At 41.6% G+C, this 72,089-nt stretch overlaps 2 protein-coding genes across 2 annotated transcripts; one reads left to right on the top strand and one right to left on the bottom strand.

Moving 5' to 3' along the window:
* Nucleotides 1-56,755: 56,755 nt before the first annotated feature.
* Nucleotides 56,756-57,700, bottom strand: LOC122041395 (probable glutathione S-transferase GSTU6). Its single transcript, XM_042601052.1, has 2 exons — nt 57,329-57,700; nt 56,756-57,253 (listed from the first exon to the last, which is right to left on the bottom strand). The coding sequence occupies exons 1-2, from the start codon at nt 57,665-57,667 to the stop codon at nt 56,882-56,884; spliced, it is 711 nt and encodes a 236-aa protein (XP_042456986.1). The 5' UTR covers nt 57,668-57,700; the 3' UTR covers nt 56,756-56,881.
* Nucleotides 57,695-59,419, top strand: LOC122043760 (T-complex protein 1 subunit delta-like). The gene is made up of 5 exons (XM_042604346.1): nt 57,695-57,749; nt 58,005-58,298; nt 58,650-58,690; nt 58,887-58,967; nt 59,099-59,419. The coding sequence occupies exons 1-5, from the start codon at nt 57,695-57,697 to the stop codon at nt 59,417-59,419; spliced, it is 792 nt and encodes a 263-aa protein (XP_042460280.1).
* The last annotated feature ends 12,670 nt before the right edge of the window (nt 59,420-72,089 follow it).

Below are 72,089 nucleotides of genomic sequence, written 5' to 3'. Positions count from 1 at the left end.
AGTCTTGGTTTGGGTTTAGATGTTTGACAATAAGATATTGATTGAAGAAGAGTCAAGTAGGTCAAGGTTGTTGGATACTTGATCGGGAAGTCCTAACCGGGATGTTAGGCAAAATGAAAGTCCTGGTGAGTGAAGCCAGGCGTAGGAAGTCCTAGTGAGTGAAGCTAGGCGGATGGAAATCCTGGTGAGTGAAGCCGGTGAAAGTCCTAGTGAGTGAAGCTAGGCGGATGGAAATCTGGTGAGTGAAGCCGGTGAAAGTCCTAGTGGTGAAGCTAGGCGGTGAAAACCCTAGTGAGTGAAGCTGGTGAAAGTCCTAGTGGTGAAGCTAGGCGGATGGAAAACCCTAGTGAGTGAAGCTAGGTGAAAGCCCTGGTGAGTGAAGCCAGGCAAGGGAAAATCCAGATGGATCAAGGATGATCGGACATCTGGTGCTGGGAAGTCCAAGTAGGTCAAAGGATTGACTGGATACTTGGCATGAAAGAAAAGTCCAAGTAGGTCAAAGGGATTGACCGGATACTTGGCACAGAGAAAAGTCCAAGTGGGTCAAAGGGATTGACCGGACACTTGGTAAGGGAGTCCTAGCAGGTCAAGGGAGTGACTAAATGCTAGGCATGACATACCAACAGGTCAAGGTTGACCGGATGTTGGTTTGGAAGGTTTAGGACTTGGTTTTGGACAAAAACCAAGTGCTGGATCGATCCAGACCTGTCCCAGCGAACAGAGAGCTTCTGGATCGATCCGTGGATCGATCCAGAGGTCCCAATCGATCAGTGGATCGATTGGGACGCGGCTGCTTCGCGCGATAAGCGCTGGATCGATCCGTGGATCGATCCAAAGCCTCCCCGATCGATTGGGAACATTCAAATCGATCGGGATCCGACCGTTGACATCGTTTATAGCTGCAGGCGTTCGATGGCTGCACAAGAACTTCTCCCATTCACTCCAGAGCTCTCGCCAACTCCTCCACAGCGCTCACAAAGCTCAGATCGCCAGTTCTTGAAGGATCTTGGAAGCTCTCCAAGTCAAGAGGCGGATCAAAGCCAAGAAGAGAAGCTAGGGTTAGGGTTTTGTACTCATTGTAAGCTTGTAAGCTTGTATTTCTTGTATCCTTTCCCTCTCTTCTTGTATTGAGTATTGTAGGGCTTCTCCGCCCTTGGTAGTTACCACAAAGGAGAGTTTTATTTAGTGGAGGGTGTGTGTGTTGGTGTGGATCCTTGGATTAGTCACCTCTTGTGAGGTGGATACCAAGTAAAACCAACCGTGTTAGCGTTGTGTGTGTGTTTCTGTATTTTCCGCTGCACATCTTTGAAGGAACAAGCAACGCCGAGCACCGAGCGAACGCGACGAGCTATTCACCCCCCCCCCCTCTAGTTACTTTTGGTCCTAACATAATCAAGTCACAAAGACTATACAAGAACATTCATTTCATACATTAGGGAAAATGATTCATGCGACAACAAGCATACTGAGTAGTAGTTGCTAAGAAGATTGTTACATCTTACAAGTCGCTCTCTGAGCAATCAATGCTAACAGAGTTGTTACACTTTACTTAGCTACTCTTCCAAATGAATTAGAGACATTCTCATTATGGCACATAGTCTCTTTCCTAGCGGAATATATTTGTTATCCAGGAAATATCCAATCTTCCAATGACACATAACCGTTATTTTAGAAATATCCATGTCTTGATATTTACCAAGATTAAATAATCTTTATTTACATCAATATGAATATCTCTAATCCCTTATAATGACTATTATGTCAAGATCATGTTCCAAATTCAATATTCATAATTATTTCTATACATAGCAAAAATGGGTCGACCATTGAATAACATCAAAAGATGTAAATCTATTTAATCTTCCTTTTTAGTTAGAATCTATTCATTCTAATTAGTTGTTTTCCTAGTTATGCTTTATAGACCGAATATCCATAGGCTGATTAAAACTTCAAGTAGACAGCTAAATAGTCACTTAGGGCAAAAACTGAGATTAACTTATAATCTCAAATGTCTCACATAATAGAGAAACAGAGACTCATTCTTCGACTACCCTTATTATTGCTATAGCACATGCAGTATGAATCACATGCTACGATGTTATTATCTTTACTAAAAAGAGCGCATGTTTTTCTCAAATTTAACATCGTATAGATTTTGATCTAGACATACCTAATGTCTAATCCTAAATTCAACATATGAATTCCAATCTGGCCTTCAACAGGTTCAGTAAAGGATGTGTTTATTTACTTCAATTATTATTAACACATAAATAATCTCAATTTGACATAATTATCAAGACAACCTTAACTTATGGATCTGTCTCTATTCACAGATACGTAAGCTGTCCCATAAGTAATGATCTTACCTTTATTTGTACTTAACAAACAGAGATGATTGCCCATGAGTGGATCAATCTCAACCTGCTACATGCTCACCGAGATCTTATATGAATATAACAAAAAATTACATATATACTATATAAATTATGGCAAATCACACAATCAAATCATAATATCTGTTTGTTATTACAATATCGTTACATTCTACGAAGTCTCAAAGACATTATATGTTCTTTAACTCTCTAGTTATTAGCTTAGTAAAAGGATTTACAAGTATAGCACATGTAGAGACATACTCAAAAAATACTTTTATTTTAGCTGCAATATCTCTCACAAAGTTATATTTTATAGCTATATGTTTACCTTTGCTGTGATATTTAGGATCCTTGAAAAAACTATTGTAGCTGGACTGTCACAGTAGATAGTTACTGGACTCTCACAGTTCTCAGCAATCTTCAGATGCTTCAAGAACCTTCTCAACAAGATTGCTTCTTACACAGATGTTGAATATGCCACATATTCAGCTTCTATAGTTGACAATGCTATATAAGCTTGTTTCTTTATGTTTCATGAGATGATGCCACCATTCAGCAAGAGCACATAGCCTGATGTAGATTTTCTATCATCTAAGTCCCCAACCCAATTTGCATTTGAATAACCTACCAAATTCATATCTGATCTTTAGAAATAGAGACAATAATCTATTGTAGCCTTCAGATATCTGAATATCCTTTTTACAGCCTTCCAGTGTCTCAGTCCTGAGTTTGACTAGAAACGATTGACTAAGCCAACAATATAGTTGATATCGAGATGTGTACACAATATAGTGTAAATCAAACTACCAATAACATTGACATATGATTTTTTATTTATCTCAACTATTTTCTCTAGAGTTTTGGGATACATACTCTTGCTCAAAACAGTACCTTTCATAATAGGTGTATATTCTACATTACAATTAGATATGCTGAAATGATGTAACATCTTATTTATATAAGACTCTTGTGAAAGATTCAAAAATTTTTTATGACGATCTCTAATGATCTTCACCCCTAAGATGTACTCAGCTTCTCCCATATCCATTGTATTAAATTGTGATGACAAGAACTTCTTGACTTCATTCACATACTCTGTCATTTCTAGCTATCAGCATATCTTCAACGTATAATGATAAAATAACATAGTTTCCTATTTCTTTTTTCAAGAAAATACAATGATCACCATTGATAATCTTGAAACCATAAGATAAAACGACTTCGTTAAATCTTATGTTCCATTATTTTGATGTTTGCTTTAGCCTATATATAGATTTTTTAAGTCTACATACTTTCTCCTCTTGGCTTTCAGCAATGAAACCTTTTGACTGGACCATATAAATTTTCTTATCAGGCTCACTATTAAGGAAAATAATTTTTACATCCATTTGATGTAATTCTAAGTTATGATGTGGCACAAAGACCAAAATAACTCGTATTGATACTGATCCTGTCTGAGAAGCTGGACACGACGGAGATCTGGAAGAAAGAAACCCACCGTGCTGATGAAGAGTAAAGTCTGCCGAATACCAATCCAAGAAACCCAAAGCGGATCGGGAAAAAGTAGAATCATTGGAGGCTTTCCTCGTATGAAGACCTGATGACGAAGAAAGAAACAAAATCTGAAGAGAAGAAACCCAGATCCAAAGCTTCCAAGACTTCATGCGCACAAGAGACCAACCAACACTATCGTCAGTGACCTAAGACCGGGGTGGGAATCTCTGGCTAGGCCCTCCGACGCTCAAGTCAGTGATCTCTCTTATTATGGAAGAAAGAGGAAGAATGATGAACAGTAGCCGGAAATTAGGGTTATCAATGTGTGCAATGATATGAACTTGTCAACTTACCTTGCCAACGGAGAGGATTCCCCCTTTTATACCACTTCATATAACCTCTGTAGTCATGAAGTGGACCCCGGTTTGTTAGAGTTCGTTATGAGATGACGTCAGTTGCGTACTTGTGATAGATGATTTTTAAGGAATCTTTTTCGTACCCCAAATATACCTTTTTTGTCGTTTAGTACCTGCAACATAGTATGAAAACGCATTTCCCGCCAAGACAATATATATTTTCTGTCAGACAGTTACACACTGTAGATATCTTACCTCTCTTGCTATAATTAATTCAATACACCAACATTTCTTATATCGATCGGAGTCATTATATTCTATCAAATGTATTTCCCCATCATAGGACAATCGACCGGTCTTGTTTCCTCTTGGAAGGCATGTCTCAGCAGATATTAACTTGACTCTTCCTGAGCGATATGCATCAGTTGATATTATACCTAACTTTGCCCGGGAGGTATGTCCCGGTCGATATTAGACTATCCTTGCCTGGGTGGTATGTCCCGGCCGATATTAACCTAACTTTGCCCGGGAGGTATGTCCCGGTCGATGTTAGACTAACTTTGCCTGGGGGGTATGTCCCGGCTGATTTTAGACCTAACTCTGCCCTAGAGGTATGTCCTGGTAGATATTAGACTTAACTGTACCCGAGAGGTGTGTCCCGATCGATATTATACCTAACTTCATCCTGGAGGTATATATCGGTCGGTATTATACCTAACTTCGTCCTGGAGGTATATATCGGTCGGTATTATACCTAATGATCCTGTCCGAACCAGGAGTCAACGAACGCTGGGGACGTGGCGCTCCCTGCTGGATCCTCGAGTGCTCCGGCGAACCTGCAACAAAACCGAGCCGGGGGGGGGGGGGGTGTCCCGGCGACGGCCCTCCGACGCTCAAGTCAGGCGAGGAATGGATGAAGAGGGTGGCTGCAGATTGAAGATTCGCGTACCTCCGGTGAAGAAATGGAGACCTTATATAGACCTCTCCAAGGAGCCTGGGCGCGCTAATCGAAGCAATCTCCTGCTTTCGACCATGCCCAGGTATGAGTCTGTCAGAAGGGCATCCATAAGGCCATACCGCTACTGTATCAACCTCTCCATGATGTGACGGCAAGATCTTCTATCGTGAAATCCTGTGTACGGCATAATCATTAGACATGCCTCTGCTGACATCCCATATCCCGAGCTGAACGAATAGGCCGCTCGGCTAACCTTTGTATCCTCGCCCTTATCCTGGCCGAACGGACCACCCGCTCGGCCCCTCGGTTCCAGCCGGGCAAACGCCCCGCTCGGCCATTCAATCCTCCTGCCTTGGCGTCGGAAACCCAAGCCTGGCTGGGTTATCTTTGGTTCCGCTCGGACCTACTCAGCTGCTCGGCGCGGCCATTAATCGCTTAGTCAGCCCTCCATCTGTCCTCAAGCTGAGACCCTTCAGGAAGTGGATCCCCCATTCTTACCGCCGGATCACTTGCCTCCCCTTCAAGTCTAGTCGAAGGAGGCAGTGAGTCCGACTGACTGGACTATGTGTCTGAGCGGGCGATCGTCGCCTTTCCGTCGCTTATAATATCCCTGGGGCCATTCGGCCCTTCTGCCAAATTCAGCCGCTCGGCTCGCTCGGCTCTTCGTTTTGGTTGTCTTGTCGCTCAACGTGGATGTTTGCTTGTCTAAATCTTCTCGAAAATCACGCAAATCCTCTTCATTAAACTGAAGCATGCGCGGTATGGGTGCCTTAATTGCGCCTGGTGACAGAGCGCCACGTGGCTCTTCTTGCGTGGCGGTGATGATCTGTACGATGGGACGCTGATTACTTTGAAATGGACGGTTAGATGATGACCTCGTCTCTCGTGACCTGCATCCGACGGCGGAGGCCGACCAGCCTCAGTCGTATAAAGCCTCCGTCTACTTCCTTCGCCGCATGCTTGCTTGTGCGTTGTCCTTCCGCTTCTTCTTCCGCTGCGACCTCCGACGATCCAGTTCCTGTTTTTCGCCGGCTACCATCCCACCGGTGATCCTTTCCGCCCGTTTCCTTCTCAGTGAGTCTTCTCCCTTCGTTTACAAGGTCTTCCCAACTCGTTTTGCCTCTTTCGTTCCCGTTCCTCTTGTTTCTTGCTATCTTATTGATTCTCCGAGATGGCAAGCTCCTCTGAGCCCGCTGTTGCTGTTCATGGCCCTTGGTATATGACCATGGAGAGTCGGTTTGATGAAGAGGGTGCTCGGCGTCTTGTTCGGACGTATGGGATCCCTGATGACCATGAAATAATTATAGCCGACCCGTCCGACCGGCCTCATAACCCGCCGATCGGCACCGTTTGTTTCTTTTTAGACCAATTCCAGGGCGGCCTTAGATTTCCTACCCATCCATTTATTTTAGAGGTTTGTAATTATTTCCGCATCCCGCTCGGCCAGCTTGTGCCAAATTCCTTTAGGTTGCTGAGCGGGGTGGTCGTCCTCTTTAAGCTGCACAGTATCCCTCTTGACCCCAAAATATTCCACTTCTTCTTCTACCCCAAACAATCCGAGTTGGGCACTTTTATTTTCCAAAGTAGAATAGGCTTTAAATTTTTTGACAATATGCCGACCTCCAACAAGCACTGGAAGGAATTCTTCTTCTATATCCGACTTCCCGAGCGGCCAGCATTCCGAACCAAATGGCAGACCGCTGTGCCGACCCAACCGGAGCTCGGCAAATTGCGGCTAACTGGTTGTCTGGTCAGCGGTACAAGATCGACCAGTTGCTTCTCAAGGGGGTGTTGTATATTTTTGGGTTATCTCCCGTTCGGGCCAATCTTCCCTACCGCATGAGTAAGAGACTCTTTACTCCCATCGCTTTTTTTATCTAACTGATTTTAATTTCTTCTATTGTAGCTGAAGTCATGTGGCGCTCCAAGGCTATCGCTCATTTGAAATTGAAGGCCGTGGAAATTGAGGCGGCTACCAAAAAAGAGCTTGCCGAGCGGGGTCTCATCCCCAGCCGCCCGGCAGATGCAGGAGAGGGGGGGGGGCGCAGTCCGCCCCTGAAACAGAGGCGGATCCTGTTTCCTCGGCCCCCGCCGAGCTGGGAGTCCCTCAGGTCGGGGATCCACCGCTGGAAGTTTGGCGAAAGCGTCGAAGAGACTCCAGCCTTCCGCCGCCCCAAGAGGGGGAACCACAGGCGCCGATCGGCGTAGCTTCGCCAGATCGCACGCTGTCGAAGATCTGGACCCCTGTGGCATCGCCCACCGCACAACCCTCTGGCTCTCCTCCACGGACTCGTCGTCGCCTGCGACGGTTGGGCGAAACTTCCACCATAGGGGAGTCCTCGGGCTAGGCGACTGCAGCTGAAGAAGTGCCGACCGGCCACCCTACCATCAAGACTACCCTCCGATTCCCATCGGAGGAATATTTATTGTCCGCCGATCGGCCATCAAGCCCCGTCCATGAAATAACCCTGACTGGTCCGCTCGCCAAGCTCTTCGAGGATGCCCAGATTCAAGTGGCCCTCATGACGCCCAAGCAGCTCGGCGATAACAACATGCAGCAGGCCACTCAGGTAAATTCATCTTTCTGCCTGTGGTTCTTGATTTTATTATTTCCCTTACAGCGTTGGGCTGAGCAAATCGCCACTAGCCATCGGCTAGCCGAGCTGGAGGATCTCCTGGAAAAACTCCAAGTATCGGGGGGTCCATCGGCCGAGCTGGAGAAACAAACCCTCGAGGCCGAACAGAAAAAGGTCGCCGATCTGGCTACAGAGGTGGCCCGACTCGAAGACTTGGTGAAGAAGCGTGACGGGGACGTGAAGCGCGCCAGTGGCCGGAAGAGGCGGGCGATTGCTGATCTGGATAAGATGAAAGTTGAAGTCCGGGCCCTAGATCAGCAATCTAAAAAGCTGGAGGCCCAGCTGAATGCCGAGCGGGAGGTCCGTTCGGCTGAACGCACAAAGGCTGAGATGGACTTGAAGGCAGTCCAAGATTCCTTAACTGCCTCCCGGGCGGTGCTTAAAAAATATAAGGAGGGAGAGCCGAGTCGCTTAGCAGCAGCGCGCCAAGAATATCTCCGCTCGGAACGGTTCAGCGCAAAATTCGGCGACAACGTCTCCTCAACTTTCGCCGAGGCGGTCAAGGTCACCATGGCGTATTTGAAGAAGGGTGGCCACCTTCCTACGGGAATGCATATTCCCTCCTCCGACCTGGCGGCCATGATTGATGATATCCCGAACGCCTTTTTTAATTTTGAAGACCCGGAGTGAGGCGAGTTCTTTCAAGTGCTTTCTGTATTTCATCCGCTCAGCGGATGCAAAAAATTTTTTATACGTGCCGTTCGGCCTCCTTATGTTCCTTTGCTTGTATTTTTTGTTTGCCCTTCATTGTCTCTTTTTAGTGTGTTGCTGCTTATTCGTAGAATCAGTTGGACTCCCCTTGTTTCCTACTAAACAACCGATCGGGTTAATCAATTGACTTGTTTCCTCAAAATCGTGTAACTTTTGGCTACACTGTTTGCCTTCAGTGAATGCGAAGTGTTGTCAAACCGACGGCCGATCGGCCTTAATCAATCTGGTACTTGCGAACGATCATGGTCGGCGCGGCTCTCAATCTTTAACGACGGTGCTCGTCGACGCGGATGTTTATAGCCGATTGACGCGGCTCTCGATCTTTAACGACGGTGCTCGTCGGCGCGGATGTTTATAGCCGATCGGCGCGACTCTCGATCTTTAACGACGGAGCTCGTCGGCGGGGATGTTTATAGCCGATCGGCGCGGCTCTCGATCTTTAACGACGGAGCTCGTCGGCGCGGATGTTTATAGCCGATCGGCGCGGCTCTCGATCTTTAACGACGGAGCTCGTCGGCGCGGATGTTTATAGCCGATCGGCGCGGCTCTCGATCTTTAACGACGGAGCTCGTCGGCGCGGATGTTTATAGCCGCGGCTCTCGATCTTTAACGACGGTGCTCGTCGGCGCGGATGTTTATAGCCGATCGGCGCGGCTCTCGATCTATAACGACGGTGCTCGTCGGCGCGGATGTTTATAGCCGATCGGCGCGGCTCTCGATCTTTAACGACCGTGCTCGTCGGCGCGGATGTTTATAGCCGACCGGTGCGGCTCTCGATCTTTAACGACGGAGCTCGTCGGCGCGGATGTTTATAGCCGACCGGCGTGGCTCTCGATCTTTAACGACGGTGCTCGTCGATTTTCCGCTCGGTTTTTATAGCCGGTCGGCGCGGCTCTCGATCTTTAACGACGGAGCTCGTCGGCGCGGATGTTTATAGCCGATCGGCGCGGCTCTCGATCTTTAACGACGGAGCTCGTCGGCGCGGATGTTATAGCCGATCGGCGCGGCTCTCGATCTTTAACGACGGAGCTCGTCGGCGCGGATGTTTATAGCCGATCGGCGCGGCTCTCGATCTTTAACGACGGTGCTCGTCGGGCGGATGTTTATAGCCAATCGGCGCGGCTCTCGATCTTTAACGACGGAGCTCGTCGGCGCGGATGTTTATAGCCGATCGGCGCGGCTCTCGATCTTTAACGACGGAGCTCGTCGGCGCGGATGTTTATAGTCCGCGGCTCTTTATCTGATCTTCGTTCATCCGCCCGGGGTATGTATAGCCGCCGGGCCGGCTCGATCTTTAACGACGGTGCTCGTCGGCGCGGATGTTTATAGCCGATCGGCGCGGCTCTCGATCTTTAACGACGGTGCTCGTCGGTTTTTCGCTCGGTTTTTATAGTCGGTCGGCGCGGCTCTCGGTCTTTAACGACGGAGCTCGTCGGCGCGGATGTTTATAGCCGACCGGCGCGGCTCTCGATCTTTAACGACGGTGCTCGTCGGTTTTCCGCTCGGTTTTTATAGCCGGCCGGCGCGGCTCTACGGTTTAACGTCTGGGCTAGACGGCCGTTAAGGCTAATTTTGACGCTTCCGTTCGGCGCAGCTCTTTGCCTTCCTTTCACCCAGCTTGGATAACGCCTTCCTGGCCGAACGGCTCAGGGTCTACTTCGTCGAGCATTTTGGCTCGGATAATATACCTCCGTCCGAATGGTACGGGGCCTTCGCTCCTTGTTGACAATGCCTTATATTTGTTCTCTTGATTCTTCATTTCTGCATTTCCCGTATTCAGTCGAAAAAAGTACACAGGATGATTTACAGTGGTACACCTTTCATCCCGCCCGTTAAGGCTGGAAGTGGTTCGCGCTCCACGGCCTATCTAACTGCCGACCGTCCTCGTCCTCCAAATAATACGCTCCCGAGCGGAGCTTCTCGATGATTTTGAAGGGACCTGCCCATGGGGCTTCAAGCTTGCCAACGTCGTCGACCGGCTTGACTTTCTTCCAGACAAGGTCGCCGACCTGGAATGATCGAGGAATGACGCGCCGGTTATAGTTTTGCTTCATCCGTTAACGGTACGCCATCAGCCGAACGGATGCCTTGGCACGCTCTTCGTCGACCAAATCCAGCTCCATGTTCCTCCGCTCGGCGTTGCCTTCATCATAACACTGGACCCGGACGGACTCGACGCCGACTTCAACCGGAATGACCGCTTCGCCGCCGTACACCAGATGAAAAGGTGTAACACCCGTTCCTTCCTTAGGAGTTGTTCGGATGGCCCATAAAACGCCCGGCACTTCATCCGGCCAACTTCCTCCCAAGTGGTCAAGCCGAGCGCGCAGAATACGAAGAATTTCCCGATTGGCTACTTCGGCTTGACCGTTGCTTTGGGGGTAAGCCACAGACGTGAAGTGTTGCTCGATGCCGTAGCTTTTGCACCAATCTTCTAGCACCTTCCCTGTGAATTGCCGCCCGTTGTCGGAAACCAGTCGACGAGGGATACCGAACCTACAGATGATGTGTTGCCATATGAATTTTTTGACCATCTGTTCGGTGATCCTGGCTAGTGGCTCGGCTTCCACCCACTTGGAGAAATAATCGACCGCCACCAGCAAAAATTTCCTCTGTCCGGTCGCCATTGGAAATGGACCCACGATATCCATTCCCCATTGATCGAACGGACATGAGACGGTTGATGCCTTCATCTCCTCTGCCGGTCGGTGGGAGAAGTTGTGATACTTCTGCATGAAAGGCATGTAGATACTGTCCGAGCGGCGTCTATTTGTAAGGTCGGCCAAAAATATCCAGCTAGCAGGATCTTCTTAGCTAATGATCGTCCGCCCGGATGCCCTCCACACGATCCTTGATGTACTTCTTGGAGAATGTAAGCCGAGTCTTCCGAGCTCACGCATTTCAACAGCGGACGTGAGAAAGCCTTCTTGTAGAGCTAATCACCGATGAGTGTGAACCGACCGGCCCTCCTCCTGAGCAGCTGGGCTTCATCCCGATCGGCCGGTGTGGCTCCCGAGCGGAGGAACTCTATGATGGGTGTCCTCCAATCGCTTGGAAACGTGAGGCTTTCCATCCGGTCGACGTGCGCTACCAGCAGTACTTTTTCAATTGGTTGCTGAATGGTGACCGACACTATAGAACTTGCTAGTTTGGCCAAGTCATCGGCTACCTGGTTCTCCGTTCGGGGAATCTTTTGAATAAGGACCTCTCGGAAAGTAGCTTTGAGTTTTTCAAAGGCTCCAGCGTAGAGCTTAAGCCGGACGCTGTTGATTTCAAAGGTGCCAGAAAGTTGCTGAGCGGCCAACTGTGAATCCGAATAGAGTGTCACCCGACCGGCTCCTACATGCCGTGCTGCCTGCAATCCGGCTATGAGGGCCTCATACTCTGCTTCATTGTTGGTGACTTTGTAGTCCAGCCGGACGGATAGGTGCATCTTTTCTTCTTGAGGTGAGAGCAGCAATATTCCAATCCCACTTCCGAGCCGAGTGGAAGACCCATCCACATATATTCTCCACAGAGCTTCCGGCTCTGGCCTTTGCACTTCGGTTACAAAATCAGCCAAGGATTGCGCTTTGATCGCCGAGCGGGGCTGGTATTGGATGTCAAATTCACTCAGTTCTGTCGTCCACTTGATGAGCCGTCCAGACGCTTCTGGATTCAACAGTACTCTTCCTAGTGGACTGTTCGTCCGGACAATGATGGTGTGAGCCAAGAAATAGGGTCGGAGGCACCGAGTGGCTAGAACCAAAGCAAAGGCCAACTTCTCGAGCCCGGTGTAACGAGATTCAGCATCTTTTAAAATGTGGCTTAGAAAATACACCGGCTGCTCTTCGCCGCTCGCCCTCACAAGTGCTGAGCCTACAGCATGTTCAGTTGACGACAGATACATATAAAGTGACTCACCCCCGATCGGCTTGGCAAGTACAGGCAGAGAATTTAGATATGTTTTCAACTCTTCAAATGCTCGGTCACATTCTTCATCCCACTGGAACTTAGTAGCCTTGCGCAGGATCTTGAAGAATGGCAAGCTCCGGTCGGCGGTTTTGGAGATGAATCTGGACAAAGCAGTTATCCGACCGGTCAACCGTTGCACTTCCCTTGTATTTCTGGGAGGAAGCATGTCTTGCAGAGCTTTCACCTTGCTGGGATTGGCTTCAATTCCCCGCTCGGTCACTATATATCCCAAGAAACGCCCCCCTTTTGCTCTGAACAGGCATTTCTGGGGATTTAGCTTGACCCCATATTTGCGCAGCGTTCGGAAGGTTTCTTCCATGTCCTTGAAGAGATCGGCCGCTCGGACGGATTTGATAAGAATGTCGTCCACGTAGACTTCCAGATTTCGCCCGATCTGCTCCCGGAACACTTTGTTCATCAAGCGTTGATAGGTGGCCTCGACATTCTTCAATCCGAACGGCATCACATTGTAGCAATAAGTGTCGTCGGCTGTCACGAAGCTGACCTTTTCTTGATCTTCACGGGCGAGCGGTACTTGGTGATAGCCCTGGTAGGCGTCGAGCATGCAAATTAATTCGCAGCCGGCAGTAGAGTCCACCAGCTGATCTATCCGAGGCAGGGGATAAAAATCTTTGGGACATGCTTTGTTCAAGTCCCGAAAGTCGATGCAGACTCTCCACTTGCTGCCCGGCTTGGAGACTAATACTACGTTAGCCAACCAACTCGGAAACTGTACTTCTCGTATATGGCCGGCCTCCAGAAGCTGCTCGACCTCCGCTCGGATGATGGAGTTCTGCTCGGCGCTGAAATCTCTTTTTCTCTGCTTTATCGGCCGAGCATCCGGTCGGACATGCAACTCATGTTGTGCTATGCTCGGCGAAATTCCAGGCAATTCATGTGTTGACCAGACGAATACATCATGGTTTCGTCGGAGGCATTGGATCAGCTCCTCCTTCTGCTTCTCCTCCAGATCAGAGGCAACAAAAGTCGTGGCCTCCGATCGGGTCGGATGAATCTGCACCTCTTCTTTTTCCTCATAAATTAAGGCGGGTGGCTTTTCAGTGATAGCATTTACCTCGATTCGAGGCACCTTCCGAGCGGAGTTGGATTCTGCTCGGACCATCTCGATGTAGCATCGCCGAGCTGCTAACTGGTCTCCCCGTACTTCTCCCACCTTGTCTTCGACGGGGAACTTCATCTTCTGGTGGAAGGTTGAGACGACCGCCCGGAATTCGTTGAGCGCCGGTCGTCCCAAAATGACGTTGTAGGATGAGGGAGAGTTGACCACCACAAAGTTTATTGTCCTGGTCCTCCTGAGCGGCTCTTCTCCCAGCGAGGTAGCCAGCCGGATCTGTCCGACCGGTTGAACTTCATTGCCCGTAAACCCGTAGAGCGGGGTCATCATGGGCAGCAACTCGGCTCGATCAATTTGCAGCTGATCGAACGCCTTCTTGAATATGATGTTGACCGAGCTCCCTGTGTCAACAAACACGCGGTGAATAGTGTAATTTGCTATTACCGCTTTAATGAGCAGAGCATCATCGTGGGGCACTTCAACTCCTTCCAAGTCCCCAGGCCCGAAAGTGATTTCCGGTCCACTTGCCCGCTCTTGGCTGCAACCGACTGCGTGGATCTGGAGCTGCCGGACGCCCGCCTTTCTGGCTCGGTTGGAGTCTCCTCCGGTCGGCCCCCCAGCAATAACATTGATCTCGCCCCGGGAAGTATTGCTCCTATTTTCCTCTTCCCGAGTGGACGGTCGGGACCGTTCTCTGGACGCCCAGCGATTCTCCTATCTCGGAGATCGGTGCCGATCGGGCATTTGTTGATGTCGCCTCTCGGTGCGGGTCCGGTCGGCCTCATGGGTCCTTTGTCTCCTGTCGATGGGAGGAGACCGTCGTTCGGTATTCCTGGGAACGGGATTAGCCACGAAGGGAAGACTTCGACAATCCCTCGTGTTGTGCGTATCCGTCCGGTGGAAGGAGCAGAACATAGGGGTCCATCTCTTCTTTGGCTTGGGCCGAGCGGCAGCTACCTCTTGTACTTGGGACCTCACACGAGGGGAGCGGATTGCTTCGGCCCTTGGTCCTCTAGGCGGTTGATGAGCGGCCAAGGGTCTCAGCTCGGCTGGAGGAGCCCGTTCGGTTGGTGTATCTTTTTTCCTGGCTGCCTGTGCTTCCTCCACGTTGATATATTCATTGGCCCGGTGTAGCATATGATCATAATCTCGGGGTGGTCTCTGAATGAGTGATCGGAAGAAGTCCCCATCCACAAGGCCTTGCGTGAAGGCATTCATCATGGTCTCCCATGTGGCTGTGGGAATATCCATCGCCACTTGGTTGAATCGCTGGATGTAAGCTCGAAGCGATTCTCTCGGCTCTTGCTTAATGGCGAACAAGCTGACACTTGTCTTCTAATAACACCGACTGCTGGCGAAGTGGTGGAGGAAAGCCGTTCGGAAGTCCTTGAAGCTAGTGATGGATCCGTCCGACAGCCTTCGAAACCACCTTTGAGCCGATCCCGATAGAGTGGTAAGAAAGACTCGGCACTTTACTCCATCTGTATATTGATGGAGCGTAGCTGTATTATCGAACTTACCCAGATGATCATCCGGGTCTGTTGTTCCATTGTACTCGCCGATCGTCGGAGGCACGTAGTGCTTGGGCAAAGGGTCTCGTAGAATAGCCTCCGAGAATTGGTGATTGATCCGCTCGGGAGATGAATCCACTCGGGGAGCTTTTCCGTTTCTGTCTTCTCGCCTAGGCATTTCGTCGGAAGAAGATCCTCTATCTCTCCGAGCTGGTACGGCTTCAGGGGTGCGGAATAAGGCCCGATGGAATGCGACGGTGGCTTGAGGTGCTTCCGCTCGGCCACCTGACGCAGATGTTGCTTGTTGCTCCGGCTGCTCGGCTGATGCTTTTTGTTTTTGCTCCATAAGTTTGGCGGCCCTCATCTCGACCAGAGCGTCGAGTTCTTCTGTTGAAAGCGCCACCGTGTGTTGTCGTCCAGCCTCGTCCATTGTTCCCGTTTGGATACAGGTGCGTTCCCACAGACGGCGCCAATTTGATCCTGTTCGAACCAGGAGTCAACGAACGCTGGGGACGTGGCGCTCCCTGCTGGATCCTCGAGTGCTCCGGCGAACCTGCAACAAAATCGAGCCGGGGGGGGGGGGGGGGGGGTCCCGGCGACGGCCCTCCGACGCTCAAGTCAGGCGAGGAATGAATGAAGAGGGTGGCTGCAGATTGAAGACTCGCGTACCTCCGGTGAAGAAATGAAGACCTTATATAGACCTCTCCAAGGAGCCTGGGCGCGCCAATCGAAGCAATCTCCTGCTTTCGACCATGCCCAGGTATGAGTCTGTCAGAAGGGCATCCATAAGGTCATACCGCTACTGTATCAACCTCTCCATGATGTGACGACAAGATCTTCTATCGTGAAATCCTGTGTACGGCATAATCATTAGACATGCCTCTGCTGACATCCCATATCCCGAGCCGAACGAATAGGCCGCTCGGCTAACCTTTGTATCCTCGCCCTTATCCTGGCCGAACGGACCACCCGCTCGACCCCTCGGTTCCAGCCGGGCAGACGCCCCGCTCGGCTATTCAATCCTCCTGCCTTAGCGTCGGAAACCCAAGCTGGCTGGGTTATCTTTGGTTCCGCTCGGACCTACTCAGCTGCTCGGCGCGGCCATTAACCGCTTAGTCAGCCCTCCATCTGTCCTCAAGCTGAGACCCTTCAGGAAGTGGATCCCCCATTCTTACCGCCGGATCACCTAACTTCGCTCGGGAGGTATGTATCGGTCGGTATTAGACTTAACTTTGCCCGGGAGGTATGTATCGGTCGGTATTATACCTAACTTCGCCCGGGAGGTATGTATCGGTCGGTATTAGACCTAACTTTGCCCGGGAGGTATGTATCGGTCGGTATTAGACCAGCCTTGCCTGGGGGGTATGTCCCGGTCGATATTAGCCTATCTTCTTAGTTTCCTCCTTTTTTCTCCTTATCAGGGACCTATAAAACCTTACCCATATCAAATACAAATTTCACTACGGGAAAAAATGCCTCTTCAAAATCAATACCTCCTTTTGGGTATATTCTTTTATAACCAAATGAACTTTATATCTATTAATTGATCAATTAGCTTTCTTCTTTATTTTGAGAATCCATTTATTCCCAATAGCCTTTCGACTCGAAGAAGATCGACTAAGTTCCAAACATGATTCTTATTCATAGACTTCATCTCTTCAATAATTGTAACTTTCCACTTTTCTCTAACTCTACATCCCAATGTTTCCTTAATAGATTGAGGTTCGCCATCATCGATTGAGAGTGTCATCACTGCCTCATTCTCAATATCAAACATCTTCTTAGGTTTGATTTTACGAACACTTCTTCGTAAATTGTGTGATTGAGAAGTCAACTCATGACTTGGCAAATCACTCTCACTCGTTTGACTAGACACAGACATCCCTTTTGACACTTCTCTTGTTGATAATATTTCATCTTCCTCAAATAGATGAGCATTCTTATCAACATCACCTTTGGTTGGGAACTCTGTGTCCAGAAAAGTCACATCTCTCGAATCTATTTCAGAGATAGTTTCATCTTGTTGCTCACTTATGAAAACATAACCTTTGGAGGTCTCATGATATCTAATAAAGATACATTTCTTACCCCTAGGTCTCAGTTTTCCATACATGTGAGAATTATCATGAACATAAGCAACTGACCTCTAGGGTCTTAGATTACTTAAATATGATTTTTTACCTATTCAACATTCATATAGGATAGATGAAACTGACTTTGAAGGAACTTTGTTAAGTATATAGACCACAGTTAATAATGCATCTTCCTAATAGGAGATCGACAAATTAGCTTGCGCCATCATAGACCTAACTATTTCAAGAATAGTTCTATTTATTCTTTCAGCTACCTCATTTTATTGTGGAGTTCCATAGATTATAGCTATCTAATAATCCCTCTATCATTGCATATTGTCTTAAACATATCAGACAAATATTTTCCTCCATGGTCAATGCGTAAAGTCTTAACTTTACATTCCATTTGATTCTTAACTTCGTTCACATAACAAATGAAACAATGCTTCAGATTTATGAGATATCAAATACACATGACCGAAATGAGAGAAATTGTCAATAAATGTAATGAAATAGGAAGCTCGATGTCTAGCCTTCACATTCATTGCACCATAAATATCCAAATGAATTAATTGCAATGGTAATTCAGCTCTAATAGTCTTACCAAATGGTTTCCTAGTTGCTTTTCCAGTAAGACAATGCTCACATATAGACAAGTGAATCATAGTCCGAGTTCCTAATAAACCCTCTCTTGCCAACCGATTTATACGTTCTTGTCCTATGTGTTCTAATCTAGCATGATAAATCTCATCAGTTATACCTATATCACTAGTTAGAGCAATGTTCGAAAAATAACCCTCAATAGCACAATTGACATTTGGTTCTACATCAAGAACCATAAAACCATTTGTTAAAAAAATATATCTGATTGACACTAATTCAATCTTAAGTTTAACACACCGATTGTAAAATTAATACAATATCCTAAATCAAGAAGATACGTAACGGAAACAAGATTTCATCGAATTTTAGGAGTGTACAAGACATTATGTAGAAACAAAAACACTACCACCACGGAGGTTGAGTTTGCAAGTGTCAATTCCTTTGACATCAACTTTTACATTATTTTCTACATAGATCCACTTATTGCCAGCTGATACCTGACGGTACTTAACAAATATAACTCGCTCTCGAGATACATGATTGGTTGCTCCCGAATTTATAATCCACAAAGGATAAAAATCAACTAACAACACTAAACTAGCAACAAAATGCTCAGGAAAAGAAGACACACTTGGATTTACCTTTTTCGGCTGAGTGTACTTCCGAGCGAAGTGACCCTTATTGCCGCAGTTAAAGCAAATCATCTTGCTTTTAGGTTTCTTTCCAATCTTCTTGATTGGGCCCTGCCCCACAGTAGCATCTTCTTTTTTCTTTCCCTTCCCTTTCTTGAACTATTTCTTTTTTATGGATCTAGATGATCCAACAGAATCGACAGCCACATAGACTAGTCCAGAAATCCTTGTGGATTCGACTCTCTCTGCCTCCAATTCTATATGGCGTAAGATGTCACTGAAAGTCTTGATACTCTTACTATGAGTTAGGGTCTGCTTCATGGTTTCCCAAGAATCCAAAAGGGAACAAATAACTACTTGAACCTGTTATTCATCGGTTAACTCATGACCAATAGTTTTAACTCCCGAATTATGTTCGACATCTCCTTGAGGTGTTGAACCATTAAAACATTTGGATTCTTCTTATATCTATCAAACCTGATTGTCAACTGTTGAAACTTACTCAAACTTACTCCGCTATATTTCTCCTTAAGGGCTACCAGACTGCATGAGACGAAAGATATGACTCATACTCAAAAACTAGATCATCTATCATTGAACTAATCAATGTGTCATTTACAATGGAGTCTTTTTTCTTGCATGCCTTATAGGCATCAAGATCTTATCTGTGCTATGTAGTGGGACCATCTACAGGTTCTACCATAACCTGATTTACAATCTCCAGAATTTCTTGTATCTCAAGTACATATGTATCTTGAGGTGCCAGATCTTATAGTTATCTCCATTAAGTTTTTCACTCTTGTTCAATTTAGCTATAATGTTTTTGGTTACCATATCTATCATAAATAAATACATTATTTAGTATTCAGTGTAATTCATATGTATGCAATTTATGATTGATTCAATATTAATTTGAGTTCGTTTATAAAATCAAGTGATAACCATATTTTCACTCATCATTCGTATGGCCAATCAAATCAACATTGATCAATACTATTACACACATCCCAACTAATGAACTAATTATTAATTAAATCATGATTTCTTTAATTAAATGAACTAATCATTTAATAAAATAAACTAATCATTTATCATGCATCATGTAGAGTATGAATGAACATATCATTAATATAAAAATATGTTGTATATTGTTGACATATAATAAAATGACATGAACTAAATGGACTAATACTATTCATATATAATACAGTAACAATAACAAATCTCTAATAAACTAGATAGGCTAACACCACTCCCACTAGGATAGACACAAGTATACTGGCTAACATTATCCCATACAATCTAGACGCATTTGGGGTAATCACAGGTGAGACAACTTCAAAATTCTCCATCGAATCCATAATCGGATCCTTTTCTGGATCCTCCACACATTTTTTCGAATCTTCCTCCGATTCTCAAGATCTTCTTCTAAATCCTTCTCAGATTCATCTGGATCCTTTTCTGATTCTTCAGGACCCCATGCTAAATGAAGTAAATATCTGTACATCTCTGAATATGAGATGTGCTCTTCAGAATCATCCCAAAGTTGGAGTGCTATTTCCCTTAGATGTTCCGACAGTGATTGAATCAGAGCCCATCTTCTATATGTGTCTTGGACTAGAAACTCTTCTTGCTCAAGTTTTTAGAACAACCAATCGAACAGACCAATAAACCATCCGACTTCACGAACCGGGTCGTAGTCAAGCTTCTTAATCCCCTCTTAAAGCTCATGTTGTTATATATCACGACTAGCCATATGAAAAATTAAAATTAAACATATCAATACAAAACCGACTAATCAGTATAAAATTGACTTAATTCAATTTATACAGACATGGAACCAACATAATAAATCAAAAAAAATAAATCTTCTCAATTTTTAGAAGTTTAAGTTGACTGATCTATTGGACCAATCGATCGGAATCTAGATCCTAAGCTTGGTCCATTGTCCTCAATTAGAACTGATCTAACTGGACATGAATCTGTTATACTTATATTTTGTTATTATTTAATTTAAGCCTATTTAAATTAATTTTAGATTTATTGATCAAACTCTGATCCGTTTAATCAACTAATACCTACTGATTTAAATCTAATCTATTAAAACAAATCTAATCAATATAATCAAATTTGACCTAATGGAATGAATTTGATCATTTGATTATATCGGGTCCAAATTGAATTAATAAATTTCTAATTAATTAATTTTTATTTGAATTAAATTTGTTTAATTAAACTAACTTATAGTTTAAACCAAATTGAAATCTAATAATCCAATTAGACAATCTGATTTAAACCCATTATGACTTGAACCTAACCGGTTTTATTTATTTTTTAAACTTGCTGTTTTGCTCACATCAACATGCATGGGAAAAAACAAAAATTCCTTTCCTTGTTTTTCTTCGTGAGAATCAAAGCTCATTTTTTATTTAGTTTTTATTTTTTTAAAATCTAACTTTTCCTCACGGTACGAAGAAACAATTTAATCGATTGTAACAATCAATCGATTAAATTTATTTTAATCGATTAAAATACTTCATTTTCTTCTCTTCACACTGTATTTCCACCACACACGCAGCCCGTCACCTCCACGCAACCATGACAGACATGATAATTGGTCACGAAAGTTAATCTCCAGCTAGACGGGAAGCCTTCGCCAGATCTAGAATGTTGTTGCTGGCATACCTTCACGACGTGAGCTTAGCTCCAGTGCAAATCTCGACGTTGTCGCGATTCTGTAGCCCGACGCAGCACACTGCTTTGCAACGGCGTTGTTGCCGGAGAGCGACACGGTCACTGATCCTGTAGCCGATCTGCGACCTTATCGTCGATCTGGAACAACGTTGTTGGTTTACGACCCCGTTGCCGATCTGCGACCCCGTTGCCGGTCTGCGACCCCGTTGCCGATCTGTGACCCCGTCACAGGTTCACAACCCTACCGCCGCATCCATTAGTTGTGCAAACAGCGATGCGAAATGGTAACTCGGTATAATTCCTAATGCTCTGATACGAATGAAGGAATTATAATAAAAATTCACTGTACGAAACATTAAATCATGCCTCGTTGTAACGAAATACGGAGAGAAGAAAAATGCTGGATGGAGGAAGGCTCCTCTTGCCGTCTGTGAGAAGGTTACAATGACGAACGTTTCTCAACGATTCCACAAACTAAATCCCTTGTTTCTGTAAATGAACCCCCTTTCCTTTGATTTGCTTGGACGCCTTATAAGGAGAAGAGTGAACAGTACTGTTGGGACCTTGATGCTGCTAGAGGGGGTGAATAGGGTTTCACTCAAAATGCCACTTCCTATAATGGTTGGTGTGCACAGTAGAAATACAAGACAAACACTAACAAAAGAAGACAAACCTAACACGTTGTTTAACGTGATTCGGAGATGAAACTCCTACTCCACACTATTCGTAAGGTGGATGATTCTGATCCGTTGGTGGATGACTCCCCGAAAAACTTTCGGCTAGCTCAAGTAGCTCCTTGTGGGTGGAGAAACCTTGCCACAAACTTGCACAAGCTCTTGATCACTCAAAAAGACCTTGGAGATTCTAATGGGGGTTAACCACCTCTATTTTCGTCAACCATGCCCAAGCACCCCGAGCTCTATTAAATAAAGCTCGGGAGGAAAGCACCAATATGATTTTCTGTCACCAGTCGACTGGTACAACCACTAATCAACTGATCCTAAGTAAAATTCGACAGTTTGCAAGCCAACGGTCGGCTATTAGTCGACTAATGAAAACACCAGTCGACTGCTACAGTAACGCTACAGTAATGCTATAGTACTATTATAGTAACGCTACAGTAACACTGAAAATTTACCCTGAATACAGTCTCTCATGCACTCGTCCTTGCCCGCGCAACCTAGACCTAGCCTTCTAGCCTCCTCCATAAGCCTTGCGTTCCTCGAGTACCTCCCCATCCTTCACTGTGGCAAAAGGCGAATACGCTCGCCCCTAGCGCCTCCGCCAACCCGTCCCAGGGCCAACACGGAGGAGGTAAATCACGGGCGGCTACTAGCCTTCACTCAACAGGCCCCAAATTGGGGACTTTTAATTGATAAGAGCCTGCGCAGGTGGGGGCTTGAACCTGACACCTCAGTCAATGGGTAACAACGTCATAACCAGAGCACCCCTAGTTCAGTTGTTGATAAAACTAAGGTAGGGTAAACTTTTATAGTGACTGGGCCCACCGCTTCGCGGCCCCATACCCCTGAAACCCCCGAAGGGATTTTTTGGGGAGCCTCAATACCACTTGGTTGATAAGAGCGTCCCACCGCCGAAGTGGCGACCTCAGTCGACAGGCCTTAAATTGGGGACTTTTAGTTGATAAGAGCCTGCGCAGGTGGGGGCTTGAACCTGACACCTCAGTCAATGGGTAACAACGTCATAACCAGAGCACCCCTAGTTCAATTGTTTGCCTCTCCATCTTTCACGCCTTGCCTTCTGGAGCTTCCATCAGCCATGTCATTGTTGTCGGGTCTTCCTTTACCAAAAGGTTGTGCCTCTGAGACTTCATCTGTTGCCAAGTCACACTTGGACTTGTTGGTCCCTCTGAAGGCCGGTAAGAGGGGAGGGATGAATTGCCCTGAAAAATAAATCAACCCTTTCTCGACTTATAACTAAATTAAGAAAACTTGTAATTAAAAATAAAGAGACTAATTAAAAAGGGAATAGACACAAAGGAATTACTTGGTTTGCAATCAAAAGATTGCTAATCCAAGGAGACTGAAGCGCACTATCTGAAGATCTCCTTCGGGCAGAATAGCCTTTTACAACGTTCACATCTCACAAACAAAAGTAAAACAGAAGAAATGGAATTACAAGTTGTTGAATAAACTGTTGAAATCAGCGCTATATTTATAGCACTGTTCTGGGCGCCTGAAAGGCTTCCGGGCGCCTGGAGGGGGATAGAATTCTATCCTCAATGCATCGGTCAACGCCCACGTCACTTGTGATAACATTTGGGTTCCAGGCGCCTGGAAGGGCTCCGGGCGCCCGAACTCTATAGACTCTGGGCGCTCGGAATGGCTCTGGACACCCGCACAACAAAAGTCAACAAAATTAACTTTTTGCGGTCTGGTTCCTCTACTCCGGTTTGGCTCATCTCGGTCTGGATCTTCTGCTCCGGCTCCGCTAGTTTGGGCGATCTCGGCCATCCAGAATAGGGCTTACTCGAACCTAAGTTCCGACCTTCTCCTCGAGTAGCCTTCCTCCCCGGCTTCTCGTCCCTCGAACGTCGCATATGTTCTTCTCGTCCACCGGTGTACTCTTCCTCGGCACCTCGTCCCTCGGATGCACCGAGCCCGTCGACTCTCTCCCCGTGTTGTCCTTCTCGCTAACCGAGTCTTCCGCTCGACTTCCTGTGCTCCTAAGCTCCTGCACACTTAGACACAATAGTTAAACTAAACAGGACCTAACTTTAGCTGTTTGATCACATCAAAACACCTTGGGGCTCCAACAATCTCCCCCTTTTTGATGTGAGCAATCCATGTTAAGCTAGGGTAAACAAATGTAATGTAAAAACAATGAATTTTGTAAATAAGTGCAAAAAGATTTTTCAGTTTAAAAATTGGATTATACCTCCCCCTAGACTTAATATCCTTCTCCTTCTTTGATCACATAAAAAATGGAGTTTCTTAACAAGTCTAAGGTTAACTTTAATTTAAAAAATTCACAATAAATTAGAAAATTTTAAGTGTAAAAAAAATTCTAAGTGAGAAATATTTTCAGGCAGAAAAATTTCTAAGTAAGAAAAATTTTAATTTTCTAAGTTAATTTTTTTTTTGTGAACGGAAAAATATTTTAATAGAAATGATTTAAATATTGAATTTTTCTAAGTGAAATTTTTAGAAGAAATTTTAAGAAGTTTTAAACCGTTGACAAATTTTGAAAGCAATTAACTATTTTATACTTATCAGTTTGTCAATTAAATATTTAATTCAGAAATCGGCTTCCAGGCTGTGACGAAGCACTAGGCCTTCTTGGTTATTAGATCATCAATCACTTCTAGACAAAGCTTTTTAATGAATTCAAATATTCAATTTTCCACCTGAAAACCCTAAGTCTAATTATACTTTTAATTTAAATACGCTTTTGGAATCCAATATAGATTTCTTCCTACAGGGTTAATTAGGTTTTTTCTAGGTACATAAGCTTTTGATATTTTTCTGATCTGACTTTTGTGAAACCTATAGTACCAATTTAATCCTCTATAGTATCTAAAAGTAGAAATATTTGAACAAGTAGAATTTCTCAAATTTTCTATTTCTTCTAATTTATCATTTTCAAGTCTTACTTTATCAAGATCTTCTATCAGATATGATTTTACTAAAATTCTTTTTATTTCTAAGTTTTCATTTTTTAATTTATTATTTTTACTTTTTAATTTGTATATAGTTTTTGCCATAGATTTAATACCATAATAAAGTTGATCAGGAGGTAAGAGGCATACCTCACTTACCATATCAGACTTGAAGCCTGACTCTCCCCCTGCTTCGCTGCATTCATCTGAAGTCGCTCCCCCTTCATCGATGTTGGCTTCTGATGTACTTTGCCCTTCATAGCTCGCTATCAGTGCTAGTCCGACATATTCTTGTATTTCGAACTCAGATGATGAATTATCACCCTAAGTAGCTTTTAGATTCTTGTGCTTCTTGGGTATCTTGACTTTATCCTTCTTGAGTTCTGGGCAATCCTCTTTTAAGTGTCCTTCCTTTTGACATTTATAGCCATGAACCCTTCTTCTATTTCTTGAATTTTTCTTATTTTGCATTTCTTTAAATTTATTAGATCTAAATAATTTTTTGAAATTCCTTACCATATAAGCTTCTTGATCTTCTTCTGAGTCTAACTCAGGTTCATCCTTCTTGGTTGCATTTAGCGCCATTATCTGGCTTGAGTCTTTTGATGTCCCTGCACATATGGTTTCATGTAATTCAAGAGTAGAAAAGAGTTCCTCTAGGGTACTTAGCTCTAGGTCCTTTGAGATGTAGTAGACGTCGATTATTGAGGTCCATTCTGGAGTCCTGGGAAAGACATTGAGTGCGTAGCGTATTGTGTCCTGATTGGTTACTATTTCACTGAGATTTTCGAGTCCGGTGATTAGTATTCTTTCACCTTTGCATGTATATCAACTACCTTCTCACCTTTTTCCAGAAGGATATTTGTCAATTTGTTCTGAAGTATGTCTCTTCTTGCAAGTTTGGCTTCGGATGTGCCTTCGTGGAATTCCAGGAATTTTTCCCAGAATTCTTTGACCAACAGTAGCTTCCGATGTGGTTGACTTCTTGAGGCGGTAGCACGCTCAGTAAGTGATATTCCGTCCAGTTATTTCCTACAGAATCGTTTTGTTCTTTCTTCGTCCAAAGACTTTCTTCTTTTTCCTCTCCATTTTGATTCGTATGAGCTATAAAACCATATTTTATTATTAAAGGAATTTCAAAGTCTATTTTCAGAAATACCTCTATACAACGTTTCCAGTGTGCGAAGTCTCCCTCGAATTTTGGTGGAATGATGCTTGGTCCAGCCATTGGTTGCTTTGCTTCGGTCGGCGATTAGTCCTTCTGAAGCGTCCTCGCTCTAATACCACTTGTTGGTCCCTTTAGAGGCCGGCAAGAGGGGAGGGGTGAATTGCCCTGAAAAAAATAAATCAACCATTTCTTGACTTATAACAAAATTAAGAACATTTATAATTAAAAATAAAGAGACTAATTAAAAAGGGAATAGACACAAAGGAATTAATTGGTTTGCAATAAGAAGATTGCTAATCCAAGGAGAATAAAGCGCACTATCTGAAGATCTCCTTCGGGTGGAGTAGCCTCTTACAACATTCACAGCTCACACACAAAAGTAAAACAGAATAAATGGAATTATAAGTTGTTGAATAAACTGTTGAAATCAGCGTTATATTTATAACACTATTCCGGGTGCCTGGAAGGGTTCCGGGCGCTTGGAGGGGGATAGAATTCTATCCTCGACGCGTCGATCAACGTCCACGTCACTTGTGATAACATTTGGATTTCGGGCGCCCGAAAGGGTTCCAGGCGGCCGGACTCTAAGGCTCCGGGTGCTCGAACCATAAAAGTCAACAGAATTGACTTTTTGCGGTCCGGTTCCTCTACTCCGGTTCGGCTCGTCTCGGTCCGGGTCTTCCACTCTGGCTCCGCTACTTTGGGTGATCTCGGCCATCCAGAATAGGGCTCACCCGAACTCAAGTTCCGGCCGTCTCCTCGAGCAGCCTTCCTGTTGGAACCCTAAGCTTGTTTTGGTGTGATCAACAAGTTAAGCTAACTCCTGTGTGTTTTTAACCTTGTGTCTAAGTGTGCAGGAGCTTAGGAGCACAGGTAGTCGAGTGAAAGACGCAGCTAGCGAGAAAGATGACATGCAGTGCGTCCGAGGGACGAGGCGCTGCGGAAGAGTACACCGGTGGACGAGAAGGAAGCGTGCGGTGGTTCCGAGAGACGAGAAGCTGGAGCGGAAGACTGCTCGAGGAGTAAGAGATGCAGCTAGCGAGAAGGCCGGCACGGGGTGCGACCGAGGGACGAAGACTGCGGATGAGTACGCTGGCGGACGAGAAGGAAGCACATAACAATTCCGAGGGATGAGAAGCTAGAGCGGAAGCCTGCTCGAGAAGGCCGGGAGTTGGGTTCGGGTGAGCCCTATTCCGGATGGCAAAGATCACCCAAGTGAGCGGAGCCAGAGCGGAAGACCCGGACTGAGGCGAACGGAAACAGAGCTGGAGCAGAAGACCCGAGCGAAAAAAGTCAACGAGGTTGACTTTCCCCATCCGGGTCGCCCGGAACTGTCCGGGGCGCTCGGAACTGTCCGGGGCGTCCGGAGTTGACTTTTTGACCAAATCGTCCAGAAGCTTTTCATCAACTCAAGCAATTCATTTCTAATACTTGTACGCTTAATTTCTAGATTAGCTTTTTTATTTTTGCGCTTCACTGCTGTAAGAGGCTTCTCCTCCTGAAGGAGTATTTAGTGCTACACTTTTCTTGAATTAACAACCTTCCCGGTTCTAACCAAGTAAACATCTGGTGCCTCTTCTTTTCTGTTTTAATTTATTGCTTTTATATTTTATACAAGTGTTCTGTTGAAAGTTCAAGAAGGGTTTTCTTTTTGTTTACAGGCTATTCAACCCCCTTCTAGTCGGCCGCCAACTGTCCAACACTTCCTCCCCGGCTTCTCGTCCCTCAAATGTCGCATATGTTCTTCTCGTCCACCGATGTACTCTTCCATGGCACCTCGTCCCTCGGACGCACTGATCCCGTCGACTCTCTCTCCGTGTCGTCCTTCTCGCTAGCCGTGTCTTCCGCTCGACTTCCTGTGCTCCTAAGCTCCTGCACACTTAGACACAAGGGTTAAACTAAACATGACCTAACTTAACTTGTTTAATCACATCAAAATACCTTGGGGTTCCAACAAGACTTACATTGTTATACTGGTATCCTGCACATGTGTGCATATCAAATACAACAATAAATCTTACTTAAACCTTTACCCAAACATCAAAACTTAGGGTATCTAGATTGCACCAACAAACACCTGTAGGACCGTTACGACCGGCTAGAAGGGGGGGTTGAATAGCCCTGTAAAAATAAAACACAACCCTTCCCGACTTTTCAAACTAACACTTGCATATAAAATAGAAAAGCAATAAATCAAACCAGAAAAAGACGAGGCACCAGATGTTTACTTGGTTACAACCGAGGAGGTTGTTAATCCAAGGAAAATGATCGCACTACTATCTCCAACAGGCGGAGAAACCTCTTTTGCAACAATGTAGGCACAGAAAGAAAGAAGCTAATCTAAACAGTGGAAGCGCACAAGCGTTGTTACAATTTCTAAACTGATTGAAAAGCTTCTGGACCAAGGCTATATTTATAGCCTTGGTCGGGGCGCCTGGAAGGATTCCGGGCACCCTGGGGGGATAAATTTTATCCCTCAACGTTCAGATCGAGATAAATCTCAATCTGGTCAACATTCAAGGTCCGAGTGCCCGAAAGCATTCCGGGCGCCCCGGAGCCCAAAGTCAACAGAGGTTGACTTTTTCATCCGAAACCTTTTCTCCGGTTCAGTTCGGCTCGGTCCGGGTCTTCTACTCCGGATCCACTCGCTTGGGTGATTTCTGCCTTCCGGAAAAGGGCTCACCCGAACCTAACTTCCGGTCTTCTCGAGCGGGCTTCTCTCCGGCTTCTCGTCCCTCAGAATCGCCGCATACTTCCTTCTCGTCCGCCGGCGTACTCATCCGCAGTTTTCGCCCCTCAGTCGCACCCCATGCCAACCTACTCTCTAGTTGCGTCTCTTACTCCCTGAGCAATCTTCCGCTCCGGCTTTCGCCCCTCGGAACCACCGCGCGCTTCCTTCTCGCCCGCCGGTGTACTCTTCCGCAGCGCCTCGTCCCTCGGACGCACCACGTGCCGTCCTTCTCGCTGGCTGCGTCTTCCGCTCGACCACCTATGCTCCTAAGCTCCTGCACACTTGGACACAATGTTAGAAACAAATAGGACCTAACTTAACTTGTTGATCACACCAAAACAAGCTTGGGGTTCCAACAATCTCCCCCTTTTTGGTGTGATCAACCCAAGTTAAGCAGGGTTAAAATAAGCATAAAATGAATTAAATGAATTTACAATTAAGTGAAAAAAGATAGAAAAAATTATAATTTTTGTTCTATCTCCCCCTAGACTTATACTAATCCTTCTCCGCCTTTGATTACAAAAAAATGGGGTTCTAAAAAAAACAATCTAAGGGTTAAAGACTTTGAAAAAATATTCCTAAGTCAAAGAGTTCTAATTTTTTAAAAAAAAATTAAAAATTTTTCTAAATAACTTAAGTAGAAATTTCTAGTTTTAGGAAAAAGTTTTTAACTTAGGAAAATGATTTTTGAGAATTTTTCTAAGTGAAAAAAATTCTAAGTAAAAAAAATTTCTAACTTAAATCTTTGAGAATTTTTAAGAAAATTTTTCTAAGTAAATTTTAAAAAAATGTTTTGAATAACCTTTTTAAAGTATTAATTAATTCTTGTATTAATACTTTATTAGTAAGTTAATTAAAGATTTATTTTAATATTTTGGCTTCCAGATCGTGGCGAGATACTAGACTTTCTTGGTTATTAGAGCAACAACCACTTTCTTGACAAAGTCTCATAGAGAAATTGATTGTTTAATTTTCTCACTTAAAGTGCTAATTTTAATTTTAAAATTTAGTTTAAGCATGATTTAGGAACCCAATATATAGGTTCCAACGTACTGGATTAATTAAAAGGTTTTTAGGGACATATTTTCTTGAAATGTTCCTAATTTGTCCCGGGTGATATTTAAGGTACCAATTTAGATTATTAAATATTTTAAAATTGGTTTTAGATGAACATGCATAGTTCTTCAAATTATCTATTTGAATTTTCAAATTTTGATTTTCTAATTTCAATTTTCATTTTCCAATTTTGATTTGTCTAATTCTTCTAAGGGACAAGATTTAGCCAAAATTATTTTTAAATTTTGGATTTCCTTTTCTAATTTATAGTAGTCATTAGTTAATAACTTAACAAACTTAAAAAGTTTATCGGGAGGAAGAGAATGTACCAGACTTACCTTGTCGAGCTCGTTGTTCGTGTCTCCCCTTGAACTGCTGCTTTCGTCTGGTGAAGCTCCCCCTTCATTGATGCTCTCGATGCTCATCTCGGAAGAGCTTGAATCGCAGTCGTCGTCTTAATGACTCGCCATCAGTGCGAGTCCAGAGAATGCCTCGACTTCCGATTCGGACAACGTATCATCCCACGTCGCCTTTAGGGCCTTTCACTTTTGGATGAGCTTCTTACCCTTCTCCTTGTCCTTGTTCTTCAGCTTGGGGCAATTGTCCTTGACGTACCCTTCTTCGTCGCAGTGGTAGCAACGGATCATCCTTTTCTTTTTCCCCTACGAATGGTTAGTAGATCTAGATTTATTAAGTTTCTTGAATCTTCTTACCATCATTACCATTTCCTCGTCGCTGAGAGAAGATTCTGACTCGGGTTCATCTCTCGAAGCTTTGACGGCGACGTTGTTCTTGGGCTCTTTCGAACCTGCATATCTTGATTCGTGCACTTCAAAAGTCAAGAAAAATTCTTCTAATGAAATTTTTTCTAAATCTTTTGAAATGTAAAAGGCATCTACTAGTGATGTCCATTTCGAATTTCTCGGAAACGAATTTAACGCGTATCTTAGCGAATCTCGATTACTTACCTTTTCTCCGAAATTCGACAGTCCGGTGATGATCTCTTTGATTCTCGAGTGCAGGTGAGCAACTATCTCGTCTTCCCCAAGTCGCAGGCTGGTGAGCTGATTGCGAAGTAGATCTCTTCTGGTGAGTTTGGCTTCGGACGTTCCTTCGTGTAGCTTGAGGAACTTCTCCCAAAGTTCCTTTGCCGAGTCGTAGTGCCCGATCCTGTTGACTTCTTGAGGCAGAAGAACGCTTAGCAGATGGTATTCTGTTTTGCCGTTCGCCACGAAGTCGACATTCTCTTTTTTCATCCATTGGTATTTTTCCTTACCCTCTGGAGCTACAAAGTCAAGTTCCACTGTTAAAATTAATTCAAAATCGGTTGTGAAAAATACCTGCATCAGTTTCTTCCAGGTTGCGAAATCCCCTTCGTATTTCGGTGGGTGGATGTTTGTCCGGCCATCTTGTTGCTTCGTTCGGCGGTTAGTCCTCCTGAAGCGCTTCGGCTCTGATACCACTTGTAGGACCATTGCGGCAGGCTAGAAGGGGGGGTTGAATAGCCCTGTAAAAATAAAACACAACCCTTCCTGACTTTTCAAACTAACACTTGCATATAAAATAGAAAAGCAATAAATCAAAACAGAAAAAGATGAGGCACTAGATGTTTACTTGGTTACAACCGGGGAGGTTGTTAATCCAAGGAAAATGATCGCACTACTATCTCCTTCAGGTGGAGAAGCCTCTTTTACAGCAATGTAGGCACAGAAAGAAAGAAGCTAATCTAAACAGTGGAAGAGCACAAGCATTGTTACAATTTCTGAACTGACTGAAAAGCTTCTGGACCAAAGCTATATTTATAGCCTTGGTCGGGGCACCTGGAAGGGTTCCGGGCACCCTGGGAGGGGGATAAATTTTATCCCCAACGTAGATCGAGATAAATCTCGATCTGGTCAACATTCAAGGTCCAGGCGCCCGGAATCATTCTGGGCGCCCCGGAGCCCAAAGTCAACAGAGGTTGACTTTTTCATCCAGAACCTCTTCTCCGGTTCAGTTCGGCTCGGTCCGGGTCTTCTACTCCGGATCCGCTCGCTTGGGTGATTTCTTCCTTCCGAAAAAGGGCTCACCCGAACCCAACTTCCAGTCTTCTCAAGCGGGCTTCCCTCCGACTTCTCGTCCCTCGGAATCGCCGCATGCTTCCTTCTCGTCCGCCGGCGTACTCATCCGCAGGTTTCGTCTCTCTGTCTCACCCCGTGCCAACCTTCTCGCTAGCTGCGTCTCTTTCTCCCCGAGCAATCTTCTGCTCCAGCTTTCGTCCCTTGGAACCACCGCGTGCTTCCTTCTCGTCCGACGGTGTACTCTTCCGCAGCGCCTCATCCCTCAGACGCACCGCGTGCCGTCCTTCTCGCTAGCTGCATCTTCCGCTCGACTACCTGTGCTCCTAAGCTCCTGTACACTTAGATATAAGGTTAGAAACAAACAGGACCTAACTTAACTTGTTGATCACACCAAAACAACCTTGGAGTTCCAACAACACCACTTGCCCACTCTCTCGACATGTGTCACTCACTTGGAAACATGTGCAGTAATTGCACATGCCCAACACACAGACCCTATAATGTGACTTAACAAAGGAGGAACTTAGCTGAGTCAGTCTGTTCATCAACATGAAAGATTTGTAGAACAAGCTAATCAAGCTTTACTGAGGAAGACTTCATACACTAAGGTAAGCAAACATAATTTTCTTTTAAATAATTTGTATAAAATAACAATGCAGAAAGGTGAGTCCACGAGTTAACCCCACGCCCACCTACGACACATTCTTAATGAGCTACATAAAATCAGGCAAACGGTGGAGAATTGCGACATAATAAAGTACACACTAAGGGTTTTTCCAAGGAAAACATTGTGGGCATCGATTGTCGATGCTTATAAAGTCTCTCAGGATCTCTCAACAATTAAATTAGATTCACTATTTTCTAAATTAGAACTCCATGAACAGACTAACAGAAACTAATTTGAGAAAGGAGTTGTTTTGTTTGCAGGACAACGAAAACAATACAAGTCAAAGGTAAAAGTAGAAATACAATAAGAAGAATCTGAATCTGACGACGACGACGATGAAACTACCACAGAACTAGCGAACCTAGTTCGGAGAATGGAAATAAAAAATAATGGATTCTACACATGGGAAATCAAGAAGGTATCCCATAACAAGAAAGTTGAATCCACCTTCTACGAATGCCAACAGAAGGGATACTTCCAAGTTGATTGTCCAAAGCTAAAGAAGAAATATCAAAAGATAAGGAAGGTAGTCAAAACAATATAGGATGAGTCCTTTGAGAAAGAGGAAGAGCACTTCAGCCATCTACCAATGATGGCCAGAACCAACACTGAGTACGAGTCTAAGTTGGAAACCGAGTCCAAGAGAAGCCACGGATCCATATCCATTTTTGAAGGGTCAAACCTCACTATAAGTACTAGTGTAGAACTTTAATTGTATGAAGTTATTACTTTTCTAAACAACAAATTAGAAAAATTCAACAACCAAGTTAAATCACTTCGAAAGGTGGTTGAATTCCTCAAGGAGAAAACTAAACTAATCTTGGTAATCGATCATGTTCAGGTTGGAACCTCAACTCAATCCAACAACTTGAGGAAGAGAATTTCAATATGAAAGATTAGATTACTAAACTAAAAGGTTCATTGGAAAAGTTTGCTATTGGATCCAAAGGTCTTGACATGCTTCTTGGATCTCAACGGGCTGTGTACAATCGAACTAATCTTGGATAGAAATCAAAAACTATTTAGAACAGGTCATTCATATCATTAGTTGTGAGATATGGCAAATTAATAATAAAGGTTATGAGAGAAATAATCTTATTAAAATTTTTGGAAATTTTTAGATATTTGTTTGGCATTTAATTGGAAACCGTACGCTATGTTTTAAGGAGTGGAATTGATTAGATGTAAAGCCTGTTTTGGAATAATCATTTAGAGGGAGTTGATTGATAGGTTAATCCTAAGTTATAATGAAACCCTAGCTTTAAAAGGCTTGCTACAGTGACCTAAGCTAAAAATGTTGTTTTCTCTCTTGCTCACTCTTCCACCTGACTACGTCGGCCAACATTTGCCTTGATGCCATCCTCAGCGCTCGATCATGCCAGAGCTGTCCATCCCAACGTCGGTCGAGCCTCCCATCTCCTCTACCCCCCACCTAAAGTTCCACCAGTGTTCTCCTCTCCAAATTTCCGCTCCTCGCAAGTTCATCTTTGGCCAAGAGGTGGAGATCCGAGCTCTAGTTCCATGGGAGTTGAATCTCGGGTTCTAGCGCTGGATTTTTGGTTGTAGTCGGCATCTCAGATGGCTATCCCTTCCTCCAGTGGCCAATATCGAGTTTCCACCTTCAATCCCTTCTTCGCTAATCTCTACAGCCACTTGACCTAGTCTCCGTCGGAGAGGGAATTGCCGACACTAAGATTGGGTAAGGCATTTCAGTTTTGGGTTCTATGTTCGTAGAGATTTAGGTTTCGATTTCAGTATGGGATGTTGTGCTAACCGAGATGGGTGTTCCTGGCAGTGGTTGCTTTATAGCGTCAGCCACAAATCTCTGGCAGCAAGAACTTCTGGCTAGCATTTTTTGGTACCCGCTCTTTTCAGCCGTGGGTCAACAGGGGAGACCTCGTAGTAGGGTAAGGTGTTGGAAATTTGATTCTTGCTGTAGCTTAAATCTAAATTGATGCTGGTAAGATTAGAGATAAATGATCCAGGTGGTTGTTTGAAATGATTGAGGTTGAATGTTGGATTTAATTGATGTGCGTAGATTTTATGATCATTTATACATGTTTTGACGCACATTCACTTACTTTATTCACATATATTCTTTGCATGTTCACCTCTCTTAGCATATATTCAGCATAAATACTCTTTTGTTCGGAGATATGTTCTTTGTTTGGTTTTGTGTTGACAGAAACAACTTTCAGAGCAAAAAATAGCTATTGTCGACTCACCGGAATGAGGCAGAGAATACGGCCATGCAACCTCACACGGCCGTGCGACCAAACAGAGGAAGGACAGTGCACGACCGTGCAACTCTGGCACGGTCGTGCGGCCAAGTAGAGGTGGATCTGAGCATGGTCGTGCAAACCTGCATGGCCGTGCCCCCCACGACCAGCAGCCAAGCCATACACGACCGTGCGATCCTGTATGACCGTGTCCCAAGAGCCGAGTCCCAGATCCATACGGCCGTGCCAATTGGCACAATCGTGCAGCACGACCAGAAGCAAAAGAAGACACGACCGTGCCATATACCACGACCATGCCACTCAACCCGAAGGGAGGAAAGTGTTGGTCGTGCGGATCTCACACGACCGTGGCACGGGCCGTGCGACACCCATGCCCTAGCTTATAAAAGGGTTAAGAACCCTATTCTTGGCAGCATCTTTGGTTCGGGACTTCGTCCCTCTCCTTGGGAAAGGGTTCTCCCCTTCGGGGAAAATCCTAGAGCTTCATCCACCGTCGTCCCTTAATGTTCCGTCCATCTCCAGAGCAAGGAGGCATCCCTAAGACATCGGAAACCTCGGCAAGCATCCCTTCTTCCCCTTCTTCTTACATCAAGGGTTGTAAGTATGCTTTATTTTATGTTTTGGGGTTGTTCTTCCCTCACAATGGAGTAGATATCCTCTTCTAGGATTAAGAAGTATTTGTAATATGATAGAGATGTAGAACTATGTAGATTCACCCATATTTCTATTCAATGACTTGTTAATGCCTTGTTCATGATGAATTGTGTATGTGACATATTTATATTTCTTTGCATGCTTCGTTGATTGATGTGGAGGATTGCTAATCACGTAAAGGGGATGTCCTAGAGTGTATTGACCAAGGTGCCCTAGTGATAGTGGTAATCCTTTCCGGACGTCTAGGACGTTCCCTTAAAAGGAGAAACAATTCCTTAGAAATTGCTGATCTCATAGAAAGAGTGCTCTAGATCGTATACCCGAGGGGTCCTAATAACAAGGGTAACCCATTCACAGACGTCTAAGATATTCTCTTGAAAAGAGAGGCACTTCCTCCATAAGGAAGTAGGAAACCGTACCAAATCTCTACCTTTATCCTTATAGTTATTTACTAGACATGTATTCCTGTGATCTACCGAGGCGCCCTCGTGATAGGGGTTAACCGTTACAGGATTTCACATGAATCGTCTCTATTCGATACTTAGGGATATTGACCAATTTAATTTCCTGCAAGAGCGTGGACATAGAGGGTAGAAACTAAGCAATCTATGTAGTATCTCCTAGTATTATAATGGAATCGAAATCCTAGAATTCATCTTCCAAAGCTCATTCCCTCCAAAATTAATTTTCTCTCTCCTCTCTCTTCGTCTTAGCCTTCTTTTCCTCTCTTTAATCACACTCGTTAGTTCGTAAGCGTCAAAGCCAACATTCGACCATCTAGATAACTTACTCTGTGACATCTCTAGTGCTTAATCAATAGTCCCTGTGGTTCGACAATCTTATATATTACCGACGACAAATCCGTGCACTTGCAGTTCGTAACATTAATCTAAGGTTCGAGTTAGATCTGATTTATTTAATTAACCATGGTTAACAAATGGATTGGGTTTTCTTGATTTAAATGGAAATTCAGTTAGCCATTTGATACATGAGGGAGTAGTTTAATTGAACATGTTGTTGCAGGACTTTAAGTTACGACAAGACTCTTGACGTGGGGTATCTCTTGGCACGCACTATACTCGAGGCGGGTACTTCTTGCTTTGTCTCTTTAGTAGCTTGACCTTAGTGCATAAGCTATATTTTCGGATAGTTTTTGTATTTACCTTGACTCCACTCATATTTTTCTTGTGCTTGATACTTATCTACTTAATCTTCAAGCTGATCAAATCTGTATCTATACAGTCTCTCATTGTTATCCATGATATTTAACAGATACTAAATTCCATGTTTACTTGTTTTGATTGCTGCTTATTTATGTACCTTATTGAACATGCTCGTTTTATTGTAGCATAGATGATTGCTATTTATATATGTGATGACTATTGCATCTTGTTCATCATGTCATAGCATGCATGCCAGTGATTATGTTTCTCTTGTGGTTGAAAGAGTCGTTGGCCAAAGTTGTACACTTGGCTACTCATGGGTAGTGGTAGCTGGAGTGTGTCACTTGTCCTGTAATGCTCCCACTAGATTACTCATGGGTAGTGGTGGCTGGAGATGCGAGCAGTAGGGACCCCCATTGCTACGTGGCTAGTTAGCTACTATGCAAACTGTCTACTCGGTCACTCGAGAGTAGTGGCGACTGGAGTGTTGTACAGTTGTCATTATTCCAGCCTCTTGACTGTACAGGGGTTGTGATGTAAAGGGATGAGCGAGGTGATCATTTGTGCATACACTTTTATTATTATGCTTGCTTATGCTGTTGGTCTTATTGTATCCATGTGATATGCTTACATATGTTGAGTTATATACCTCTTGCGTATGATTCGACACTGGCTTACTTATTGGTAGTATGTATATACCTCACATGTTACCTTTATAGTTATGAGCAGTACTATTGCAGATCCTCACTACCCCTGACTTTCTATTACTAACTTAGTATATGGATTCAGGTATGGATATTTATTATGATATCTTTGTAGTTCATGATACTTTTCCCTATGAGACTGTATACTTTTGGCTCTCTCTATATATATATTATGCTCATACATTATCTGTCTATTACTCGCTGAGTCCCAGCACTCACCACCCCATGAACTAGTTTTCTTTTGCCAGGTAGTAGGTAAAGGATTTATAGTCACTTGGAGATCCTGTCCGCTAGTCCCATGTCACATCGAGTGACTTCTCCTGTTATTGCTTCCATTCGCAGTATTGCCTTTGGACTTGTTCGTGTATATATATCTTTTGTATGGAGTTTAGCTTTGTGGCTTCTTGTATTTGGCTTGATGTTGTGTCAAGTTGGGCTGGCTTGCAATTAGTTGTTTTATGGTTTTGTGTTTGTTATTTTATGACTTTCACTGTGTTTTGCTACAACTGTGTGGGCTACTTATTATACAACTGCGCGATTATATTCTTTTTGTTCCAACCGTGTGGGTTGCGTATATAATTGCGTGGTTGTGTATGTTCCAGCCGTGTGGACTACTGTTAATAGCTTGTGAGTAGCCTTGTGACATTGTATTAGGGATGTCAAAAATGAACTCGACCCGACGACCCAACCCGAGTCGACCCGAAAAAAATCAGGTTCGGGTTGGGCATTTTCGGGTTCGGGTTGGGTTCGGGTTGGAGGGCTGGAGAGTAAAAAAGTTTCGGATTGGGTTGGGTTGGGTTCGGGTTGACCCGGGTTGACTTAAATATAGAGTTTTGTGGGGTTAAATCAAATTTTATTTTAAAATTTTAGATATTTTTATGTATATTAATATCATGTTTGTATGATAATGATGGAGTATTGAGATAAAAGTGAAGAATTATAGGGAAAATAGCCCAAAAAAGTTGTTTTGAATAGGATTTTTGGGTTATATGGGTCGGGTTCGGGTTAATCGGGTTGGTCGGGTTCAGGTTGAGGTGTTTTGGGTTGAACTCGGGTTCGAGTCGGGTTCGAGTTGGGTTAAAAAAAAAAACTCAACCCGACCCAACCCACCCGAATTGACACCCCTACATTGTATATTAGTTTCATTTATCATTGTTGTAGGGGAGGTGTTGTCCGATTTTCGTTAGATAACTTTACCCTCGGGTTGTGACATTAGTAAATTGAAATAAACCTAGAGTCCAAGCATTCAAAAATATGATTTGGTTAAACAAGTTGAAACGAACCAGTATTAGATCCCTCGCCACATCCTAAACTAGATAGACCATAGTTTCTCACTTAATTAACTAAGACCTAGTCTTGGAATCTCTTTTTGAAATTGTATTGTGTAAGGAAAAAAAATGGAACACAAAGACACACTCAGGCGAAATGTCAACAAACCACCTCTATATGAGATATACAAGAAAGACGAAGTCAATCTATGGAGGATGCAAATGAAAAGCTTCGTCCTGATGAACGACTTCGATAGTGGATGACACTAAAGCAATCTTATCAGAACTCGGAAGCAAACCAAAAGGTAATAAAGTTAATTTCATATTTATTACCTAACAAAGTTACATGCAGGATAGGAAAGGTCAAAAATGCCTACGAGTTTTGGACCCTCCTGACCAAGCTTCATGAGGAGCCGTTGAAACTAGAGGAACAAGACAAAAATGAATTCAAGCTCAAGGTTAATTCAACGGAGAATCCTACAGAGTTAGGAGTTACTATTTCAGTTAGTATATCATCTCACGAAAATGCCCCTATAAATGATACATTAGAGAATAATTTGGGCAATAAATTAGATAATATTTTGAATGATAAATTAGAGTCGAAGATTTTGAATAATTCTGATCATTCTAAACTTAATAAAAATTCAAACTCATTTAATTCAAAAAATTCAAATTTAATTAAAAATTCAGAACTATTAAATAATCTAGATTTTGATAAGTCAATCAAGACCTTGATTAGATCAACATCAACGTTGACTTGGTCAAATAGAATATTGACCAAATCAAGTCAAACAAATTAATTAATTTAAAAAATTTAAAATTAAATAAAAATTTAGAAATAATAAATAACTTAATCAACTCAAACATTAAGATAAATAAAATAAACTTAAAAAACAAAGAAAATATAAAGATAAAATCAAATACTTTGATAAAATCAAAACCAAATCTAACAAATTCGAAACTAAATATTAAAGATAATCCTTTAAAGAAAGATAATTCAAATAGTTTAACCAACTCGAAATTAAGAATTAATAAAAACTTAAATATCAAATATAATCTTTTAAACAATGATAATGTAAATAATTTAATAAATTTAAAATTAAAAGAAAATTTAAATATTAAGTACATTCCTTTAGGGAAGGATAATTTAACAAATTTAATTAATTTAAATTTTAAAATTTAAATTGAGCTTAAAATACAATTAATTAAATATTAGTTAAACTTTAACTAAAATCTAATTAAGTATAACTAAAAAAATGAAATTATATGATTCAGGGGAGACTTCAAACTAGTTGGGACGTCTAAAATAATAGTTTACTCGATTGGATAATTAGGGCTAGATAAGTTAGGGACTAATTTAATTAAGCAAATAGTACTAGAAAAGTTTGAGATGATAGTAGATTAGGGAAGTTTTGTCTATTCATATCTACGAAGATATGACTTCGATCTAGTGTATTTGGCTCAGTGAAACTAACTAAAGCTTCCCATTACCAATTTAAACTGATTAAACTCTAATGATGTTTGTGTGACTCATCACTGTTGGTGCAACCTTAGGTCAAGGTTGACCTGGTTGACCCGACTCGAGTTGACCTGACTCGAGTTGTATTTTGATGTTTGACAAGAACAGAAGAGTTGTATTTTGATGGGAGATTGTTGATGCAACCTTAGGTCAAGGTTGACCTGGTTGATCTGACTCGAGTTGACCTGACTCAAGTTGTATCTTGATGTTTGACAAGAACATAAACTTGGGAGGTTGTGGGTGCAACCCTTGGTCAAAGTTGACCTGGTTGACCCGAGGTGAGTTGACTTGGCACGGAAAAGTCCAAGCAGGGAGCTTGGCATGAGAAAAGTCCAAGCAGGGAGTTTGGCATGGTGAAAAGTCCAAGCAGGGAGCTTGGCATGGGAAAAGTCCAAGCAGGGAGCTTGGCATGGGAAAAGTCCAAGTATGGGAACTTGGCATGTGGAAGTCGGAGAGGGCTCGGTAGCTCGTTCTCCAGACTAGGTCGGAGAGGGCTCAGTAGCTCGTTCTCTGGACCGGACGAAGTCGGAGAGGGCTCGGTAGCTCGTTCTCCGGACTAGGTCAGAGAGGGCTCGGTAGCTCGTTCTCTGGACCTGACGAAGTCGGAGAGGGCTCGGTAGCTCGTTCTCCGGACTAGGTCAGAGAGGCTCGGTAGCTCGTTCTCTGGACCGGACGAAGTCGGAGAGGGCTCGGTAGCTCGTTCTCCGGACTAGGTCAGAGAGGGCTCGGTAGCTCGTTCTCTAGACCAGGAAGGCAGATAGAAAGTCCTGGTGAGTGAAGCCAGGCAGACAAAAAAGTCCTGGTGAGTGAAGCCAAGTAGATTGGAAATCCTGGTGAGTGAAGCCAGGTGAAAACCCTAGTGAGTGAAGCTAGGTGAAAGTGAAAGTCCTGGTGAGTGAAGCCAGGCAGTTGGTGAAAACCCTAGTGAGTGAAGCTAGGTGAAAGTGAAAGTCCTGGTGAGTGAAACCAGGCAGTTGGTGAAAGTCCTGGTGAGTGAAGCCAGGCAGTTGGAAAGTCCTGGTGAGTGAAGCCGGGCAAGGAAAAATTCAGATTGATCAAGGATGATCGGACATCTGGTGTTGAGAAGGTCAAGTAGGTCAAGGGAGTGACCGGATACTTGGCACGAAGAGAAAAGTCCAAGTGGGTCAAAGGGATTGACCGGACACTTGGTGGGGAGTCTTAGCAGGTCAAGGGAGTGACCGGATGCTAAGCATGATGTACCAACAGGTCAAGGTTGACCGGATGTTGGTGTGGGAGACTTGGGACTTGGTATTGGGAAAAACCAAGCTCTGGATCGATCTGGAGATCGATCCAGTGATAGGGCTGATCGGTCTGGTGACCGATCAGTAACCAAACAGAATGGTTCTGTGGATTATCTGATCGGTCTGAAAACCGATCAGGAATCAAACAGAAGATAAGAAGGAGAAAGGCTGATCGGTCCAGGGACCGATCAGACTCCTCCTGGACCGATCAGCACATAGCCTGATCGGTCCAGGCTTAGCCTGATCGGTCCCCAAGACCGATCAGGGTCTTCCTGGACCGATCAGGATATGTCCTGATCGGTCCAGGTATATCCGTTGAGATTCAACGGCTATCTCCATCTTCTTCGCTGTCTGCTTTGCAGGTGCAGTTGCAGGTTCAGGCCATATAAAGGAGATCGAGGGCTTCTACAGAAATACTTCTTCTTCTTCCTCTCCTCAGCTGCTACCTCTTGCTTCTGTAAGAGCTTGCTGTTGCTGAGCTTTGCGGAGCTCTTCTTAGCTGAAGCTTCGCATGAGCTTCCTCGGCAGGGGTCTCCAACAGTTGTTGCTGTATTTGGCCCGTGAAGTTGCTGCTTCATCAACAGCCGACGAGGAGGCAAGATTGTTTGTTTTTACATTCATATTGTTGCTTCTTCTTGTGTATTCTTGTACTCCTGTTCTTGCTGGTGCAAGAAAGATTGTGGCGAGGTTTCTCCACCCAGAAGGAGTATATATATTAGCCGATTCTCCGGGGACTCATCCACCGACGGATTGATAGGCTTCGTCCACCTTACGGACACGCCGAGGAGTAGGAGTATATCTTCGAATCTCGTTACATCGACGCGTGTTGAGGTTTGATTTCTCCGCTTTCGTTTCTATTATTTTTATTTCCGCTGCGCTAACCCTAATCGTAGGAAGAAATGAGCAATTTGGGGTCGGCTATTCACACCCCCCCCTCTCTAGCCGCGTCCATCGATCCTAACAAGTGGTATCAGAGCAAGGTTGCTCTTCGTCAGATTAACACCCGGGGGAGCACAAGCTAGAGAATGGATCAACCTGGAGAAGATGTCATGATTCTACCCTTCTACGATCGCGACGACTTCGCGTTTTGGAAGGTAAGAATGAAGTACTTTCTTATGACTAACCTTGAAAATTGGAGTTGTGTTCAATTAGGTTTCAAGCCTCCGATGGACAAGATAGGAGAAACCCTAGAGAAGAAGGAGTGGACCAAGGAACAAGTCCACCAATCCTTAGTCAACGATGAGGTATTGAAAATTTTTGAATTTTCTTTACCTAATGATGTTTTGTGTAGGATAGGTGGATATAACGATGCCAAGGAGTTGTGGAACAACTTGGCAAAGTTTCATGAGGAGAACTCCACTTCAAGTCATGAAGAGGAGTCAAGTCATGGAGGAATGGATTTAGAAGTTGAGGGCCACTCAACATCTAAAGAAGAAGAGGAGGAGAGTTCTTCTTCAAGTTCGGAGCAAGAAGAAGAAGCTTCTACCTCCGGAAGGGATGAAGGAGAGAGCGTTCATCCATCCTCAACTCTAGGTAACTCAAGCATTTCAATTTCAAATAAATTACACATAATGTGCTTTGAGTGTAGGGAGTATGGACATTACAAGAGTAAGTGTCCAAAGAGGGTTAGGAAGACTCCACCGGCGCCAAAGATCAAGGAAGCCGGAGTCCCGATACGCAAGAGCAAGGAGCACGTGGTGTGCTTCCAATGCAAGCGAAGGGGACATTATCGGAGCCAATGTTCGAGGGGGAGGCAACCTCACAAGGACAAGAAGACGAGCACATCGATAGGGGGAGCTAAGGCAAACCCTAAGGTAATCTCTAAGGCACATTATTGCAATAATAATAATACACATGCTAGTAGCCTTATTGCTATTGTTAATAATGGTAAGCATGATAACATTAGAAATCGATACACATGCTTAGGTGCCAAACATGTGAGCTTAGATAAGGATAACACTAGGAAAGCCAACCCTAGAATTAATCCATCTAAGGCTAAGGAAAACCTAGGTAGGAATCCCAAATCAACTAGACACATGCCTAGGAATGCCTCAAAGAAAAATGACAAATCAAGTCTTGAGGTATTAAAGAAGGAAAATCAAGTCTTGAGGTCAAGACTTGACATGTTAGAAAAGTCCCTTAAAAATTTGGAAAAGTCAAATATAGGGTCTAAGGGGCAAAAACCAAAGCCCAAGGACATGAAAGGTTTGGGTCACAAACCTAAGTCCCAAGTAGTCAAGCCCAATTATCATAATGTTCCATTCGATTATGGAACAAAACCTAGGGCTAGGAAGAACAACACCAAAGTCACAAGGGGAGTCACCCCTAGAGTTGATCTTGATGAGTCCCAAATGACCAAGGCTTCAAAGCCTAGGAGAGTCATTAGGAGGGTTGCTAGGGAAGTCATCCCTAGTGAATATTTAGTGAACCCAATGAGCTCCAATAGGTATTGGGTTCCTAAGAGCGTGATTTCATCACGCTAGATTAGTTAGGGTGTGCCAACCTTACTTGAATAGGTAGTTAACCTAATCATGGCAAAAGGTGACACTTTAGGATTTTTCAAGGTGTGATCAAGCCTTGAAAATGAAATTAAGAATTATTCCTAAGGTGATTAGAATGTGCCAATCAAATTTGAGGAGTTTTCTAGAGTCAATCTAATTGGCACATAGTGATCTAAAAATCTTTGGTATAAGATGCTAGGTCTATTACACTTAGGAATATAGAACCTATGGCAAAATGATCAAAATTATCAAAAATGGCAACTAAGTCTAGAATTAGGTATTTTCTATACCTTTATGTGCTATTTGCCATATATTGTTTGCCATATGCCATGTCATGACATCATATTTATTTTATGATCATTTAAAATGTCATGATAATGCTTAGGTTAGTTAAATGTCATGCTTTATTTAAGTTTCATACTTTATGCCATGACATCATGACATTGGCACATGTTTCCATTTATGATACAATTATATGCCATGTCATCATCTTGTGCATTAATGATCAATGAAATTGATTTAAGGACTAAAACACAATTTGATATGGAGATCAAATTGTTATGCATGAGAACTTAGATTAAGCTAACCTAAACCCATATCTCATATCAAAATTGACTTGGATGTGTTTGATACACCTTAGATGTGTGTGAGATATTAGGATGATGAGTTAGGATCAAGGTGCATAGTTCTTGTACCTAGATGGGCCTAATTCGAAATTGAGGATCATAGAGAAAGCTTGTGTACAAGTCATGTACATTTAGCCCTAAGATTGTGGTCCTAAATTAAATGGTTTAAAATCATTTCAAAGTTGATTTGAAAAACCTTGATGAAGCTTTTCTAGTGATAGCATTCATCATTGAACAAGGTGATACAAAGATGAGTTAACTTTGAGATATTTCAAAGACTTGTGAACTTTGTATCAAGATTGAAAAATGGAAGCTATTTTCATAGAAAACTATTTTTCCATGATAGTATATGTTATGAGGAATGTATCCTCAAAATTTTACAATTTTTGAAATTTTCTGTGATTTTCTAGAGGTTTCTGAATTTCGGGAGAAGAAAAATTCAAAAATCAGAAATCAGAGGTCGTGGACCGATCAGGAGGTTCCCTGATCGGTCCAGGTCTGTGTGGATCGGTCACTGGACCGATCCAGAGGGAGCTTGATCGGTCTGGTTGTAGGATCGAAAAGAATTTAGATATCTCCACAATGACATGATATTGTCCACTTTGGGCCTAGGCCCTCATGGCTTTGCTCTTGGGCTCTCCTCAAAAGGCCTCATGCCAATGGAGATATCTTTTCTCTTATAAACCCATGATCTTTTCCATGTGTTTCCAATATGGGACTATGTTTGCAACCTTGCAACCCCAACAATCCCCCCCTCAAACAAAGGACCATAGGCTTCCCACGTCCGATCCTCGACCCTCCAGGTCTTCATGCCCCTCGGTCCACCCGACCTACTAGGACTTCCTTGCCTAGTCACAACTAGGACTTCCTGCCTGGTGTCTGGTCCTCTTGATCCGAACATAGGAGCCCCCACTTTCTTTGTTCGAGGTTAATATTGTACCCACATGACTCAATCAGACCATAGCTCTTGTACACAGTCGGCAGTTAAACCTTCTGACAGTCCAGGCTCTGATACCAATTGTTGGATCGAAAAGAATTTAGATATCTCCATAATGGTATGATATTGTCCACTTTGGGCCTGGACCCTCATGGCTTTGCTCTTGGGCTCGCCCCAAAAGGCCTCAATAAGGTCTATTGAGATAATGTATTTGATCCTTCGGGATCTAATATTGACCAAGTCCAACTTGATTAATCAATTTGGGCTTGGGGACCCATGCTTGAATTATGTTTCTATTATTTCTATTAACTAGAGACAGATATGATTTATATTTTGTTTTGGTCTTAAATCCAAGTCCGGATTTGTTGTAAATGGCTCGTTGTTTTCCAAGAATTAGATCCAAATTCTTGGAACCCAAGGTGAACTGTTCCAACGTGTCTTTGAGTTCTTTAATTTGAGTTTTCAAATTAGAATTTTCTTCCTCAAGTTGTTGGACTTGAGTCGAATTTCCAATTTGAACTGGCTCAGTTAAAGCACTCAAGTCAGTCGCTTCCTTAAGGGCTGTTACCTCCTTTTGGAGCGACTTAACCCGGACGTTGGATTTAGCCAACTTCTTTAATAAGTAAGGAATTAAATTTTCTGAATCATCTAAGCTAATACTTGAAATTAGAGCACTTACAGTGGTTTTGGGTCCTTCAGAAACAGATACGGATCCGTGGCTTCGCTCGGACTCGGTGTCTAATTCGCTCTCGGTTTCTGAATCGGGCTCGAACTCGGACTCGGTTTCAGCAACATGTGCTAGTACTGGTAGAGCGAAAAGGCTCGCTTGCTCTTCTTCGTCCGATTCGGATTCATCTGATGACTCGGACCATGTTGCCTTCAGTGCTTTCTTCGTCTTGCTTGTTCCTGCAAATAACGCAACACCTTCCTCGGCCGGACTAGTATTAGTCTGCTCAAATAATTTATTTATTAAAACATGGTTACCTGTTTTTGTATCAGGAATACCTTCGTGTAACTCAATCAGATTCTCCCACAACTCCTTGGCACTTGAGAATGGGCCGGCGCGATTCAGTTCCTTATTCGTTAAGCCACACTAAAGTGTATACGTTGCTTTTGCGTTTGCTTCTACCTTTTTGATAAGGTTCGCGTCCCAGTTCTCGTACGGTAGTGGCTTACCGGCGCCGTTAGTTGGCAGTTGAAGCCCGGTTTTGACAATCATCCAAACTTCAAAGTGAGTCTGGAGATACGCCTCCATCCGACCCTTCCAATCTCCAAAATTATCTCCGGAGAAGAGCGGTGGGCGAGCAGTGTTGTAGCCTTCTTGATGGGTCATCTTAGAAACATAATCTCGCAAAATAAACACAATAAAACTTGTTCCAAGACTTAGTCTTGGATTAGTAGTGCGGGAGAGAAATAAAAATAGTAATTCAGGAATTTTGAGAAAAAATAATAAAATATTATTAAAATAATATTAAAAAAATATTACTACAAATTTTTTGAAAATGCAATATTTTGTTAATTCCAACCAATGGTGAAAAGATGAAAATTAATTTTTCAAAAATAGTTTTGGAGGGAAAAAACGAAAGGCGTAATTCAAAGCCACGAAAAATGCTTGAATGGTGGTTGCACTAATTCAAAGCGACCCCGCTCTGATACCAATTGTAGGATCGAAAAGAATTTAGATATCTCCACAATGACATGATATTGTCCACTTTGGGCCTAGACCCTCATGGCTTTGCTCTTGGGCTCTCCTCAAAAGGTCTCATGCCAATGGAGATATCTTTTCTCTTATAAACCCATGATCTTTTCCATGTGTTTCCAATATGGGACTATATTTGCAACCTTGCAACCCCAACACTGGTGACCGATCAGGGCGTGCCAAGTTGCTGAAATTTGACTGGTTGTCTGAAATTTCAGCTCGGGAATTGGTGTTTTAGAGTTCTAAAGGTTTGAAACTCTCCAAGACATTGTTGATGCAATGGTCAAGGGGGAGTTGACTTTTAGGGGGAGTTTTACCTATTGATCAAGGGGAGTTGACCTTTAGGGGGAGTTGTCATGAGTGATATGGGATTATCACTAAATTGACTATTGACATTAGTATCAAGGGGGAAATTAAGGGTTTCAATGAAAGGTATGAGACTTTCATTAGGAAGAAACTCTTGACCTTGATTCACTCTTTTTGATGTGTGTCAAAAAGGGGGAGAATGGAGAATGTCTAGAGAATGTTCAAGGAAGAACATTGGAGTTAGTGAGAGAGTTTGTTGATCACAACGAGTGAAGTTGTGAACAACGATAACTACTCTTCAGGGGGAGAGTTTGTTGATGTGTGCCAATAGGGGGAGAATGAAGGGTTTAAGTTAGGCCTTCATTATCTAAGAAGGAAGTTGCCTTCTTAGAAGGAGAATGTAAGGTTGTAACTTATGTTTCATTACCTAGTGGCATGAAGAAAGTTGAGGCTATTGGATTAGCCTAACTTAAAGGTATTGTCAAACATCAAAAAGGGGGAGATTGTTGGTGCAACCTTAAGTCAAAGTTGACCTGGTTGACCCGACTCGAGTTGACCTGACTCGAGTTGTATTTTGATGTTTGACAAGAACAGAAGAGTTGTATTTTGATGGGAGATTGTTGGTGCAACCTTAGGTCAAGGTTGACCTGGTTGATCTGACTCGAGTTGACCTGACTCAAGTTGTATCTTGATGTTTGACAAGAATAGAAACTTGGGAGGTTGTGGGTGCAACCCTTGGTCAAAGTTGACTTGGTTGACCCGAGGTGAGTTGACTTGGCATGGAAAAGTCCAAGCAGGGAGCTTGGCATGGGAAAAGTCCAAGCAGGGAGTTTGGCATGGTGAAAAGTCCAAGCAGGGAGCTTGGCATGGGAAAAGTCCAAGTATGGGAACTTGGCATGTGGAAGTCGGAGAGGGCTCGGTAGCTCGTTCTCCAGACTAGGTCGGAGAGGGCTCGGTAGCTCGTTCTCTGGACCGGACGAAGTCGGAGAGGGCTCGGTAGCTCGTTCTCCGGACTAGGTTAGAGAGGGCTCGGTAGCTCGTTCTCTGGACCTGACGAAGTCGGAGAGGGCTCGGTAGCTCGTTCTCCGGACTAGGTCAGAGAAGGCTCGGTAACTCGTTCTCTGGACCGGACGAAGTCGGAGAGGGCTCGGTAGCTCGTTCTCCGGACTAGGTCAGAGAGGGCTCGGTAGCTCATTCTCTAGACCAGGAAGGCAGATAGAAAGTCCTGGTGAGTGAAGCCAGGCAGACGGAAAAGTCCTGGTGAGTGAAGCCAGGCAGATTGGAAATCCTGGTGAGTGAAGCCAGGTGAAAACCCTAGTGAGTGAAGCTAGGTGAAAGTGAAAGTCCTGGTGAGTGAAGCCAGGCAGTTGGTGAAAACCCTAGTGAGTGAAGCTAGGTGAAAGTGAAAGTCCTGGTGAGTGAAACCAGGCAGTTGGTGAAAGTCCTGGTGAGTGAAGCCAGGCAAGGGAAAGTCCTGGTGAGTGAAGCCAAGCAGTTGGAAAGCCCTGGTGAGTGAAGCCGGGCAAGGAAAAATCCAGATTGATCAAGGATGATCGGACATCTGGTGTTGAGAAGGTCAAGTAGGTCAAGGGAGTGACCGGATACTTGGCACGAAGAGAAAAGTCTAAGTGGGTCAAAGGGATTGACCGGACACTTGGTGGGGAGTCTTAGCAGGTCAAGGGAGTGACCGGATGCTAAGCATGATGTACCAACAGGTCAAGGTTGACCGGATGTTGGTGTAGGAGACTTGGGACTTGGTATTGGGAAAAACCAAGCTCTGGATCGATCTGGGGACCGATATAGTGATAGGGCTGATCGGTCTGGTGACAGATCAGTAACCAAACAGAATGGTTCTGTGGATTATCTTATCGGTATGAAGACCGATCAGGAAGCAAACAGAAGAGAAGAAGGAGAAAGGCTGATCGGTCCAGGGACTGATCAGACTCCTCCTGGACCGATCAGCACATAGCCTGATCGGTCCAGGCTTAGCCTAATCGGTCCCCAAGACCGATCAGGGTCTTCCTGGACCGATCAGGATATGTCCTGATCAGTCCAGGTATATCCGTTGAGATTCAACGGCTATCTCCGTCTTCTTCGCTGTCTGCTTTGCAGGTGTAGTTGCAGGTTCAGGCCATATAAAGGAGATCGAGGGCTTCTACAGAAATACTTCTTCTTCTTCCTCTCCTCAGCTGCTACCTCTTGCTTCTGTAAGAGCTTGCTGTTGCTGAGCTTTGCGGAGCTCTTCTTAGCTGAAGCTTCGCGTGAGCTTCCTCGGCTGGGGTCTCCAACAGTTGCTGCTGTATTTGGCCCGTGAAGTTGCTGCTTCATCAACAGCCGACGAGGAGGCAAGATTGTTTGTTTTTACATTCATATTGTTGCTTCTTCTTGTGTATTCTTGTACTCCTGTTCTTGCTGGTGCAAGAAAGATTGTGGCGAGCTTTCTCCACCCAGAAGGAGTATATATATTAGCCGGTTCTCCGGGGACTCATCCACCGACGGATTGATAGGCTTCGTCCACCTTACGGATACGCCGAGGAGTAGGAGTATATCTCCGAACCTCGTTACATCGACGCGTGTTGAGGTTTGATTTCTCCGCTTTCGTTTCTATTATTTTTATTTCCGCTGCGCTAACCCTAATCGTAGGAAGAAACGAGCAATTTGGGGTCGGCTATTCACACCCCCCCTCTCTAGCCGCGTCCATCGATCCTAACAATCACAACTTAACAAATTTATTCATATAATGTCCGATTAATCATTAATCCAAAGCTAAGCTTGAATCTAACCCTAGTTAAACCAATCGCTAAAAAAAAATCTAATTTAACTCATTTCACAAAACGATAGGATACAATTGTCTAAAAACTTAGACTAGGTAAGATGATTAGATTAATAAAATTCAAATTTAACCTAAAACCAAAATATTGACTTAAAAAATTAAAGTTAAAATTAAACATAACTTAATCAAACATAAACTCTGAATTATTTTTTCGATAAAAATATATTAAATTCTTTTAAAAGTTATTTTTTTATAAAAAATCCTTTTAAAAACTATTTTAAAAATTCTTTAAAAAATCCTTTTAAAAAATATTTTAAAAATCCTTTTAAATATTATTTTTAAAATCCTTCTAAAAATTATTTTAAAACCCTTTTAAAAATTAGTTTAAAAATACTTTTAAAAATACTTTAAAAACTATTTTAAATATTTTAAAAATAATTTTATAAAATATTTTAAAAAACTATTTTACATGTCTTAAAAATAATCTAAAAACAATTTTAAAAATATTTTACAAACTATTTTAAAAATATTTTTAAAATCTTTAAAATCTTTTAAAAATTCAAAATTACTTTAATAGTCTTTTAAAATATTATTTAAAACTTAAACACTTAACTAAAAATTAAAGTTTACTTAAAATGAAATTAATTAACTTAAAACTAAATATTAATTAAACAAATAATTATTTAAAATTTAATTATATTAAATTTAAATTTTAATTAATTAATTAATAAGTAAATAATTAAAACTTAATTGAATTAAACTCAAAACATTATTTTAACTTAATTAAATTCAACTCATCTTAACTTTTAACATAAACTTAAATTTAATTAATAATCTAACCTTAATTGGTAATTTAGGATAATTTTAATTGAAAACTTAATTTAATTAACATCTTAATTTAATTTAACCTAAGTAAAACTTTAAACTTTAACTCACTTTAAATTAAATTTACTTTACTTTAAAAATTTAACCTTAATTTAATGAATTAAAATGTTTACCTTAATTAAAATTATTGTTAAACCTTGATAAAATTATAACTTATTTAAACTTACAACCTAACTAACTCTAAACTTAGTTAACCCTAATTTAACTTAACTCTAATTAATAATTTAACTTAAAGATGAAGTAAATTAAAACTAATACTTTCATTAATTAACTCAACCAATTAATCCAAAATTTAAGTTGATTAATCAAATTGAGTCAATTAAAAGTTAATCAATAAATTATTGATAATGATTAACTATTATTGAGTTAGTAACAAATTATTTCATTTAACCTAAAATTTAATATTAGTTTAATTAACTTAATCTAAGTTTAATTTTTTAAGAATAATTTATTAATGATTAATTTAAATAATTTTATTTTAATTAATCAAACTTAATGAACAATTATAATAGGTGTATAGAAATAATATATTTACTAAACATAACTGCTACCAACACTAAATTCCCTAAGCGCTTAAGTAAAATTCTTTGTTGCTAACAAGGATAAGCAGGATATGTTAAATTAAGAGGAGGAAGGATTAAAAATTCTCTCAAATAGTTTAAAAGTAAATAAGTATTCTTGAAAAATCTTTAGTCTTTGAAAATCCTTATCAATATATTTATAAAGTACTTTGAAAAACCTTTTAAACTTTGCTTGAAAAATATTTTAAATGGTTCCAAAATGATTTTGCTGGATTTCTTTAAAAAGGTTTGCAAAAGTTTTAGAAAATTATTGTAAAAATATATGTTTGAAAGATTACCTTGAAATTATTTTGAAAGACGTTTAAAAAAATGACTTCAAAAATGGGTTTCAAAAACTTACTCCTCTACTTTTCAATTATATATTTTGAAAACTAATTAAAAATTAATCTTTCAAAAATAATTTTGAAAATTACTTTGACAATATTTGAAAAAATTTTCCTTTTGAAAAATCATTGTTTTAAAATTACTTATTTAGAACAATGTTTACAAATTTTTAATTACATGATCACCTTAATGAAATACTAAATTGTTAAACTATGTTTGAAAAGTTTGTTTTCAAAACCTTTGTTTCATAATGTTTTTGAAAATTTAAATAAAAAGTCATATGAAAAATTTGTTTTTTTTCAAAATTTTATTTGTTTTCAAATTTGAACAATGTGTTACCAAAAGCGTTTTGAAAAATGTGTTGTTTTCAAAAACTTGTTTCAAAACATTATTTTGAAACCATACTTAAAATTTATTTCAAACTATAATTAAACAATTTATTTGAAAACTTGTTTAAAAAACTTGGTTTGCAAATCTATTTATCTTGCTAAAACTTTATTTTAGTTGTTCAAAAATTTCCAAAATTTTATCGAAAAATTGGTTGCAACTTTTGTTATATTTTTTTTTAATATTTTGAAAATCAAGTTGCCAACTTTTATTGAATTTTTTAATGGCTTTTTAAAATTATCTTTAAATTAGTTAATAGAACAACTACTTGAGTGATGTGCTTTATTTAAAACATCTAAAATTTTCTAGTATGCCCATGGTTGCATTTACTTGTGTTTAACGCATTACATTTTTTTTTTTTTGATATATGCGAAATGGGGAGGATAGTGGGTTAGGTTAGAAAAATTAATTCACTTTACTCAAATTTAAACTTAATTTGCACTACATGCTTAATGATTATTTGTATTTATTTTTTTTAACTTTAACTCAAGTTGTTATTACATCAAAAAGGGAGAGATTGTTAGTACAGATTGTACTAATAATCAAGTTTTGATGTATGACAAGTAGGGTAAAATTAGATATATTGTTTGTCAAACCTTTTATCAAGTGTGCAGGACTTGATGGGTCTAGAGGATCGAAACACCAGGTTGAAGTCCAGATACGTTGATAGCTAACACAAAGTCCAGATTGGTTGAGATCTGGCAGAAGGAAGTCTAGATTGGTTGAGATTTAGCAGAAGAAAATCTAGATTGATTGAGATTTGGAAGGAAGTCCTAGTTGGTCAAGGGACCTGACATCAAGGAAGTCTACAATTGATTAGTGGAGATAAGTAACTGGAGGAGAGATCCAATGATGACACATTCCCAGTTGAGGGAACAATAGGCGTCAGCCCGACCAAGAGTTTCAGCGAAACTTAAGGTTTGGATCGGACAGTTCGAAGGCTATCAAAACTCATACTTTATATATTGTATTGCTTGGACTAAGGTGTTTTGTAGGGGGAATCAAAGCTGCAAAGTAGTTGAAAAACCGAGGTCCAGGCGGCTGAAGTAGGTTCGAGCGCTCGGGTTAGTACTGTTGAGGGAGACCAGGCATGTACCTGGACGGTCCAGTCGCCCGGAGCATGTCTAGGCATCCAGACCAGTAAAGTTTATCGAGAAGCTAAGTTGGAGTACGAGGAGTGGCCAACCCACATCAGTGGTCCAAGCCCTTGAAAGGGGTCTGGGTGCCCAAACGAGGACAAACTTTGAGGATGAAGTTTTGACAAGAGCTCGTCACGTCAACATAGTTCAGGTGCCCAGGAGGGAATCCAGGCACCCTAACGGGGCAATCAAAGGAGCCTTCGACCAACAGTTCAAAAACAACAATTGCTACAACTTTCATACTCACGCGCTGCTCTAGAAAGGTCTCTAAGATATCGAAAAACTGCTCCAACAAGCTATGCTCAAATCTATAATTTTGTATTGTCGATATAATCTAAATTCTTGTATTTTACTTACTCTTTTAATGATTTCATAATTATAGTGATTGCCCAATGAAAGCACTCAGCGAGTGCAAGCCTTAGAGTAGGAGTCGTCGAATACTTCGAACTAAGTAAAACACTTGTGTTACCATTTGTCTTTCACTTTGATTATTTCCATTGCGTATTCTCCACTTTCGAAAAAGCAACGAATACTATTCACCCACTCTAGCTTCTTTACAATCTAACACAAAGTCTTCTTGTTCTTTCTTTGTCCAAAGGTACTTTTCTTTTCATTCGCCTTTTTGATTTTTTGGAGCTTCAAAACTATATTTGATTATTAATAAAACTTCAAAGTCGGTTAAAAAAATAATACCTCCATTCAATTTTTCCATAGGAGAACTCCCCCTCAAATTTCGGTTGGTAGGTACTCGGTCCGACCATTGTCTTGTTTGCTTCGGTCGATGGTTAGTCCTTCTGAAGCGGTTGGACTCTGATACCACTTGTTGATCTCGGTGCGGCCGGCAAGAGGTGGGTAAATTGCTTGAAACCAGAGTTTAAAAAAAATATCTCTTGCTTTACTTAGCAAGGATGCATAATTTGATTAAGAAACTCAATACAATTAATATTAATAAAAATAATAACAACTTAAAAAAGAATAAGTAAGAAGGCCAGGATTTACTTGGTTACAATCTACGTGGTTGCTAATCCAAGGCAAATGCTCACTCAAATTCTCCTTCGTTGAAGGTGAAGAAGTCTCTTACACTTGTTGGAAGCTCAGAATAAACTAGGAAATGAATATAGGAGTTGTTGTATAATTCATATCTCCAGGGGTCTTTTTATACCCCTTGGAAAATCCTATATGCTGCTCAAAGGCGCCTTCAAATAGGTCTAAGGGGCCTCAAACATGATAAGTTCTATCTGTCGAAGGTAAAAGTTTATCTTTGGCTAACGGCTATTGAAGGTGCCTCCAACAACCTGGAAGATACTTTTTACATTATTCAAGGTGCCTTCCCTGAGGCAGATCAGCTCCTTAACTGATCTTCTTCGTGGGGGTGATGTTCCGATTAACCGGAGTTGAGTTCACTCGAACCTAACTTTGATTCTCTGACCTTCTCCTTGAGTAGACTTTCTTCCCGTCTTCTCGTCTCTCAAACGTCATGCACATTCTTCTCATCCATCGGTGTACTCTTCTGTAGCACTTCATTACTCAGATGCACCGAGCTTGTCTACTCCTTTCCAGTGCCATCCTTCTCGCTAGTCGTGTCTTCCGCTTGACTTCTTGTGTCCCTAAGTTCCTGCATACTTAGACACAAGACATTAAATACAAATAGGACCTAACTTAACTTGGTTAACCACATCAAAACTACTACAGGGTACTTACAAACTTGTCAAGGCTTCATATTACCTAGTACTTGTTGGTGCAGTGGGCCGACAAGAGGGGAGGGGTGAATTGCCTGAAATAAAAAAAATACTCTCCTTGTTCTTTCAACTATTAATGTGCAACAATAAATAAAAATAAAACAACAGAACTAATGAAGAGACTCAGGGATTGTCTTGGTTACAACCTAGGTGGTTGTTAATCCAAGGCGGTTGAAAAGCTCAGTCAGAATCTCCTTCTCTGAAGGTGGAGAAGCCTTTTACATAATAAAAGCTTAAGTAGTTGCAAGGAAGTTAGTATAAGAGTTGATTTTCTATTTCCCAGCTCCATAGGCAGCTCCTGGAAGTCCTATCCATAAGCTTGAGGGCGCCTCCCAATGGATGGAGGGCGCCTCCAAGGTGAATACAGCGGATAAAGTTTTATCCGCTGCCAACATTCATCTTTGACTGGCTGAGGGCACCCTCAATGGCATTGAGGGCGCCTCGGATGGTTTATGGAGGGCGCCCTCCGCCTGAGGAAGATGAAGGCGTCCTCAACACTTTGTTGAGGGCGCCTTCAGCAAAGTTTTCTAGCTCCTTTTGACCTTCTGAAGCTCCACTCATTTGGGTGATTGTGGCCAATCGAAATAAGGCTCACCCGAATCCAATTTCCGGCCTTCTCCTCGAGCAGACTTCCGTTCAGGCTTTTCGTCCCTCAAACGTCGCGTACATTCTTCTTGTCTACCGGTGTATTCTTCCGCAGCTCTTTCGTCCCTCGAACTCACCGAGTCCGTCTGCTCCCTTCCCGTGTCATCCTTCTCGTCAGCTGCGTCTTCCGCTCGACTTCCTGTGCTCCTAAGTTCTTGCACACTTAGACACAGGGATCAAAATCAAACAGAACTTAACCTAACTTGGTTGATCACATCAAAACAACCACGGAGTCCAATAGTACTTGGTCAACTTTAACCTATTAGGACTTCACCACTGTCTAATATCTGATCAATCTTGACCTATTAGGATTTCATCATTCTCTAACATTTAGTCAATCTTGACCAATCAAAACTTCATCATTGCTAAACAACTGATTCTTTTTCACCTATCTAAACTTCTTTTCTTGTCTCATGTCAAACATTCAATCTTTCATAACCTATTAGGATTTAACTTTTAATGCCTAACATTGGATCATCAGTGATTTATTAGACTTTTCTATTGTCAAATGTTTGTCCTCCTTGATCTATTTGAATTTTTTTTTATTATCAAATGTCAGGTCAATATTGATCCACTTGAGTTTCACATCTTATGTTAAGTGTTTGATCTTTCATAATTCACTTGGACTTTAACAACTTCTTATTAGACTTTCAACTATAAGTATTTGGTCTTCCATAACTTACTTGGACTTCTCCTCTAATGTTCACTCCTTGTTGAATTTATAATCACTAAATGTCCGGTCAATATGACTCACTTATTAGACTTTCAATCGCTAAATATCCAGTCAACTCTAATCTATTTAGATTTTCTCATTGTGTATCGGATCAACTTTAATTCACTAGACTTTCTACTCAAGCATCCACATACATCCAAATCAATCTTAGCCAACCATATATGAATATCAGATTGATTGCACCTACAATCTTTCTCCCAAATAAACTTTCCTTTTACTCATCGAGTCAACTCGAGTTCCATCAACCTCAAAATGATTACGCTATGAAACAAACAAGATCTGCAACTAAGATCATAAATGAGTTCGAAAATCTATGATTTTTCTCACTGGATTTAGATTTTATTTGACTTCATAAATGTTTGAAGACAATGAGAATTCTTGACTCTCAATCCCTAATTTCACACCATTTAGATCTCACCAGATCTTATGCAGGAGTAGCGCTCGTCCTCGCCGCGGCGGCTGCGTAAAATTTCTGATACTCGTCGGCGTCCGGCACCAGCCCCTTCACTGACTCCTCCGCCAGGAACCGCTCCGCCCATCCAGCCAGCCGAGGAAGCTTCTCCGCATCCAAAAGCTTGACGCTTTTAGCCTTCTCCAGCGCCATCATCCACCCCAGGTAACTCCCCAGCGCGATGTCCACGTAGCCGACGGCGTCCCCTCCGAAGAAGCCCTTCCCTTTGCCGCACTCCACGAAGGCCTCTTCCAGCAGCCCCAGCGCCTGTCGGATTTGCTCGGCCAACTCCACCTCCTTCGCCGCCTCCGTCTCAAACCTCAAAGCCCTAACTGGAGCAGGCAACTGGTTCAAATCGAAGAAATAGGCGTCAAATGTTTTGTTTTTAATTTGATGGATTGCGAAAACAGGGACCTTTACCTTAATGTCGATGTAGGCGGCCCAGAACCGAGCGATGGCGCGGTCGAAGGGGTCTGCGGGGAGGATGGAGGAGGACCCGCCTCCGTCGGTCCACTCCTCGTCGATGTACTGGACGATGACGGCGGACTCGCAGATAGGTTTTCCGCGGTGGAGCAGCACGGGGATCTTCTTGTACACCGGGTTGGACTTCACCAGGATCTCGCTCTTCGGCTCCGTGATCCGCACCTCCACGAGCTCGTACTCGACTCTCTTGAGGCGGAGGGCGATGCGAACCCTGATGACGAAGGGGCTCAGCGACAGACCCAAAACCTTCACATCCTCCGCCGAAGGTCCGGCCATGGGAGTGCAAATTGGTGTTGGCGAATGATGGCCGAGTACATCGACGCCGGTGGTTCTGCTAATTATAGGCGCGGGAGGCGAGGTGGTTGGACCAACTCACTGTTTGCTTACTAATTTTGAATAGTAAGCGCGATGACGTAACTGCTTACGTCACGTTGATCCATAAATAAAGAGGTGACTTAGGGAAAATAAAAAAATAATTATTTAAAAAATCTTTTTTAATAAGAACGGAATTATATCCTAGGAATGGTCAAGAAGATCAAAGCAACAGGTTGCATTGTGCTTCTTCTCCAAAAAGAGCATTCTGAGAGATGCTGTGACTGATGATCTCTCACAGTCACACTGCACTACCTGGTGAAGGCGAAGATTCTGGTGGTAAAGGATGCTGAAAGAGATGAGATTGAATTTATCACAAAAACTTTGAACTGCCTCCCAATTGCCAATATTGAGCACTTCCGAGAGGACAAGCTCAGGTTCGCCAGCTCCATGGAGGAATCCTCGGTCGGGAACGGGAAGATTGTGAAGTTCACAGAGATCGAAGATATGGGAAGGACAACAACTGTTCTTGTTAGGGGTCAATTCATCCCTGTGTCACCTGCAATTTTAGTGACAAATACATTAGTAGCTGAAGGTGAATTTGGTTTTTGTTTTTGGTCTATACAAGGCGAAAGCATTGTACATTTGGGTTGGGTAGGAAGGGCCTGAATCTCCATACAGTGAGTTATCGAGTAGGGGGACTAACTTGGCATGACTTTTATGTTTGGAATATGTTCAGGTTGTTGTAATGATCCCGGTTAGAAAAGTGTGAAGTTTATCGAGGATATTAGGGGCTGTTGTAGTGTTGTAATTGTAGTTGGTGCTCAATAGTTCGAGTATAGACATTTGATAAGTTATGTATGTCGTTTAGAGTGTCTTTGTTAGGGTAAGAAGTAGGAAAGGAATGGTAATGATACTAATCAGTGATTTCCATTTTGTTTCGTAGATAATGGTATATTTTTATCTGATCATTCTCATTTTAAAGAGGTAATAATTATTTGAAATCCATTTCTTATCTGTTGGTCAAGAATCAATCTAGAAATGTTATGAAGCCGTCGGCTTAAAATTTTCACATGTTTCATAAGGAGATGCCACATATTGATTTATGACTATATTATCGGAAGCACAATAGCGCTGCAAATACTACTTTACATTGAATCTGTAACTTTCCTCGATTCAATAGGCGGATCTCTTTGCAAACACAAAAATGGTGATACTAATTGTCAGCTTGGATCAAGCAGAAATTAAGCCTCTCATAAAAATGGTGATTAGATGACAAAAAGGGTCTGATTTTGTTCTTTTTTTCGGGAATTTAGTAGCTTTTGATGTAATGATGCTTTAGTTGTTGGCCATTCTTAAACATATGTTTGTATAAGCTTATATCTACTAATGTAGTTTACATTTTCTTACAGATGCTTAGTAAATAAGAAGTTTCTAATTGCCGGTGGAGGTGCACCCAAATGCCCAGGCAGCTCCGAGCCTGGGCAAAACTCAAAAGAGCTTCAAGGCATGGAAAGCTACCGCACCAAGGAGTTTGCAGAAGCTCTCGAGGTCATTCCCTACACTTTGGCAGAGAACGCCAGTCTAAACTCGATAGCCATCGTCACAATGCTGGGAATCAATGTGAGGAAGGGGCAAATCACAAACATCCTGGAGGAGAATATCGTGCAACCGCTATTGGTTAGGACCAGCACAATCACGTTGGCAGCCGAGTGATGTGAGAATGATTTTGAAGATCGATGACATTGTCATTGTGAGGTAAAGCTGTGGAGGGAAATATGCTTTTTTGTTTCGAGTTTGGAATTGGTTTTAGTACTTTTCTGCTTGGGGTTTAAGTTGTTGAGTTGATCATCATTTACTATTTTGAGAGACGCATGGTTTTTGTCTTGCAATTTACTGGTGACTTTTAGCAAGAGATTAAATTGTTGTCTTTTTCATGTTTGATATTAATGAGTTTTTGTTGCCCTGTTAAATTCCTTGAAATATTGCACTTTGTGGATTAAATGTTGTAGGTTCCCCTTTGATTTCTACTCTATGGTCTATTATCCTACTTAGAACACCACTATCTATCTCTTTGTTGATACCAACGGAAGTCGGAGAAATTTTTATTCTATATCCTTTACAAGTGACACGAACAAGAAAATAAAAATAATGATGATATATTTCTTATATTATTGAGCTCTATCTTTTAATATATCATCATCTATACTTAAATAAATTTTATCTTATTTTATTATTATTAACTAAGCCTTTTTTGATTTTTCTCTTTCTAGTTTGATATGTATGTTTGTCATAGTTTCATATCGCTTAACTAGAATATTTATTGGTCGTTTAAATACATACATATATCATCTTAAACGTGTTTCTCGGAGTTTTCTCTTAATAGATGCAACTCCGACTTTCTCTCTAATGTTCTCATTTCTTATTATATCCATTCTCATATGTCTACGCATCCACCTTAACATCCTCATCTCTACAACTCTCATCTTCTGCTCATGTGCTCGAGTGATAACTCAACATTCAGTTCCATATAACATAACAAGTCTAACTGCTGTTTTGTAGAACTTTACTTTAAGTTTTAGAGGTACTTTATAAAATACCTGACACTTACCTCTATTTCAACCATCGTGCTTATATTTTGTATAAGACATCTCTCTCAATCACTCTATCAATTTACAAAAATGATCCTAAATATTTAAAACTCTCGATTTCGGACAACTCGTCATTTTCTATCTTAACAATTGGCTGATTATGTCTAATATTGCTAAACTTAAATTTCATATATTATGACTTTATTCTACTAAGCCTAAAACCTTTCCCTTTAACATATACATAATAATTTATGTAAATGAATTTCGCTTTGCTTGCTTTGTAGTTGTTTTATATTTTTTCTTAAAAGTTTATAAATATAGCAGTACTCCCCTCCAAAACCCTTAAGAATCAACATCGAAATCTTCCACGAATTCTTCCTTTATAGGCTTTAGGTTGGAGTTGATTTTTGTTTAACAATCGACTTATAGCTCCCATCAATCGATTGTTTTGTTGAATTTCAACATTGTAATCATTCCAATTTAGCTTTTACCACAATAGTCGATTGTTCATGACCATCAATCAACTGCTACCTAAATAGTCAAGTCACACAGTCGAATTTAAAACATTATGTTCATTGCAACCATGACAACAATTGACTACTCCACATCATCAATCAACTGATCGTCATCAGTCGAGTTGATTATGTTGGTGTAATCGACTTCTAGGGTTTTAATGTTTGACAATAAACTCAAGTATGATCAGTTTGACTAAGGTTTGATCCAAACAGAACTTGATGTTTGGAAGAGAGAAGTCTAGTCAGGACTAAATGACTAGCAAGGGTAAGTCCTAACTGAAAGATTCTACTAAGTGACTAGTCCTAACTGAAGGTTAGGCAAGGAGAAATCCTGGTGAGTGAAGCTAGGCCTTAGTGAGTGAAGCTATGTAGTGGAAGTCCTGGTGAGTGATGTCGAGCCTTAGTGAGTAAAGCTAGGTAGTGGAAGTCCTGGTAAGTGAAGTTGGGCCCTAGTGAGTGAAGCTAGTGAAGGCGCTGAAATTCCGTTCTGTTTAAATTTCCCTGTACAAATATTGTACAAGTACAGAACTTTTCCTAGCAACCCACATGTTCGATCAGACATGTGTTTGATCAATCAAGCAAGTTCTTGACGGATCAAAGCATACCTTGATCGAAGTATAAGATTGCTGACCTCTTATGTTGGTATTCAAAATCGATACAAAGAAAACTAAACTAATTACGCAGCGGAATTAAAGAACTAGTTGTACCTTTCCTTTGTAGCTAAAGATCTCTTGATCTTTGGCTGTATTCCTCTTCTTTTCTTGGACGTCGTGTGGGCGACGATCTACCAAGACAAAACCACTCTTCTTCTCTTCTTTGTTTCCAAACCGCCAACCACCAAGGAATCTCTAAGATGGGGTGCCTACTAATCTTCTTCCTTCTCCTCTTCTTCCTCTTCTCCAATCCGCCAGCCACCAAGAGATCCTAGTAAGGAGGGGTGCCGACCTTAGCAAGGAGGGGCGCCGACCCTAGCAAGGAAGAGGGGCACCGACCCTTGGCAATGAGGAGGGGCGCCGACTCTAAGCAAGGAGGAGGGGAGGGGCGCCGACCACAAGGAGGGAGGAGGTGAGGGGCGCCGACCACAAGGAGGAGGATGTGTGCCGCCGTCCCTAGGAGGAGAGAAGAGAATTGTGGGAAATTATTAGGTTTTTGGGGCCACCACCTACTCCTTTTATAGCCTTGCCGCCGACCCTAGGAAGGTAAGAAAAAACCAAAACAAAACCAAGTTGTGGATGGGTGGATGCGAGGCTTTATATAGAGGCTATAACATGGACCTAGAGGAGGAATTGATTTAGGTCTCCTGATGGGCTTGGGCTTCCTGTTTTCGGCCCGAACAGCTAACTCAAGTCCATCAATAATAACTCATATCACTAAAGGGTTATTATTGAACTACCGCACCAATCTCATATTACAATATTGACTCCTTCTTATCATGAGTGCGTTAATCTCTCTATGTTTAAGATATCGTATGCCCGTTAATTAATTGAGTTACTGACAACCCAATTAATTAACATCTGATTCCAAGAGTAGTACCACTCAACTTTATTATCATGCCGGACTAAGTCCACCTACAGGGTTTACATGATAATCCTTATGAGCTCCTCAAAGGGACATCATCAGCCTAAATAATTAGGAACAGATTCCTTCTATAATCAACAACACACCATATAAATAGTACTATTTCCCAACTCATCGGGTCTAGTGATTTAACGAATAAATCTCACCCATGGATAAGTTAAAAAAATAAATACTAAGTATACGTGCTTGTTATTATATAGGGATTAAGAGGGCGCATATCTATAATAACAGAGGTTATATTCTTTTATGTAGTCAGTACAAATCGAACAACCTCAAACGGTCCTGCTCAATACACACATAGTGTACTAGTGTAATTTTATAGTCAAGACAGACTAATACCAAATTACACTACAACCATTCCAATGATTTACCCCAATCCATCTTGGTTGTGAGCTACTATTTATAATTTATAAGGAACCAATAACATGATCTTCTGTGTGGCACCACACACTATATTATCTATAATATAAATTAAATGGACAACTATATTGACATATATATAAATATAAAATGCAAACATTTGACTAAAGTGATTCTCATTTCAAAATATTTTAAAACAGATGTTCATACAAAAGCTAGGCTTATATTATACATCCCAATAGCTAGGTGATGGAAGTCCTGGTAAGTAAAGCCAGATATTGGAAGTCCTAGTGAGTGGAGCTGGGCAACCCTAGGGGGAGCTAATCTTAGGAAATAAGAAGTCTTGGAGAAATAAAGTCCAAACATGTGTGAGAAACTAGTTTCCGGTTGACCACGTGTGGTTGATCGGACTAGCGAATCCTGAAATCTATTAACACTTTTTACTTTACTATTTTATCTATTGTGCTAACTCAGTGTTACAAGAAAGTCTTAGTATATTAGCTTGGTCAAATACTAAGCAAGACTAGAGAAAGTTGAAACAGGTCTGGAGGACCGGATATTTAGCAGGTAAGTGAAGGTAGTCACCGGAGGAGAGTGAGTAAGTGAGGATGTATTCCGGTTGGGGGGACAGTAGGCATCGACCCAATTAGGTCCATTTTGGAAACCTAAATTGAGACCTTGACTAGATCCTAGTCTAGAAGACAGAGTCTAAGTCATAAATTAATTATATTATTGTACTTACAATATTTTACAAGTTAAATATTATCGTGTTAAACTAACCTAACTTGTAGGGCAAAAGGAGCAAAAATACCTTAGATGAACAATACCCAAGGCATGTTCAAGCATTGGAAGGCACCTTTGTACTATTCATGGAAAATGCCTTTGGTGCTATAGAAGGCGTCTTCCAAGGGATAAAATTCAGACTTTATCGCAGATAAGAAGTAACGAGTTTGGGATCAGATTTTACACGTTGGAGGCACCTCCAAGGCTATGGAAAGTGCCTTCCACACTCTTTAAATGGGTGTCTCGACCAAGCTTCGAGACATAACTTCCATATGAGCTTCTACGCGTCCGATTGGATTTTTGATTGCTCCAGTTTTCTACCACTGCTTTGCTTTGACGCTGCTATGCCCGACTACTGCTGAGGAGCCATCCAACATAGAGCTTCATCCGATAATCTTCAAAGGTGTTGGGTAACAAATTTACGATTTTGCACTTAATTATTACAAAAGAAAAGTGTAGCATACTACACTTGTCCTATTCTTTCTCTTGTACTTGATCCCTTCTTTCGGAGATTTCAGAAGAGGTGTTTTAATGGATTACTCGTCGATATATCCACGGGACCTGAGTCTTGGAGTAGAAGTCACCGAAGGCTCCGAACCAAGTAAAATTGAATCGTGCCTCTTACTGTTACTTGCTTTTGCTTTTTCTTTCCGCTATGTACTTATTTCAAAAAGAAAAAAGTTTTTTAAAACCACGTGATTTACTCCCTCTCACATGCGTCTCGATCCAACAGATTAGGCGAGTTTCAAACATTCTTTTTACTGCAATATTATCATTGGTTGATTGCTCAAATCGAAAAATTGTCTATTGTTCAACAAACACCTTAAACCCATTCAAACCCTGAATTCGAAGTTTAAGAGTTCATCAGTCGATTGATACCTCTATTTAAGTCTTATCAAGATTGAAATCTTACCTTGTCTAGTATCCAAGCAAGGGAACAATCAAAGGGGTTGACGAGGATGAAGGAAGATTCGTCACCTTTAGAGCACACCTCGTTGATGTACTAGATGATGATGGTAGACTCATAGAGAGGTTTTCCACAGGGGAGCAACAAGGGGAGCTTCTTATACACCGGTTTGGATTTTGATGGATTAAATCAAAATTATCTTCCCAAGAAGACCTCTTCGTTCTTCTCCGCATGCTAATGGATTAAATGCAATTATCTTCTCAAGACCTCTTCGTTCTTCTCAAGACCTCTTCGTTCTTCTCCGCATGCTAATGGATTAAATGACAATTATCTTCCTAAGAAGACTTCTTCGTTCTTCTCTGCATGCTGATGGATTAAATGACAATTATCTGTTGGATATATGTGAATGGAGAAGAGGTGGAAGAGACATGAAGCTCAATTGTGAATGAGACTTTATTTCCACATTGGGAGTTTCAAGGCATGTTGGTTAGTTTATATTGATTCACATACATTGAGGATGCGAACAAATGCATGAGGAGAAGCTCTCTCTCACGCGTCGGTGCACAAGGGGGGGGTGCAAATCTAGGGCTTGGAATGCATTGAACAATGTTGACTCGTGTACGGGCACGACTTACATGCGTCGAATGCCAGACCAGTCGGGGCAAAATTTACCCAAGCGGAACAACCAATATTTTACCACATAATGGATATAAGTTACACACATAGAAAGCAACAGAAGCTCTTCACCTATGTTCCCTCCTCCTCTGTCGTGCAACTTTTGCTCGGTGGAGTGCCCGTGATAGTTCGGGTACCGCTTAGTTCATCGTGACCACCAGTGCTTGGTAGAATCATAATTCATCTTTGTATACGAAAAACAGACATCTTGAGGAAGCCTTGAAGCACAACCGGAGGTGGGGTAAATCTATTTCAAGAAAACTACATTTATCACAGGCCTCGGTTTGCTCATCTCTAGACTGGTCACTCGGAAGCGTGCTCATCTAGTCCCTTTCTAGTCTTCGCCCAACCGACATCTAACTCACCTGGTTGGTCAGCTCGCTTGGCCTCTTCGTCCGGCTGACCCCCAGCTCGCTTGGCTTCTTCGCCCGGTCGGCGCCCAGCTCGCTCGGCCTCTTCGCCCGGCCAGCCTCCAGTTCGCTCGACTGCTCACCCTTTAGCAGGGTTGGTCGCTCTGCTGCTCTGCCCGACCAACCACTTGGCTGCTTCACTCAATCTTTCTGCCCGACTGACCTTAATCTCGCTCGGTACTAGATCGCCAAGCTCGCTCGGCTAAGCTACTCGGCCGACCTTTAACTCTTTCGGTCTCTCTGCTCACCCGACCGGCTGTAAGCTTGCTCGGTTACTACGGTCGGGCAGTCTCAAGCTTGCTCGGGAGCTAGCCCGCTCGACCACTGTGCAGCCTTCATTCGGCACTTGAAAAATACTAGCCCTTGCTGGCAACATGAGATTATCAACTCAGGTCATTTTGACAGATAAATGAATTTAATTCGGTGTATTTAAATTTAGCTAATACCTCATAAATCTCCGACAGTAAATTGTTTTTGCTAACATTATCTTCCCAATAAGTCTTTTCATTCTTCCAAGTCATTCAATCAATGTTTTTCTTTAATGTTGGTTTGATTTCCAAGTCATTCAAATGTGTATTAAAAGGGAAGAACTTGTAATGTTTTAGTATGGCAGTAAAATCAAAAGCTTAGCTTCCTCTTAATCTTCTTCCTCCTCTAAATATACTCTATTCCTTGAGAAATCTATCTTCAGACTAGTATCAAAGCTATGGCCAACAATCTTATTTCTCTTGTACCTTAATTCAATGGTACAAATTTTGATTATTAGAGTACTCTCATGAAGTTATGTCTTGAATCACAAGACTTATGGAGTGTTATTGAACAAGGAGTACCAAAGGAGGAAGATCAATTAACCAAACCATAAAGAAATATTTTGAAGATCAAGAAGCAAAAAAAAGATAGAAAAGATCTTTTTCAAATTTATTAAACCTTTGAAATTTCAGTTTATGAAAGGATTTCAAAAGCACCGAGCACTCAAAGGCCATGGGAGATTCTACAAACAACTTATTTCAATCATGACCAGCGAAAAAGGTTCACTTATAGTCTCTATGAGAAAAATTAGAGATAAAAGACAATGAAAATTTTTTAGAGTAGTTCACATGAACTAGTTATATTGTGAATCAAATGACATCAAATGAAGAAATCATGGAGACCCAAAGGGTGGTGGAGAAAATCTTGTGAAGCCTATCAAGCAAATTTGATCATATGGTAGTCGCTATTGAAGAATCACAAGATATTTTACTAATGTCCTTGGAAAGTTTGCAAGGAAGATTAGAAGCTCATGAGGTTAGAATCCTTCAACTAAGTCCTCTTATTTCTTCTTCAAATCAAGCTTTGAAATCCCAGTTCACATCCATGGGAGGCCATGACTCTTATCGTGGATGTGGAGAAGGTCAGAATTAAAGAAGAGGTGGAAGATTTTCTTACCAATAGTCGTAAGAAAAAAGGAACGAAGAGTTTCAAAAGGAGGAGAAACAATTTTCTTATAATTTCCAAAGAGGAAGAGGACGTAGGAATTACAAAAATACAAAACCTTATATTGAATGTTATTATTGTCATAACTGAAGACATAAAATAAATGATTGTTGGAAAAAATATTCGGAGAAAAAATGTGAAGCTAGCTTAGTACATAAAAATGAACCTTAAAATTCATAAACTTTAATAATTGCTAGTGATGGAAATATTGAAAATATTTGGTAATTGGATAGTGGTGCAAGTCGGCATATGAATGGTAATAAAAGCTTATTTTTCAACTATAGCAGAAGCTAACCATGGGCAGGTAACTATTGGAGATGCTAAGTCCTGCAAAATTGAAGGAGGAGGATAAATGTCTTTCAAATAAAATATGAAAAATTGACAAAATATCTGAGGTATTTTATGTTCCTAGTTTACAGAGTAATCTACTTAGTATTGGTCATTTATTGAGAAAGGTTTTAATATTCATTTTGTTGCTAAGTACGACACCATGAAGAAGAAAAATTAGTATGTGGCAAGGATCAATTTGGGTTCAAATTGTTAGTACCCTAAGGTAGTTTTGAAGTGATCAACCAAGCTAAGTCAGGTTAAGTCCTGTTGGTGTTTAACCCCTGTGTTTAAGTGTGCAGGAACTTAGGACTACAGGAAGTCGAGTGAAAGATGCAGCTAGCGAGAAGGATGGCACGGGAGAGAGCCGACAGACTCAGTGCATCTAAGGAACGAGATGCTATGGAAGAGTACGCGGGCAGACGAGAAGGAGGGCTGCATCATTTCCAAGGGACGAGAAGTCGGAGCGGAAGGTTGCTTGAGAAGGCCGGAAAATGGGTTTGGGTGAGCCCTATTTTGGATGGCCAAAATCACCCAAGCAAGTGGAGCTGGAGCGAAAGACTTGGACCTAGGCGAGCAGAACCGGAGCAGAAGACCCGGACCAAAAAGTCAACAGGAGACTTTTTGGGTTTGGACGCTCGGATCAAATCTTCATCCAAACGTGATATGGCGCATTTCATTGTGACGGGAATAAAATTTTATCCCCCTCTAGGTGCCTGGAACCCTTCCAAGCGCCCCAATTAGGACTATAAATACAACCCTGATCCCAGAAGCTAAAAACAACACTTGTAATTGTTTCTAATTTAGTTTAGCTTTGTAGTTGTGAGATTTGACTATTGTAAGAGGCTTCTCCGCCCAAAGGAGATTTTAGTAAGCTTTCAATTTCCTTGGATTAGCAATCCCATAACTATAAACCAAGTAACTCTTATTGTGCCTCTTCTTTTTAATCAATTTCTTAATTCTTTTATGCAAGTGTTAGTTTAATTAAGCTGTAAAGATTGAGAAAGGTGTTTTGTTTTTGCAGGGCTATTCACCCCCTTAGCCGGCTGCCAAGCGACCAACACAAATAATTTATTTCCTCTCAAACTTGATATTATAAATCATTCTTATTACTTACTATTAATGAAGAAATTTCCAAGTTATGGCATGAAAGATTTGGGCACCTGAATTTTCAGAGCTTGAAGGAGTTAGCAAGCAAAAATATTATTCAAGGACTTTCCTAAAATTGGTGGGATAAGTGAAGTCTGTGAAGAATGTTAGTTTAGAAAGCAACATCGAGAGACATTCCCATCTAAATCTAAGTAGGAATCACATTCACCATTAGAAATTGTCCACACAGATCTTTGTTAACCCATGAGTATACCATCTCTAAGAGGTAGCTTATACTTGTTATTATTCTTATTATTTGTTGATGATTACACCAAAAAAATTTGGACATATTTTGTTAAAGAAAAAAATCAAAAGCACTCACTTACTTTAGAGTCTTCAAAAGTCAAGTGGAAAAATTTTCTAGCTACCAAATAAAAAAATCTAAGAAGTAACCGGGGTGGTGAATTCCTATCTTCTTTATTTGAAAAATTTTATCAAAACCATGGTATTAGACATGAATTGACAACTCGGTATACATGAATGGTGTTAGGAAATAAAAAAATAGGACAATCATGTACATGGTTAGATGCATGTTGAATAAGAAAAATTTATCAGTTAAATTCTGGGCTGAAGCAGCTTCTTATGCCATCTACCTTATCAACAAATGACCGACAAAAAGGTTACATAATTCTACTCCAATTCAGGTATGGTATGGAAAGAAACCAAATATTACTCATTTAAAAACTTTTGGTTGTCTTGCATATTCACATAGTCTTGATGCTTTAAGAACTAAACTTGATGATAAGTATGAAAAGTGTATTTTTATTGGACACAAAAAAGAAGTAGAGCTTACAATCTTTACAATCCAAAAACAAAAAGAAATTGTGATTAGCAGGGACGTTTGCTTTGACAAAAAAAGCTTCTTATGCCATCTTTGATTTGGCAGGTACCTCTATAAGTACCATGGGATAGTTTTGATGTTCATTAATCGAGTTAATTTAAGTCCTGTGAGTTTGATACCTTGTGTCTAAGTGTGCAGGGGAGTTTGATACCTCCAATGTAGACTAGTCGTTGCTAGTTGAGCAAACAAAATACTTCTATTTTTTCCTAGTTGATTGTCCAGTCGATTGGACCAGTCGACTGCTATTTTCATCAGTCGACTAGTCCTGGTTACACACTCACACTCATCCTCTCCGGATTCATCTTTTGAAGCCCTCTTCCTTGGCCTTCGTCCCTCAGATGCACCCGAGTCCACTGCTCCTCTTCATGCATCCTTCGCGTTGCCTTGAAATCTGCTTCCCTCGGTTCCACTCAATTGCTCCTCGTTCGGCGGTCTCTCAGATGCCTTCCACATCATCCTTCACCATCTCAAGGACCCAAGCCCTAGGATGAGCTTCCCAAGCTTGGCCGCACCAAGCTCCTCATGTATTTTTCACAAAGTCCTACATGACCCAAATACACATATCAAACTAATATAAAAGTCTAACTTAAACTCTTTGACACATACATCAAAACCATAATCATGCCTGATCAAACCTAGGTTGATTGCTCCCACAATCTCCCCCTTTTTGATATGTGACAATATGTTTATGTTAGGCATAAATAATACTTGAAAATTGAAAGCAAAATATAAACATTGAAGCATAAATCCAAGCTTCCCCTTAACAATGCTCTATTAATTTAATTTTCAAGTTCTTACACAAATTGGGAGAACAATAAGTTTCTAACTTAAACCTTCCCAATTCTCCCCCTTTGACACCATCAAAAAGATTGCCACCAACAATCATACATATTATGGTATCAATTTTGACTTAAATTTGATCAAAAATCAACTTCTGAAAATACAAACAGGAAGCTGGAAAATAGACACCAGTCGACTGCTATCTAATGTAGTCGACTGGCACAAAGCCAATCCAAAATTTAGCTTTTTGAAACCAGCTTTCTAAAGCCAATCACTCAAGTTTGTACCAATTTTAAGACTTGTTTTGAATTCATATGTTTCAAAATAACTATACCACTATAAATAAAACATAGAATTATTTTTAAAACATTTAAAATGTCCAACTATGATTTATGAGTAAGATGCCCATTAATTAAACATTTACTTTCCCCATAGTTAGTCTATGATCACTATTTTGACATATTTTATGATTCAACAATATGCCATAAGCATAAGTGAATTATGAGTATCATTCTCTCATCTCACATCTATGTTTAGAAATATAATGCAAGTCATTGTGAGATGAAATGAAGGTAACCTCTACTTATCCCTTCTTATCTTAAATTTCTATCCAGGTTAAGTGTTCCCCTTTAAGGTCTTAAGTTAACCATTTTTCAAAGATTTAAATATAACTTCAATGGTTGTCTAACCCAAAAATCCTCTAACCTTTAAGAATTGACTTTAGTATCCAATAGAAATTATTCCTAATTGGAATAACCAAATACTCCTTGGGAACCCATTTTCTATCTACGGTCTTTGTCTTGGGTTGCCCCTAGCAATTAGACAATGATAAGATTTTTCATTGTTGGATGCCTTATACCCTAACCCCTTTTTATTGAACTTGCCCTTTGATTTCCAATGATCATGTTTAGGGTTTTGGAACAAATTTTAAATTTTCCAAGGGCTTTACTAAGGTATTATACATTTTCCCTTAATTCCTTATTTTCGTCTTCTAAACATGAATCATTTAAACTATAAGAAGCATGCATACTAGAGGAATTATTTAACTTAGAAGACATGGATTCTAATTTTTCCTATAAAATACTAATCTCAGTTTTCAAGGATTTTTTTTCTTTTTAGACTTAAACAAATCTTCATTTGTACTTGAAATAATTTTAACTAAAGTATGAGTGGGTAGATTGTATACCTCACTTATCGAGAAGTCTGAATCTAAAGTTTGACCTCTCCCTTCACTTGAGCTCCCTTCTTCTTCACTTGAGCTCTTTCCTTATTCATTTTTGGATGAGGTGGAGGCAATGTCATCAGTTCTTATTAGAGCAAAATGGGATAGATGGTGCACTTCTTCCTTTGATGATGATGGATCATCCCATGTTGCTTTTAGATTGTGAGTCTTCTTCCCTTTTTATTTTGTCCTTTTCTTTTCTTCATTTTTCTTCTCTTCCTTTTTCTTCAAGAGAGGGCATTCATCTCTCATGTGTCATTTTCCTTGACAATTGTAGCATTTTACCTTCCTTCTTCTACTTTTGCCCCTTGAACTTCTCGTAGCATGTGATTTGTTAGAGTTAAAAATTTTAAATTTTTTTCTCATCTTCTTACTATATATGCCTCTTGATCACTATCCATTGAGGCACTTGACTCCTCAGAATCGGAAGATGGCGGAGATGGAGACTTCTTTTTCTTACCCTTTCCCTTGTTTACCACGTGGGTTACTCCTCTTGATCTATATATGTGTTTCTCCATCTAATCCTTCAACTCTAGTTTTATGGAACTCCATTGTTAAAAACAATTCATCTAGAGAAGATTTCTCTAGGTCTTTTGAAATGTAGAATGAATCTACAATTGAGCTCCAAGATTATAGTTCTTGGGAAAGCATTGATGACTTTCATCGTAATGTCTCGGTTGAAGAGTTTCTCATTTACACTTGTTAGTTCACTCAATATTTTTTTTTTAAATTTTAGCATGAAGTGAAGATACTTTTTCTCTTTTTTCAAGTTTAA

This window comes from Zingiber officinale, chromosome 2A (assembly GCF_018446385.1).
Source record: "Zingiber officinale cultivar Zhangliang chromosome 2A, Zo_v1.1, whole genome shotgun sequence".
Taxonomy (NCBI): Eukaryota; Viridiplantae; Streptophyta; class Magnoliopsida; order Zingiberales; family Zingiberaceae; genus Zingiber; species Zingiber officinale.
This window is presented reverse-complemented; position numbering and strand designations above follow the sequence as displayed.

What these genes read in the sequence shown, in the direction of transcription:
- LOC122041395 (XM_042601052.1), bottom strand. Translation starts at nt 57,667, where the DNA reads ATGGCCGGACCTTCGGCGGAGGATGTGAAGGTTTTGGGTCTGTCGCTG. An exon ending in CCGCCTACATCGACATTAAG is followed by an intron (nt 57,254 to 57,328) that starts GTAAAGGTCCCT and finishes GATTTGAACCAG; the next exon opens with TTGCCTGCTCCAGTTAGGGC.
- LOC122043760 (XM_042604346.1), top strand. Translation starts at nt 57,695, where the DNA reads ATGGCCGAGTACATCGACGCCGGTGGTTCTGCTAATTATAGGCGCGGG. An exon ending in TTATAGGCGCGGGAGGCGAG is followed by an intron (nt 57,750 to 58,004) that starts GTGGTTGGACCA and finishes GATCTCTCACAG; the next exon opens with TCACACTGCACTACCTGGTG. An exon ending in AAATACATTAGTAGCTGAAG is followed by an intron (nt 58,299 to 58,649) that starts GTGAATTTGGTT and finishes TTTGTTTCGTAG; the next exon opens with ATAATGGTATATTTTTATCT.